This window comes from Rhyacophila brunnea, unplaced genomic scaffold, assembly GCF_057557595.1.
Source record: "Rhyacophila brunnea isolate RB1 unplaced genomic scaffold, BYU_Rbru_1.0 scaffold_40, whole genome shotgun sequence".
NCBI classification, from domain to species: domain Eukaryota; kingdom Metazoa; phylum Arthropoda; class Insecta; order Trichoptera; family Rhyacophilidae; genus Rhyacophila; species Rhyacophila brunnea.
This window is the reverse complement of record NW_028233069.1, coordinates 1,435,015-1,507,103: the sequence shown is the minus strand read 5'-3', so window position 1 is coordinate 1,507,103 and position 72,089 is coordinate 1,435,015.

Below are 72,089 nucleotides of genomic sequence, written 5' to 3'. Positions count from 1 at the left end.
ATCAAATATAGGAATGTATATTGGATCGAAAGTAATCTAAAAACAATTAAAATATAGAGTTTTATATTTAGAAATTAGGATTGACTTTATTTTTTAACCATTCATTCAAAAAATATAACTGAATTAAATCCACATGAACAGAAAAAATGATATCCTTATTGTCTATTTACACATTAAAAATTTATTTAAATCAGATTTAAAATTATTAGCTAAAAAACCACCTATTTGATAGGATATTATCAGGATTTTATGGCGCAATTCTTTAAAATCCGATATTGTTCTTATTGTAACAAATTTTCCGTAAGAAATTATATTGTATAACAGAAAATGAAAACGAATTTTTTTATATGATTGCGGAATAAAAGTGTCAGTGGTAATAAATTTATAACAAACAGATAATATAAATACAATTTATCTTTTATATTGATCATTTCTATAAGAAAATCCAAATGTATCTGAGTTTAAATAATTTATATTAAAAAAAAAATCGATGGTGTAAATTTTTGGTTGTTAAAACTCAAATAACTTGTAGTTAATTTCTCTCAAATCTCAAATGCTTCTCGTTTTAAATAATTTAAATTGAAATAAAAAACAAAATAGCATGTTTTTGTTCTATTGTTGATGCTTAAATAAATAGTAGTTAATATGTTGAAAAAATTGAAAGTAATCCGGGTAAAAATATTGTAAAATATAATAAAGAACAAAGTGTTGTTTTTTTTTACTTCTTGAAAGTCAAATAAATTGAAATAATTAACAAAGTGGTGTGTAATTTTAGTTGTTAAAATTCAAATGAATTATAGCTGATTTCCCTAAAAATTAAAATGCATCCAGGTAAAAATAATTTAAATTGAAATCAAAAGCAAAATAACATATGTTTTCGGTTGTTGGCACTTAAATTAATGGTATTTAATATGTTAAGAAAATCGAGGGGTAGCACTATAATGCCGGCCGAAATAAATTTTAGCGATTGATGGTTTCCCCCTTTTTTATAATTTGAAAGTGCTACGATGTTGTGTAAAGCAAATAAATATGCTGATAAGAAAACACATTTATTTTTTTGGAAAATTTTAGTTTCTATAAAATGTAATTTTAGCAGCTATTTTGAGCGTTGAGGCCCTTTCTCAAAATATTGGCATATTTAAATATGTATATTTAAGGGTTATCACCGTATGTAAGTACTTAAAATGATTGTTCACAAAATCACATGAATAATATGTTAAGTATCTGTTAATATCTGGTGTAATGGTTACGTTATGCATCACTCACAAGACACTTTACTTTATATCAAATAAAACAGAAGAACTGTTGATGTGAATAGATCGAAAGAAATGTCAAAATATGTATTGTTAAGTTTTAAAATTTACAGATGGACAGGCATGTCTTAGTTATTTAGATTGATGAATTGAAGAAACTTAACATATAAATAAAAATTAAAGCTAATCTAATAACTTGAAAAGAATATGATGATCAGATATAAAACCATATCTAATTATGAAATAAGAAAAGAATATATAGAAAGAAAAACCCAGCACACATACGACATATTTTTAATTATAAAAAAAAGTTTGTTAATATTTTCTTGATCAACAATATATAGGGGATATAAATAGAGGTTTTGAAAATTTTGTAAATAGATATTATTTACGCTTCATGATTTTTTCGATCAAGAAAAGCCTCCGTGATCAAAGATTGATTTTATATGTATAGATACAAAAGAATTGAACATTTGATTTGATAAAACGTATTTTTTTTATAGATATCCAATGATTCATGAATAAATTTCATTACGAAAAAAAAATTAAATAAATAAATGTCCTATTTTATATACTTTAAACGCGATTTTAATTGCTAAAAATTACATTACTTATAAGTATCATTGTTGAAAGTTGATTCCATTTTTTTATCATTTGATTCTAATAAATTTATTATATATAACAATAATATTCAAAAAAGCTCGCCTATACGATTGTAAGGGTCAAATATTATGGCGTATTTTAATTTAGCAATGCTACAGTTCAATTTTTTTTTCGGAAATGTGTTTCTAAAACTAAAAACCACCTAATTTAGATCTTATATTTTAAACAGATTCAAAATATGGAAATTGATATTAGCATTTAAAAACATTCATTTGAAAAATATAATTTGTCTCTATGAATTTTAATTCTCATGTGAAGAATGATAAAATTTTTACCAACAAATTGCTTAAAAAAATATACTCTAATGCCTTTAAATAAATTTTAGCTTAAGAAATTAATATATAGTCTAAAGAACTCTCATAATTAATGCTTCTATTCACACCTTTAAATTTAATACCTATGAAGCAAGAATGTTGCCTAATTTCCAATAAACGGTAGAATTTTGTATAATTATACAAAATAATTTTTATAAACTTATATATCCAGATTTCTTGTTTTTCTTACTTTAATCACATTTTATATAAAAGTAATATATAGAATTCAAAAACTTATTTTATAAGTAAAATATGAAATCACAATTTTTAACATAAAAATAAAAATTACTTTATATTCTACAATGCTTTGAAAATTTTCTGCACATAGATCCCCTTTTACGGTATTTAGTCCAATCAGAATAATATAAAATAGATTACTCTCCCATTTAAAATCCAACAAATTAAATCAGTATAGATAAAACACGAAACAATAATTAAACAAAACACAATCACGATTCTGCTGTAAATCCATAAAAAAAATGATAGATATATTAAATAAAGACAAAGACGACCAGGATTTTTCCGATCCCGAAGTAATTACGGATGACTTTATTTTATTAGCGTATGGTGATAGTGAAAATAAATTGAAGCAAGATTTTATCGGTACATCGAAAAACAGAAAAGTTTTAAGAATTTTAAGTTATTCCAATGATGAAAAAGAAACGAAAACAAATGACATACATGTATTTGAAAAGGAAATTATGCACATAATACCGTGTGATTTCAATGAGAATGGAGTCTTAGGATATATAATTACGTTTAGAAATTTACAAGATAGTGAGAAATACGATGTAATTTTTTTCGACCCCAAAAAGAAAGAAGAAATCGTTATTGGCGAATCTGATAGAATTCCATTTTTATATAGTCACGATAATTGGAAACAGACACTTTTATTGCAAAATGGAGAAACTTCCACTATATTTTTTTATGATAATAAAGAAATTGTTACAAAGGGTGTTGATTTTCCCCGTCTTTCAAAAAACCATTCAAGTGGATTTATTGATGTTGATGGCGATCTTAGGGCAGATCTTGTTTTTGATTCAACAGATAACAATGGAAATAGATTTATAACAATTCAGAGATCAAATGAAGATGGAAATTTTTCAGAATTACAAAAAATAGAAATTTCTAAAAAGTCGGGTCCAATAGTTTTTGGCGATTTTAACAGGTCTGGCAGCACTGATATTGCTTTTGTATCAATAGAAGAAGATCAATACTATTTGAATGTATTGTTAAATACAAGGGACACCAAGAAAAATAAAAAAAACAAAATTGTCGATGAAAATCATTCTCCGAGTTCTGAATTACCCTACAAAATAGATGATATTGATTTTTTCAAGAAAGTACACTTGAATAATCATTTTCCTGGGCTAATACCAAGAATATCAACCAAAAAAGAATTGAGTGGTGATGAAGTAGCTACAGGGATTTTTGTTTGTGACATTGATTTGAATTCGTTTCCCGATATTATTCTTATTTTCGATTCTGTGGGTGAGGATAGTAAAACTATAATTAAAATGTTAGAAAATAAATTTTATGAAAACAAAACGTTTGAACCGTTTAAAAATCAGATTAAAGATCTAAGTGGTGTACTTTCCGTCTCTGTTTGTGACTATTTGAAAACTGGAAGAGAAGCGGTTATTGTCAATAGAATTGATAACGCGGAATATAAACTCTTTTATTTAGAAAATAATATGTCTAAAGATTCATATAGACTGACGGCACTAACAATATCACCTTACAAAGATAAACGTAAATATGGTACTTACGTGCCTGGGGTGTCGTATAAATATTTCGTTGAAGAGAAAAATATGGTATGTATCGGCAATCAATTGCCGCAAAGCTCTTTTCTTCATCTTCAAAGAGCAAATGTGATTTTTGGGCTCGGCAGTCTTAATGTTATGGTCGATAGATTGTATGTGAGCGGTCCACGATCTAAAACTTTTGGGCTCGTATATATGGTTAAAACCCCAATACTTCCGAATTCAGATCTTGTTTTAAGGCCTAATGCTAGTGGACTCGGAGTTGAACTGTTTTTGAGGCTGGGAAGGCACGTAAAAAATATAATATTTGTTTTTATACTTGTGCTTTTCTTCAATATTATGATTGTTTTATATTCATACAGAAAAGAAAAGAAAAAACTATCGAAAGAAAGAAAACGTGAGAGCTATCTATTCAATTTCGCAGCATTATAGTGAGAATCGAATAAATATTGCACCTTTAAAATTAAAAAAACCTCTATAAGTTCTATTCATAATCGTGTCTAGAAAATAATAATTTATGTGACCATATACAACAAGAATTATAAATTTTAAATTATATTTTTTATTTGATGCACTAAAAAAAAGAGCACCCTAATGTCACAAGGGTTAAGCTAAATTATACCTCAATAAATCTATTCATGTAATAACTTAATTTTTAGCTATTTAATTTGTTCTGGTCAAAAATTTGATTGCTCTAAGAGCCGATGGATTAATATATCCCAACCTTATCTTCTTTACAATTTAAATCAATGGATTCCCACTTTCAAGAGTTGAAAATTCAAGTGAATTTCTAAATCCAATTGTATATGCGTATGCTTCTATTTTAGTTGAGGTTTTTTACTCCTTAATATAAGGCCTATGGTGTTTTGTTGCACAAAATTGAATATGGAGACGTATAGTACTATTCCTGTTCTGCCTTTATAAATTAGAGAGTTTTCATTTGCAGATAAATCATATTTTTTAGAATCAAATTTTAGACTTTGAAATTCTAGTAATGTCTGTTATTTTTATTTAAATATGTGTGATCAAGCTTTCTTTTTGATAATAAATAAAAATATTTGGTCTTTCATGAGATAATTAATAATGTTTTTATTCTATAGATCGAATATAAAAATTTTTTTTTTGGATTTAACGCTTGTGTATTTTTTAATGTTTTTTAATAAATAACTTTGAAATTTTTATGTTTTAGAGCATAGAGGACCAATTATGGTTTGCTTTTTTCTCGTAGACTATGTGATTTCTATCCATACACTTTGTTCAATCCTTAGAATTATCAACAGTGACTACCCATTGCATCATTAATATATGTAAAGATTATAGCAATATATAGATCATAAATTAATGTTAAAATCCAAATACATCTTTTTTTTTCATCGCGAAAAAAATGAAATTAATACAGATAGAATAATTAGTAAAACAACAGATGAATATAAAGAAAACGATGGTTTAAAACCCATATTAAAGGTTTTTTACTTGATTCACGTATTAAAATTTTGTCCGAGTTTATACTCTGTATCGTTTATGAATAATAAAAATCACTTATGTCAATTATTTGATTTTATAGATCCAGACACAACAAATGAATATAAATTTTAAGAGTAAGATAAATATAATACGGGGTTTTTCAAATCACGCACAATTATTTATCATAAAATATTAAGTAAAATTTGATATTTGGCTAATTCCCATCTATCATTTTTATTGTAAATTTATATACCGAAAATATATGAGTTTTTTAATCAAAAAAGAGAGCTCGTGGAAACAGTTAAATAGCAAAATAGCTAAAAACTCATTGTTTTATGATCTTATTCTTGTATTTGTATTTTTTTGCAGGGCATCCATGTATAGATTTGGAAATATATTCATGTGTTATTTATTGTATTTTATTTTAAAATAATTGCTATTTCTTATTTAAGTAAACTTCTTATTCGACTAATTTTATTTTCAAAAAATATGTTTCATCTATAATTTATTGATGTAAATTTTTCTTAGATTTAAATAATACTCGGTTTTACGTTGTCTTGATAAAATATTTATATGTTAATCATATAAAGACTTAGCTTATAACATTATGAAAATAGTTATATTTTTCATTTAAAATTTGATATAGTCTTTTACGAACCAAAAATTATCTTGCAAATTCTATGAAGTTCAAATTATTGATTTTATCGAAATTTCATAGAAACCTTCGTGGATTTTTCAAATTTTCACTTTAATTTTTCTAATATGCTAAATGTAAGATTTTAAAGAAAATTTTATATTTTTTATATGCTTCTTGAGCCATTGTTTTGTTCAAATAGCAAATAATTGTTTGATGAACTTGATTTTCCAGATATTCATTACAATGAAATTTATTATTTAGCAATATTTTGTTCAAATCAATAATAATTAAAACGTTTTTTTGTGTATTCTTATGCTTTCTATAGCTATATATACTGCAATGTAATATGGTTCATAATTAAATCCACAAAAAAAGGTGTTTTCCTCAAGATTTTATGAAAAATACAATCATAGAATAGGCTATATGGTGCTTAATCGATACAATGATATTTGTGATACTTAGCTTAATAGATTTAGTTTTAGGATGCTTAACTATATAGAATAATCTTTATAATATTTTAATTATGAAAAAGCCCTTAGGTGCTTAAATTTATATAATATATCTTATGATACCTAATTTATAAAAAAGGCTGCATCATATTTAACTTTGTAGAACACTTGATATGATATTTATAATCGTAAAAAGAGTTTAGCAATCTCCAACTGCTATAGTAGTTTTAGAAATACTAAACTTTATTTTACTAAGACATATATATTCGAATAAAATCATCACAATATGCCCAAAAGGATTTAAAAAATCAAAAAGTGTCAATAGAGAATGAATTGTATGATTAATATTTAATTATATGTATTTTACTTTCATCTGCTTGCCTCCAAAGTTGAGTACTTAACTCTTCATTTTAAGAAATTATGGCAATTTCGCGATAATAGACCACTCATGTAAATGATCATTTATAAATTTGACATGCTAAAAATGTTATAACAAAAATATAAAAATCCAAAAAATACAAAATCTATTTTAAACGAAAAAGCTATATTTAACAGGTCTTATATGTATTAAAATGTTTCGTTTGGTTTTGATCAAGAAAGTGATAAAAATGCAGCAACAAATGTTTTAGAAAGAAGTATTATAAAATTTCAGTAAAAGCAAAATCTATATAATAACAAAATTTAAGAGCTTTAAATTTCATTTCAATGTGTCAAGGAGACGTTAGAATGATTTAAATGAACATATTACTATAAGCGACGAAGATACAAATATGGTCGTAAAAAACTTCAAAATAAATTAAGATACATATAAAAGTCAATTCAATCAGAATTTTCATGAATTATAATACAGTAGAACCAGAAATAACTTTTTTTTTCTTGGCTGGAAAACAATTTCATAGATCAATATTCAAGTTTAATAAAATCACACTCCTTTCTTGTTGGCTACTTTTCTGTTTAAATGGTATGATTTGTAGCATTGAGGATGATAATGTTATTCTTGACAACATTAAGGACCTCCTGCTTAGCAAAAAAAATGATTTAATAAAAGAAAACCGACAGAAACACCTAAAAATACATGCATGTGTAGAAATTTGTGATGAAGTAAATCATTCAAAATTTGTAAATTTAATAGCGAAAATGCACAGATTATACTTCGAGCAGTCTAGACCGCGAACTGTTTTGCAAATTTTTGAGAAAATTCCGATAGAAAATAAAAATTATGGTTTTTATTTTTTAAAGGCTGACCTTGAAAATATTCTAAAAGAAAAAGCAGAAACTACATTGAATACCGATTTTTATGATATAAAAATTAAAAGAGATCATTTATTTGAAAATAATAGAATGGCTGAAGAACTATTTGATTTACTGATAAAAAATGAAAAACAGTTATTGGAGTCAGAGAAATTTTACTTAAATAGTTTTATTATTATTTTAAACGATAATGATAGTGAATACGCGCATGAAATATTTTTAAATTCTTTTGTAAAGGATACCTTAAGTTTTGATTTCAAAAGTCCCTGCTTACATTTTTTTAGTGTTGATTTTGATATAACTGATCATCTTAATAAGACCTATTGTTACGATAAAGTGCGAAAATTCTACTGGAAAAATCGCTTTTACATTGATTTTGATTATGGGTTTAACAAAGTAAATGCAAAAACCGTTGCAGAAAAATCCAATCATAGATTGCCGCCTTGTATGGATTTAAAATATGAGAAGCATCGAACACATATAAACATTTCTAATGTTTTACCGAAAAATTATTCATCAAAGCTTGATTCTGAAATATTTTACATAATCGATAACATATATTATTTCATTGATTATAAAAAATCACATGATCTAGCTGAGTTAAGTTTTAAAATAAAAATTGAATTTAAATATGTCTGTAGGTTTTTATGGAAAAAAAGAACAGAATATTATGATCAAAATGTAAATAAGTGTGTTGTAACATTCTCATCATTTTCAGAACAAGGAAAGATAATTAAATACCAATTATTATGGTTCATAGATAAAGATACGAATAATTTGTCAATTAAAAATTCGCGGGCAGAAGTTGAAGATTACGAAAAGAATCTAATGTATCTATCCTTTATAAAACTTTTAATAAAGAATAATGCTAACCGATGTTTAAAGCATTTTAACTTTGGAAAAATTGATATAGTGACAAATATGAAATTGCTTTTACAAAAAGAACTTGTATATTTCTATGAAATTACAGATAATTCACATTTATTGTGCATGAATGTTATCAATAAACTATGTACATATCTTGATTTTGATCGTAAATTAAAGAAAATGAAAATATTTTCATTTGAAATTAACCCTCTAAATCGAAAATTATATCCAGATAATCCAAATATAATATTTGCCTATGATAAAAGGCACATACTTAATAAAAAATCGTATTATTATAATAAGGATGTTTATTCAATTCAAAACAATGATATATCGAATTTATATGGAACTTCTGATATGAAAAACCATAGTTTTTATCAAAGAGAATTGTATAAATATGTAAATTTTGTAAAGCTGAACGAATTAAATCTTCCGGGCTTAGAATTGTGTGATAAAGGTTTATTATTGATTTTAGAAAATTCAAATACATCAAAAATTTATATATTCATGCGACAGTTTCGCAGAGAAAATAATTTTTTTGGAAAAAACCTTCTGAATTTTATAACAGATATATTGGATAGCGTTGATCTATTTTTTAGTTACTACTTTTATTACCCAAATACTTATTCTATATTCTATGAAGTTTTGTGTGAGTATTCTATGACAATAAGATTTTTACTAATGGATTTTTTTAGAAAAACTCTATACTTTAAAAATAATGGGGCTCAAGTCATCAACAAAAAAACCTTAAAAATCGGTGAAAAAAAGATAGAAGAGATAAAAAATAGATTTCTTGTGCAAAATGTTTCTAGTATGAGGAGAAAAATGCATTTTAACGATATATATATGAAATTATTTTATAGAGATCTAGAGCGTAAAATGTGCAAATTTTTATCAAAAGCTTACGCTTGGAAATCCGGAACAAGTGAAAAATTAGACTCTATCAATGTAGAAAATGTTAAAAAATATTTAGCTGTCAATATTGTTGTTGCTAGTAAGAAGGAATCAATTGGGGACTGTATAGAGGAAAAAATGGATAAAATTGATCAGCATGCTTTTCTTTAAAAAAAAAAATAAATCTAAATTGTATGTTTATTTGAAATTTAATTATTCTCCAAAAAAATCTGGAATTGTCAACTATCAATTTAATTATGTATAAAGCATGCGATTAAAATTCTTTTTATATGGTCTTGTTTAATTCTTTTTTTTTGCTTAAAAAAGGAAATGAACGTATTTTATATAAGTAGTTTCATTTTCGATTGATTTTACACTAAAAATAAATCATAAATATTATGATGAATATTTGAAACCAGAAATAAATGATTATTTCGAAAAATATGTTCTCGATGATTTTATATCTATTCAACAAAATGTAACACCTTTTTAGATTCAGATGAAATTAAAATATAATAAAATTCTATGTATTTGATAAATATTTCTATGGAGAATTATGAACTTATATTAACCATTTTTAAATTGAAAGAAACAATTTAAGAATAAAAAAATAATACAATTTCTGGGTACTAAGGTATTTCTATATTTAAATCAAAATATCAATGAAATGAAATTTTATTTCTTCGCTAGAATTTAAAAACTCCACATGCTACTTTTTAAAAATATTCTTAGCACAAAAGGATGGTTTAACCCAATAAAACGTAAAAAATAGCCTACATAGTTCATATACTTAGTGTATATGAACTAACAAGAAATTTTTTAAGAACTAAATTGCATATATTTTGGGCAATTTCGGCTACCAAAGGAGTTATTTTATTTCTACTTAAATATATTCTTCATAAATCGACTTTTGTAAAGCTCATATGTGGTTTTATGTAAAAAAACTCCATGTACAACAGATTAAAATTTTTGATCTCAATAGCATCCAATCAAATTTATCATATGCACTTATGAGGATCAAGGAACATTATGATTTATATACTTTTATATTTAATAACTTTTTAGCGGATAGCATATTCAATTCTGGTAGGAAAACCTTTTATATTTATGTAATAAATATTTAAAATAGAAAAGAGGAATATACAATAAATCATAGACTATAGCTTATTCTAATTATAAATTAGCGATATTACTATCTAAAGATATAAAAAACACACCTAATAGATTTTGTTCTTCTAAAATTCAAATATACAATAGATACTTCGTTTATTATTATCATAAAGATAATAAAAGACATAAAATATAACGTTTTAAAGATTGATACTAGCATTCTTGTCGCCAGGAAATAGTTTTCAACAACAGATGAATAAACTAGAGAAAAAAATATCACTTGTAGTCGGTGAATGATCATAAATCTTATATAAAAAAAACGATTCAAATGAAATTATTCAATTAAATTTCTCTTGTATCATAAAAATATATATTATTATAGCTTGTATCTGATTGCTGGTACAATTTTAATCGACCTTTCTTTCTTTTTTAACAGTAATTACGTATTTCAGGGATTTTAATATATGTTATTCGCTTTTATTTACCACCAAAATGTGATCTTTTATGTTTCAAGCTAAAAAAAACAGTTATATTACATAATAATTTACCTAGGTTATTTAGAAAAATTGGAATTCAATCTATAGTGAATTAAAAAAAACACATAAATAAACAATTTATATAAACTTTTTTTATATAATTTATATCATTTTTGCATTAGGAAACCTTTTCTTTATACATCCGGCGATCAATACATATTGCATGTCTAAAAACATATTATAATTTCTTTAAGCATGAAATAGAAAAAAAGAATTTTTATGATGGTATGTTTTATAGGATTAAGGGTGTTTTATTATTACTAAAAGTATCAGATAACCCGTTAAAAACCAGACATCATTCTAAAAGAGATTTTCAATCCTATTCGTCACATGTAGAAGTAAATCATGAAAAATTGTAATTCAATATGCTGAGCATATGCCTTTTACTAGCACCCAAAAGATTTAAATCCGAAAAAACAGATACTCAAGTGATTATATAAATAAATCATCTGCAGAATAAAAACATATATAGCTTATATATTCTATATGCTAAAAATCAATTTTAAATTATTTTTAACACAATTTTTTACTGTATTAACATTGTGTGCCCTTAAATTTGTATTTTTGAAACTTACATATTGAGTTTTAAGAAATGAAAGCATAAATACTCAAAATAGTGTTCTTAAAGAAATAGTTTGTAAAATTCTATGCAATCAAACGTAAAAATATATAAGGAATGTAAGTTATCTTTGCTGTAATTTTCATGTAAACATAGACTTTACAAATCAATGATGTAGAAACGATAATAAAAATCTTCCAAGATGGTTTGAAATTATTATGGAAGTTTATGTTTGTATATCAACGTTTTGGAATAAAAACAAAATTTATGTCAAATATCGTGTAATAGCTTATAAAATCAAATATTAGCCATTTAATAATTGCCTATATTTGTAGATTCATAGATATTATTACTTAAAAACATAAATAAATCGACTCTTTTTAGTTTAATATTTTCCAAAACAATTTATTTTCTAAAAAATATAAAACATCAAACACTTTTTTGTTTATATCAGAACACAAATTTTATTTATTTTTGTTACCATTATACAAAAAGTCTAAACCGCTAAATTTATCTTGTAAGCACACATGGCTCAAAGAATGAAAGTTCGTTTCCTAGTGATTTATACTAATTTTTATGCGATCTTAAACGAAATAAGTATAAGTACATATAATAATACCTATAGGCATATTTTTATATGGTAATTATGAAAAAAATATATCATATTAGGTCAGAATATCTTTAAGTTGTAATCACAATAATGATAAATATAATAGAAACTCTACCTTGAAAGTATTTTATGAAAAAACATAGACAATCTTTTTCTGTTATAAAATTTCTGTCACTAATTTTACAAAAACATTATAAACTATTGTTTTTTTTGTGTTTTGAATAGAATCTTTATTTTTTAGAGATATATATTGCACATGCATTAAAATACCAGTCCATAAACTATATAAATGATCAAAGAGAGTTGATTTTCAATATTAATATTGAATAACAGCATAGTAGCGGTATATTAATATATTCTCCATATTTCATCTCCCATTTTCTGCGCTTAAATTTTTTTTATGCTGATAAATTTCATAAATTCTCCACAAAAACATGACTGATGAAGAAATGTGTTTATTGTAAAAGATTTATTTTTTTCAAGTGCATTTAGATTATAGCTTTATCTAGGTATCAATAAACACACCCATAGAAGAATATAAACCCATTTAAAAACAATAACCTGAAATTCACATATTTTGGCATTTTATTAATGATCGTAGTCCTTTAAATATATGAGATAAAACACATACTTTATTATAAAAAATTCAAATATAATAAAAAATTACCTCGATATTCTATTTAAGCTTGAACTTCAATAAATATATATATGATTTTGAATTCAAATATAGACAGTGATTTTGAAAAATATTACTATCGAAAGCAAGAAGTCTTGTGTATCACATTATCGTCGTTTAAAGAGAAAAATATGTGAAAACTCAAATAAAAAAAAACTAAATATGAGTGATTTCATATAAATAATAACCAAATAATTTTTGCCTTTAAAATACTAAAAAAAGCATTATTAATAAAGAATAAATATAAATAAATATTGATAGACCCAAAAACGTAAATATACTATTAAAACATCGTAAAAAACTATTATTATTGACTGATAATAATTTATTTTTATTATAGAGATGCAGCTTTAAAAGGATTTTATTATACCTATTTTCAATCAAGATATTAGATAACGATAAGCTTTTACATATATTAAAATACCCAATAACTTTTTTTACTGCTGCTGCAATATTTTTAAATAAAACATTTCTTTTATACAAAAAATTATTAATTCGCAATTCAAAATATCATAAGAAAAGCCATTAGATTCCCTGTGAAGAAAGAATGGATAATATTTACTGCACATCAATGCACCTATAATATAAATTTTTAGTCAGCAGCAACAACAAAAATATCACTCTAAAAAAAGATTTAAATATTTGAAAGAATCTGAATTTATTTCTGACCACGCGCGTATTGTCTATAATTTTATAAGTTAAAGATTATATCACGTATAAATTGAATTATTAATGATTTAAATTCTTAGAGCTATTTAAACATTAAAATGATATTTTAGTGAATTGTATAAATTATGAAGTTTTATATGTTTATCAAACGAAATAAAAAGTAACAAGATTTTCTTTTAAACAAGTTGAAGAGGAAATAAATTAAAGTCCAAATATAATAACAAAAGTCTTTTGGATGTGTTTTTTACATATTTGGCATTAAAATCGAATGTCGCAATAAATACTAATTATAAATTTCTGCAATAGCAGTTCAATGATATGAAAATATCGGCAAAAAAATCAAACCCAGAAAAAAAATTTATCTGATATATATTTACAAAACCTAAGAAAATATTCACTTGAGAAGGGAAAAAACATAAATTACGTTTTTTATTTATGGGTTAATTTTCTTTTTATCAATTTTATTAATTTAGACGTGGTCAGCCTATTTGAAACATTGCACAACACCATCCCCTGAACTATCTTCATCAACTGCTTTTCTTCTCTCAAATAAGATAAGTTCATATAACCTGATTTTGTGTTTTATATATTTATCCACATAAAAAACCAATTTCTAGCATCTTATATTAATTTAAAAAAAAAGTGCAGATATAAAATGCATACTCTAACCATTATATTTTTAAAAAAATCAAGAATGTATATTGCTAAATATCTGGTTAAATCCGGTAAATATAGATAAAATATAGCGCATGAAAATTAACTCCGATTTCTATCTATAGAAAATATCTATATAAGTTTTTTTGGTTTTATACATATTTTTTTTATTTGATATCACTAATATTGTGCAAACAAAGATTTGAAATAAGGTGGATATTTTCCAGCCAATAATGTAGTATAATTCTTTATTGAAAATAGAACTAATTAAAAATACACATCAGTAATATCATAAAATACAATAAATCGGTCATTGTATTATAAAGACCATAATTTATAATGTATAAGTACCGAGATTCAAAAGAATAAGATATATGGGGCAAATTTTCAAGATTTGATTAAATATACCTAGAAAGCACGTGCTGAACACACAATCCAAAATCTTAAACACATTGTCTTGTTGATTAAAAACTAATATATCTTAAACAATTATTTTGATTATTATAAAAGCGTATGTGTATGTGCATTTAGTTTAATTTATTATTTAAATAAACTTCAAATTATTTTCCTTTACATCGTGCAAAACTAGTTGATTCTTCAATTTTAGCATCATTTGTCACATGATAAATTGAATTTAAAGCTATCATGTACACATTCATACAAATACTTAGCTTGTAATTATAGAATACCTTTATATCGATTTTTCCATCTTACATTACATTTTATTATTTTAATTGCATTTTTGTTTTTGTTTTCGTATTTGAATTTTCAAAAAAAAATCAACGACATGCTACATTTTAAAATCAGAAATTTGGAGCAAAATATATGTTCATCTATAAAAATTGCATTGATAAATCTCTGAATATTTTGAACGTAAATAGTAGATTTTAAATGTAATATGTTTATATCAAAAAATAGAAATTAGGAAGATTTATCTATCCATTTTTATATATAATATATACTTCTTGATTTTTATATATATGTAATAAAGTGTTGATGTATGAGTGGTGTAAATTTTGACCTAGAATCTATAATTTACAAGATTGAATATCGAATAATCTCTACTAAAATCTATTGATAAACTACCAAACTGGTAATTAGTTCTGCTGGCTGCAAGGGATGCATCAAAACTGTTAAGCTGACTCAAAGATAAAGAAGGCCGACGGGGTTTAAACATACATTTGACTCGACTATCGAATGCAAGTGGGAGTAATCAAATTCATATCAGTATGATAGAGGTGTTTCCCTGTAGCGGTTATCAGATCGGTGCAGTCAGTACCGTTAATTCTTTACATTAATATTTTGCAGCCTAAAATATAATTTTATACAGTAAAATATTCAAGTATTTCATATAATGTGAAAAAAGCCCATGAAAAAATTAAAAACTTAGTTAATGTCAAGACAAAAATTAACAGTTTTTGTGTTCCTCATCTTACAATGTTTGTAATCCTCACGAATATATGCTTAACAATTAAAGCATTGCACTGTATTATAATTTCCATTCCTCTGATATATTTTAATTGCATGTATCTTAATTAACCTTCTTAATATAATACGGATGTTGCTGTTTTGTTGTTTCTAATTTTTGATCCATTTATAAGGAATAAAGTGCCATAAATATAATTTTATTTAAAGACTATATATACTTATTTTTGACACAGTACAAACAATAAAACATATTTGTCTTTAAGTAATAATCCAAACTTTTCTATTTTATCAAGGCACCAATTTATTGAGTTTAATTCTTTTAAAAATTTATAGGCTAGATATAATTTGATACTATATATAATTGATTGAATTTGTTTTCCAAATTTTAATTATGCCAGTCTTAAACAAATTACCTCTAACCTTTCAAATTTTACGTTTAATTGTTTTTGTGATTTAGAAACCAATTAAAATTTCTGTATAAAAACAAAAATTATATAAAGAAGCTAGATTTTAAGGTCCGAATCTTAATAAATTTTCTTGTGCATCTAATATTCAAAAAACTATGAATTTATAATTTAAATATTTATTGGATTACGACTATGTTAAGCATTTAAATGGATACCGTTTTTGATATATTATAAATAAAAAAATTAGCCAATATATAGAAATTTTTTAATATCTAAAATTTAAACCGACTTTTCGTGACTTAATTAAATAATATAAATAAAAGCAAACATATTTTATATTTAAATAAATATGTAAAATAGATGCTTCTTTTGTGTTAGAAAACAATCCTTGCGGACTTTTTTAATTTATGTAAATACAGTCGATCTAGATGGAAACAATGATAATAGTTTATTAAATATCATGATTTTATTTTATTAATATTTCTTGGTATTCACTCCAATCATATGCTTGGATTAAACAATAATTTCAAAATTTTATTCGTATAATTATTCATACATCAACTAATAAATTCATAAAATTTGAAAATAATGTTACACATAGAATATAATTTTATAAATTAACAAATTTATGAATATTTACTTTTTTTTAAGAAATTATTTAAATTGATAAATCTTCATTTTTATTTTTTAGATCTTACTTTTAAGATATATTTCAAAAGATCCGGATTTAATTCCGAATACCCATCAGCCAGTTCGAAAAATTCAATAAAATTTGTTCCGCTCTTTTCACTATCACTATTTTTACTTCTAGATGATAGTGATTTCTTGTGCTTAATAACATCTTGTAATAATTCTTTTTGGTACGAATATACTGAAAACAAATTATTAACTTCTGGATAACCTTTTTTAAATAAAGCGCTATATTTGTTCGAAGTATTGGCTGTATACATCATGCTACTTTTTTCAAATGCGTTATGGTAATGATCAGTGCAGAGTCTTTCGACGTAAATATATTTAGCCGGGCTTTTTATATTCACACATCTAATTTCGCTAAAAGAATCGAAATATGGTCCTCCGCAAAAGAAACATTCTTGGACACATTTTAATTTATTTTTTAATAGGTGTGATAATTTCCTTGGAATTTTACAATTATTTATTATTGTTTGTCGCGAACATATTTCTTCCAAAGATAGAAATTTCTTCTTAACATCCAAAAAACTATTCTCTGTATATATTAATTTTAATTTGGCGGGGTCAAGCTCAAATGTTTTTATATAAGGAAGTTCCAGAAAAGCACTGGATATTTTCTTAATATCGTTATCGCCAAACCTGAGTTCTATAAGATTTTTGCATCCTAAAATTTGTTCTGGTAAAAACCTAAGTAGGTTCGATCGTATAGATAAAACCTTCAATTTTTTTAAAGATGATATGGTTTTGGGAAGATCTTCTAATAGATTTCCATCTAAATGCAGTTCTATTAGGTTCTGAAGTTTTCCAATGCTATCTGGCAATTTTTTCAATATAGTCCATCCCAAATTCAAAACCGTGAGATTTCTGAGGTCACCTATTTCTTCTGGAAGATAACCTAAGGGATTACCTTGAATATTCAGTTTAAGAAGTTTAATTAGTCCACCTATACTTGGCGTAATATGTCGTAGATATGCTTCCCCGATTTTAATTTTAGGAATACAGATACACTTTAGATTTTCTTTATCGCACATGAATTTCAGTTTGGTATTATATTCACAGGAGAAAAAAATCCCTATAAATGGGCATTCATATGGCAGAAGATCATATTTAGTAATATCTGCATTTGGTGAGGCCAGTTTATGTTGCAAAATAAGATTATCAATTTTATCATTATAACACATTAAAAGTAGTTGCGATTTTATGGCCCTTGCGTCTCCATAATTTGTAGGTTTAAGGAGTTTATCGATTTGGGGTATTCTTTCAGTAAATTTTCTCCAAAAAATCACATTACTGATTCCAATGGGTATAATATTTTTGCACATGTGTAATTTATCTATATATCTTAATTTTTAATTCAATTTATAATTGATCTTGAAGTTTTAAAACATGGTCGGATGTTGAAGTTTCTTAATAAAATATTTAATAGATAAACTATCTTATCGGAAACTTCAATTAAGCCAATAGAATTATATTATACATCAAATTATAATAATCATCTTAAGCATGATGATGTTTTACTGCTGATTTTATAACTTTAAACTGGATTTTATTGGATCTTTTTCATAATTTAATAACTTCAATTCTATAATGATACTAATAAAAAAATCATGCCGTATTTTAGTCTTTATGCCAAAAAACATTTTAATTTCCATCTGGTTTTAATAGGACACCCAAAAATCGTATATAAGCTTCAATCTACATTTAAGACTCTGAAACATGTCTTTCATTAAAACAAGTAAATTTTCTTAAATATTTATAGGAATTAATTGTGTAATTTGATAGCATAATATATAAAACAATAGTTTTTAAAGCGAATATTTAAAATAATAAATGTTGCAAGACTTAGAATTAGTATAAGAATCACCTTAGAAAAATAGGCATCATTAAATCTATTAATATTGTATTAAACAAAAAAAAATTTGATATTTATTTCCGGAAATGGAACTCTTATACCACTATTATTTTTATTTTTTTATTTTTTAAATCCTAGAAATATAAGAAACATCTTGAGCATATAATGTGAGTTTTTTAATTTTATAAAAAGAAAATTAGGTTGTTATCGACATACATATACATAATATAGTTAATATTCGATAAGAATGAAGCTGTTTCTTGATTTAATTTGTATATTTCGAAAAATTTGTTTGTAATGATAAAAATCTTTTTTAACCCCTATTAAACCTATTATTATTATAGATATAAATGTTTATATCGGCTATAAAACTCATTATTATAATAGATATAAATGTTTATATCGGCTACTGAGATTTTCAACTTGAAGAAATCCGCAAGTTATCACCTTAGGGATAATAATATTTGTTTCAACAATATAATTACCTTTAATTGATTTTATAATTGAATATATTCTATATTGGATATTTCGACACTTGAACTCATATAATTTGACAGAAGAAGTGCAGTTTACGAAGGTAGATCTGGTCAAGGTGTCAAAAGATGCATTAAGGATTTTTGAAATATTCCCAATGGACGGCCTATATCTTATTAGATAATAAGAATACCCATAAAAAGAAGAAACTTAACTCATAAATAAAAAACTATATACTAGGTATTTACATTATGGAAGATTTTAAAGAGAAGGTGAAAAGAAGTATCTTCTAAACCTGTTTAAAAGATAATTCTGAATTTTTGCTTTAATTAGATTAAGTGGCTAAAAATCAAATTAACCCATAAAAAATAAAAGCTATATTGTATTATATCAGCGCATAGATAAGACTTTTTTTTTGAAAAAATGAATTTTGAACACCAATTGAGGAATATATTCAAACATATGACAAAAGAAAACTCTTAAATTTATCAGTCTTGAAAAGCGGAGAGATATGGAAGAAGGTACAAGATAAGGGGAAATATGCAAAAGTATCTATAGAATATTTTGACTGGAATGGTATATAACCGAGCTTGAAGAACGAAAAAAGTACAAACATTATGCAGATAAATTAACTCACAATAAAATTTAACATTCTATATTTTTTTTAACTAAATTTGGGATGATTTTAATATAATAAAAGCTTTGAGTCTCATGCTAAATTCGAAGATTTCTATTTAAATTTGTTAAGTAAATAAAATTTATATAATTTTGCTGAAGCAGAGGTATATGTCTTAACTATTGGATTGAGTAAAACACTTGAGTTAATAAGCCTTAAAAGAAGAAGAAGTATTGAAAAAAAAATTTAAAGATGATGAGGCTGAAAGAAGCACTAAAAAAGTCTTTTTTTGCTTAATGTAAAAAATTGTTAAAATTTATTTATGTGTGATAAATTATTTAATGTTATTCTATCCAAAAAATTTTATGAATATAAAATACTCTAAATCTTCATACAGAATCAACAATTTATTAAAATTTTTCGGAATATTGTCTTAGTTTGGCTTAAACATTAGTATTTATTTGTCATATTTCCACATTATTTTAATAATCAATAATATAGTTTTCAGACTGAATGCACCTACCTACCATAAATATTATGCTTAAGGTAATAATTAAATCGAGCTAAATACCTACTATGAGTAAAATAGACAGAAATAAAAATCCCTTCTGTAATTTTAACCACATAAAACAACTTTTATTTCTATATTTTCGCTTATAGCTGATTTAATACACATAAGGAACATTGAAAGGCAACCTATATATCCGTCAATTTTATTCTCAAAAAAGCCCATCTAATCTTCACATTTTTGCTTTATGAAAGTTCTAAGATACATAAGCAACGTCTAAAGATAAACTAACAATCACAAATTTTATTTGATTGGATGAATATTTCAAATACCTAGAAGAATATAACTAAAACATTGAAAGTTTTTTTATAAATTATAGCCAAACTTTACCATCTGTCACTGTAACTATCATTTATAAGTAAACTTTAATATTGAATCTTTTACATAGCCAATAAAATATTCAAATTATGATTAATAAAATAAATAGTTTACATTGGATTTTAAATATACCTAAAACCAAAAAAAAATGCGGTTTAGAAAATTCACTTAGAAAGATTCATATATTTAGAACAATAATGTCTATTTGTCCACGTTTTTATCTTGTTTTTAATCTATAAAAAAATTATATATAAATCACGAGCATAAAGATTTTCAATATACAAACATTATTTTATTCTAATTGTACTCAAAATTCTTTATAATTGAGGGGATAAAAATATCATCTATTATATTAGATCTAGGATAAGTTATAAAGCACATTGAAATTAAGTTTTCTGGGTATATAAATCATAAAAAAATCATGTGGATGCTAAGAAGATCATAAATAACTTAAAAAAATTCTTCCCTTGCGTTCATTCGTAATATAAAGAATAATAGAGCTGGTGTTTACTAGATAAAAAAAATAATTCTTTTCAATACGCGTATTTATTTGATTTTGATGGACTAAACCTATTATTTAATTATTTTATTTTAATTCTGGATAGACAGTCAGAAAATAAAAATTCATTTGATAAACGAGTTATAAATATATAGTCACAAACACTTTACGGTATTAAAAATATTAAAAAAGAAGTATATTTTCTAAACTAAATTTCAAAATAAGAAAAACATGCTATAGTTCATTCTAATCGAATTTAACTATAGATATTTAATATTTTTTTAGATAAATTGCCCTTAACATATAGTCTTAAAAATTAGATTACATAAGATAAAAGAGTTTTGGGTATAACAAAGGGGTTTTTTTATGAAAAAATAAAAATAATTTTGGCTTTTAAAACCTTTTAATCAATGTTAAATGTCAGAAACATAAAAACATATATTCTTTTTTTAAAGTATATTTATAATGAATAAAATAACTAAAAATTTATTTCTAGCTCAAAAAAACCGCATTATTTATTAACTTTATTTTAATTGGATAAAATAACATAAATTTTTTTAAACTTATAAAACCATAAATTCTTTTTTTCAAGTATATTTAAAAATAATAAGATCACAGAATTATCTTTGGTATACATAAAAATATTATTTTTAAACACAGTGCTTACTATCGTAAAATTTTTTCATATTTATCATCAATTTAAATAGGTCTATTTTAGCGAACATTAAATTGACGGAATTAAATAAAAAAGAATTCTAAAGATAAATCACAAAAATAAAAATTGACCACTAGAATAATACATTTTCAATGCACAGACTTTTCAAATAACTTAAATTTTGAATCAAAAACTAGATCTTCTTATGCAATATATGAACACAGATGTGATATTTGTATAATTTACTTCCTCCCTTAATGAGAAACTCGTCACCATTATCAAAAGGAAAAATAGCATTTCACAAAGGAAGATATGATAAAATATATCTGCGCGAAAAGGAGACCACCAAAATACACAATTTTTTAGAATCAGAAGAAAATATCATTCATATATGTGGAAACCCAGGAACTGGAAAAACATGCACAGTTCTTAATATTTTAAAGAACAGAAGATACGTTTATTACAATTGTCTCGAGAATATTGATTTAATTAGCATAGGAAATTTCAAAAGGCATAAAATGATTGTGATAGATGAATTTGATCATCTTTATAACACAAAAAGAAATCAAGCACTGGAAATGTTTGATTACATAAAGAATAGCAAAAAGAAATTGATTACCATTTGCAATAGTTTGGACTTGTATGATAATATCATTCCGTTCAAGGCATATTCCTTTGATGAAATTTTTTATATAATTAAAATGAAAATTCAAGACGAGATAGGTACAGATATTGCAGAAGATTATGTATTATCTGTAATTGCCAAAAGGTTTTCCGGATCTGGCGATATTAGAAGAGTTTTTGAATATATAAAAAATTTAATTGACAGGAAAAATAATGAGGAGAATGATAAAATAGTTATAAATGATATATTTGAAGATAAAGAAAATATAGAAAATAATGATAATTTGCATCATCGTTATATTAAAGGATTGGCTGATAAAGTAGAACATAAAAAGAAACTCGACACATATGAATTATATTTGAAACAATGTGCTGAAAATGGCGTGCCACATCTTGGAAGAAACGATTTTATTGTAATCTATGAGATTTATAAACCTTTCTAAAGACTATTTTATTAATGGAAAAATCCAGGTCTTTCAAACTTTTTTCTGGTACAATAATGCGCGGCTAGAAAAGTATAAAATAAAATATGATATTTATAGAACTTAAAACAACATTTATCATTTTTATGTTGCTATAATAAAGTTTTTTGTTTAAAGTATTTATTTTAGGCCTAAATTTACGGCTATGATTTTGGTTTTTGCTCTCAAGCATAACTTTGCTCTATCTCTCATGCGCACAGTGTATTAATTATTTCGGCTATTTTCTCCTCTCTGAAGTCTTCTTCAAAACCTCTCCTCCGTTCAAGACTTATTAATATTCAAGGGTTTTTCTCAATCTAGAGGTTTTTATATATGCCCAAATCTAGTAACTTCGTCTTCTTTTAGAAGCCTTTTATGATATGGTGTTACCACATCATACCAAGTTATAACATATGGAATAATTTTTGTCTTGCGCTTGTATATTAATAACAGCTCGGATTCTAGTATATTATAATCATATATTCACATTTCTTTTGTTCTCAATACTGTTAATGTTGTTAAATACCAGCCACACCGATTTCTATGAGAGTGATACAGTTCTTCTTTTTACCATATATAAAAGTACCAGTTCTGTCGTTTGATACTTGATGTCCCTTTTATTCATAAATTTTGTTGTGTATAATTATATATTTATTTAAAGGTCCATTTTTCTTTTAAATTTTCATGTCTGCTTGCGTAAAACTTGAGATGGGTCAAAACTACAGACTTTATGTGTACTCTTTTCAAGCAAATCATCCTTACTGTCTTTCTAAATACATCTTTTATGTTCAAGACTTAGAGACTAAGTATTTTTCTCAATGTTTTATTTTTGCATATGATTCCGCATTCTACGGTTATCTCAATTTGAAGATCTTTTATTATATTTATAATGTTAAAGCTTCATAAAAAAATAAGATATGATATCTATTTTACCATTGAAATTTTTCAAAGATTAAATATAAGTTTTCGTTTTCATGTACAAAGTATATTTGTAATAAATAACAACAAAGCTTCAAATTTTTTTATTTTTACTTTTTAATTCAATTTATATGGAATCAAAAGGCATTTAAGTTTTTTTTGTATATATAATCCTGCTCAGAACTTATCGAAATTTATATTCTTTAATTCATTACATAAGGTAAATCGTTATAAAGTAAAAAATACAGAACATATATGCAACAACTTTGTGGTTATGTTTAAATAATTTGAGCAAAAAATCTTTCCTTTAAAATAATAAATAAAAAATATTTTGTTTTGCTTCGTTTGCGATACCAGAAGTTTTATAAAATGCATATATTTTCTTCATATAGAAGATTTATATGCAAATAAATATTTCAAAAAATCAGCTTTCAATAATTATCATCATATTTTATCATTAGTGACACAGAACATTGATTTTATCATGATTATTAGATTGTTATCTGGAAATTCGTGTTGAAATAAAACCTTTTTTTTGTTCTATTAGAAAAAATGAGAAATTTTTATAGTTATATAAAGAAGTAAAAACATGGTCTTTTTTTAGTTATCTAAACAATTATAACACCCTTTTTCTTTTTATATAAATAAAAAGCAAATAAATTTCGAGATTTGAATATCCCTTTAAATAAATAATTCAATTTAGTCATATTTACAATTTACAGAAACCTAGTTTATGATAGGAAGTTTTTTTTATAATATACAGGCCCTTTATAAACTAGTAATTCTAAATTTATTGAACATGAATTATTCAATTGAAATTAGTATAAATAAATTTAAAACCAATCTTTTTCTATCATATGTATTTTTACTTCTTGTTCTTCATATTACCCTTCTTTCTAAATTTGTTTTGAATTAATCGATTCTCTTAATTTTTAAAATAATAGCCCTTCTCTAATTTTTTAGAAAAATAAATTAAATCACTAAATAATGTTATTACTTGAAAAAATAAAGTATTAATCAAATTAAAAATATATATAAAAGAGAAATATATTTACATTAAAACTGGTAAACTATCTATATTGTCTAAAAGTAAATAAGATGGATATACAGACATTTTTTCAAACCAAAAACAACCTATTTCTTCGATCGAACATGATTAACAATTTTGAAGCTTCCAAATTATCAATCTTAATTTAAAAATGCATGCTTTGATAAAATTAAATATTTTATTTATAATCAAGACCATAAACATGTTCAAAATTATATAAATTATAATCTCGTTTACGTTTAAAACTTTTAAAATTATCTTAGCAAAAACTTCACATTTTATAATTTTTTTTAATGGGCTAAAAACAGTAACAAGCAAAAAATTCATATAGGCTAATGATTTCGCAACAAAACTTTCTATCTCTAGCGCACAAATAGATATTATAAAAACATTATATCAAGAACTTATAACTAAATTGCACTGTAATTACTAAACAGTCTTTTTATTCGATTAAATCCAACAAATATCTAAAACTTTATGAAATATAAAAAAGAAATTAATGAGAATGGATATTTGTAATGAGCTGAATTTGTGATAAGATATATTTTATTTTTGTGTTATATTAATATTTTAAAAATAAAGGGCTTAACTAAAAAGCATATTTTTTGCGATAGATTAATTATATAGTTTTATAAAACCTAAAATCAGTAGTTGGATAAATTCAGATTCAAGCGCTTTTAATTTATCATAGAAAAATTATTCGAAATGCGCCATAATTTATTTCAGGTGATTTAATAATGTGTAACAATATGTTTCCTTGTCAAGTAAGAAACGATTTACTACTGTATTAATAATTTGATTCAAATTTTCTTTCACTTTAAAATGATAAATATATTTTAGAGTCACTTCACCAAAAATTAATTTGCAGATTTAATCGATTACATATTTTTATCCATGATTTTATATAAAATTGTATAAAATAACTGCACCAGATCATAATTGTTTATAGTATTTTATTCAAATAAGATATAAAATTCAAAAAATAAATAATAATCTTTTTAGCCGTACTTTCAAGCTTTTAAATCAGATTCAATCCAATACTAAATAGATTTCTGAATCGTTTCTACCGAATGTGCCGACAAAATATGCCCAGCTAGTTTATAAGGAACTTGAGACTAAAAAAAACAGACATAATTCAATATTTAAATAAATTAAAAGTTTTTATACAAGATGTTCGTATAATCATATAGTAAAACATGGAAAGAGGCCATCTATTCAAAATATACTTTTAGTGCAAATTTAAGACTTAATTTAGCGTGAAAAAACAGATAATCCGGTATTTACTGTAAATAACAGATATTTATATTATTATTTTTACTCGTAAATATATTTAAAGTCATAATTGTATGATAGAACTACTCATATTTTTAATTCAAAATGAAATTAGAGACTATAATAAATCTTCGAAGAATAATAAATCCACTTTTATGAACAATTACTTATATTTGTTTTTGTAATGTATTAATTTGAGTAAAAAAAAATTAGCCATGAGGGGAAATTAGAAGTAATTTTTTACGGTTTATAAATATTTTTATGGCATAAAATATACAAATACTGATTTACGATGTATAACAATTTGAATGGAATATTAATGGCATGAATACAGCATTTAAATATTCGAGATAAATAAATTAAACTTACGGATTTGATTCGATACAATTTCCAGTCCTTAAAATGAATAAACTAAAACTAGTCTTTTTTTTTGCTCGAAAGGATCTTATTAATATATTCAAAAAAATAATATAAATACAATGTTGGTAAATTATAATGGAAAACTTGAAACAGAAATAGGAATAATTGTATTTTATAATAATGTTGGGGATTCTTATTTTCTAACTCGAATTTACTATAATCTCTCATCACCACATCGTTTATTGCCTATTTATATTTATCTTTCTATCATTTGAAGATAATCATAAATTTATTTACCCATTAAGAAAAAATAATAGAAGTTCTTGCAAAATTCAATGAATAATAGACTAAATAAGTGATCTAACGCACTCAAAAACCGATCACAGAAAAGAAAAAAAAATTAATATTGGCTCACCTATATTATTTGAAATAAGAAAAAAGGCGTAAAAAATGGTAATTACCCATAAAATAATTAAAAATCTGACTATGAAAATTGGTTTTTCATAAATAAATTCAGATAATAAGCGAAAAATTGTTTCCTGATATAAAAAAAAAGAATATTTACACAGTTTAAATATAAATTCTATTGTTCCAAGCTTATTTTTTTATTATCTGATTTTATTAACCATAAATTTTGCGCACAACGTCAGTTTTCTTCACCTTGTCTGTATAATTTCTAATTATATGGGTTAAAGGTATAGAACTTTCTAAGAGCTTCTATATCGACGTGCCAATCTATACATAAATTGGTTTTTTTAGGGAATTACTTCATTTTATCTTTTCAAACAATTAAATTAGCTTATGGATATATTGATTATAAATTTTTTCCAAAAAATACTTTCAATGAATTATATATCTAACCAATTCATAGTAAAATTACGAATTACAGCTATGAAAAAATAAAATACAAAGTTAAGACCTCTAGTACCAATAATCTGGATTATTAATTTAATTTTCTTATCTTGAAATCTATAAAAAGTTAAATAGAAAAATTATTTGTATATAAAAAATCAACTATTAACTCTGATTTTTGTATAAACAAATTGATTGTTCATAAATTTTAAAATTACAGAATTTATACATTCGCGCAAAAAAATTTTTATTCGCTCTATATTTAGTAAGAAAAAACTTATCATTATCAGTTGGAATCCTTTTTTGTGTAAATTTCGAAAAGTAAATTTTTTCGTAGAAATAAGCCTTTTTTTATGTTTGAAAGAATAAAAGATTAACAAATGTGAATATTTTTGAAGAATAATATAAACCAGCTTCACACAATAGAAAATTATTTTCAATCCCAATTTATAAGTTCAATCTGAAAATTCATTCTTTTTTGTTTTTTTTAGCTAACATATTGAATTTTATTTCATTAAGTTTTTTTAAGCTAAAATACATTTTAAAAAGTCACTTGGGTTCTCGATACTTCTAATTGAGTCGATATATTTGAAATGACTACGTTAGTCTCATAAAATAACTTATATTCGCACGTATAATCGTTTTATTTCCGCAATATTCAAAATAAAGTGTTCTTGAAATCAATATATATTGATAGTCATTTCCATTCATGTTTATTTTTTTAACCAAGTCCCACATTTCTATTTTTCCGCGAAGGCACCGAAATATTCCGTTTCTTACAAATATTAAATCAAAGCTTCAGTTAGACATCTTAGAATCAAATCTTGTAATTTTACAGCGTTAAAATTGTTTTCTTTTAGAAAGGGTTAATAATTTTTGTTTCTGAAAAAGTTGCATCATTATGCTATATTCTACTGTAAGAACGTGTAATGAGGAAAAATACATTTTTTTATTTATACTTTATTAAATATTTTAATAAATTTGAATTGACCTTTTCCCGCATAAAGACTACAAATTATAACAGAAACCGCAATTTTTTAATAAATTTGTATATCTTAACATAAAATTCCCTCAGAAATGTTTTCCAATAAATTTTAATTTTATTAGTATGAGTTTAATAATTGATTGATAAATGTATTAAGAAATCTATCAGAATTTAAATTAAGTGGCAATTTTGAAAAAAAAATTCAAAGCGAAGATTCTTAGTTCTTAATAAACCAATATATGCTATATTATCATAAAAAAAGATAGAAAGTTTATTTTAATATTCTTATTTGAAATATTTTTAGTTGTTTAATATTAAAAGGTCGAATAAAAAATCCGAGATTTTGAATATTGTATAAATTTTTTCAAGGAACATGATTAAAAAATGTATATTAATTATCAATACTATGTGACTAAATATCATAAAAAATTCAAAGACAACTACTTTGAAGATATACACAATTTTACTACATTGAATCGGCTATGGAAAATTGTATGGTTAGAGGGTAAATTAATGGTTGTGAGAAATTATAAGAATATTTTAAATAAAATTGCAACAGAAATTATAAAATAATTACAAAAAGGGTAAACTAAGTCATTATAATGCTAAAAAAATATATAAAGATAATTTTTTTTAAAGTTAAAAAAAGACACTTAGGTTATAAATTTAAAATTAGCTTTTAACATAAATTATATGTTTAAAATGACAATATAACAAATTTTCTTGCAGTATGTACAGATCTTCTGAAATTAATTAAAACTGTGAATGTTTGGCATTATTAGAATTTACATAATTTTTGGAGGGATTAAAAAAAGATTTTTTTAGACCAAAATTTTGACATTTATGAAAATAATATATTGAATTTTTTACATTTAGTGCTCAATGCAGGCAGTATTATGTGTTCTTTTAGATCATATCTTATTGCTACAGTATTGATATTATTGATTATAAAGTTATTGGTGGACTTTTAGATGCTTACAAAAAGCTTTCATATTTTAATCACTATTTTATTATAGAAACAACTATTTCATTAATTGTAAACCACATTATCAGACCCTCCAAGCTTAGTCATGGGATCTTAAAAAGATTTTATTACCTCTTTACGTGGTTTATTATTCGGATGGATTATTTAAAGACATAATTTCTGGATTTTCATGGGATTCGCGAGTATCACTAATTCACAATAGTAATAATCATTTATATGCTTCGTAAACAGCAATACTTGTGCCTTATTGAATATAAATTTTTACTTTATCTTTTTTTATCACAATTCAAGAAGATTTGAGTTACATATTTATTCACATGCAAGACCCTCATTTTTGTAAATTTTTCGCTTTTGAAAGCTATAATACTTTTGAATAACTCTACGAAAACAATATTATTAAAACTTATAAATAACTTGAAGCTTTCAAAATATCTTTTATTTTTTAATTGATATCATAAGAATTAATAAAAGAATAATGTTTCCACATTCAGACGATAACAGACAATCCTGCCATATAATGCTTTACCAAAAATATAAATTTGTATCTAAAATTTTATAATTCATTTTTAAGATGGAATACATTCTATATAATTATTTATCTGCACTACTGGGACAATTAGATGCAAATAATAAATAATGAAAACCATGTATTTTTTTGAATTTATATATATTTTCCCTTAAGGACTGATTTTTATTCATTCTGATGTGTTCTAAAGAATCTTGTACTAAATTTATATTCTAACCTATAGATGAAAATATTATAGAATGATCATTCGGAATATATTCTTATTGAATATCCCAATCTTTTTCTTATATTTAAAATATTTTTTTTCCGTTTTTGTTGGATAAATAGACTTTAAAACATTTTTTTTCTTATATTTTATTAATCTTTAAAATATGCTTCGAAAAATCATGTGGTCTATTATATTTTTTTAATCTTTGAAAACAATAAAATAAACCGATTTAATGGTATTTTATGCATTAAAATAGCCGTAAATTCTCATAGGTAAGCTCCGAATATATATTTTCACTTATGAATCATCTAATTTAAATTTATTCTTCAATCCCTCCACCTTTTAATGTTAATAATATAATATCTTGTAACTTATTGCGTTTATCTTGATTATATAGGCTTTATACATAAAAAAATTGATAGAAATAATTATCAGCCTCTTAAAATATTTTTTAAACTTCAAAATTATCTTTTAACTTAAATTTTTTCTTTGAAAAAACATATCATACTTCTCTAGCAGGAACATAGGCTATTCTAGCACATTGTGATTTTTAAAACCCCATAAGATCAATTATGTAAACTGCAACAATTTTTATCTTCGTTTATTATTTAAATGACCCTCCTCGATATTTCAATTACTATTTCTTTAGCATGTAAATTTTCTCTGCTTGTGTTGATAAATTATGGATCAATAATTTTATTTATGAATTTATTTTTTATTTAACTTTTATATTTTCTCAAACAGATTGTGTGATACAATCCTTGGACCAAACTAATCAATACTTTTCGCTATCTCTTCCTCTGCAATATCCTCATCGATACCGCTTTTCACACAATAATTATCATTTTAAGTGTCTTTTTTAATTCTAAGGTTATATAAATGGAAAAATTACTTATGCAGGTTTTTGCTATGATGCCCATATAATTAAAATTGTTTAAACCGATTTAATAGTAATGAACATTCACACGCATAAAATGAAGAACAAGAATAATACTACATATCATAACATTTAATGAAATTTTGGAGTTACAAAACGTCAAAATTCCCATAATAAGGAAGTTACGGTGACTAATAATTGAAGCAAAGTCAAACGCAAAAACAATAAGATTCAGGAAAACACTTGAATCAATAAATCTTTAAGAAGGAAATGGATAAAAGAAGATTGAAAAGATAGCGAGTTCGAAAGAATTAGCTTTAAACTTTTCTATAGTGCAATTTAAAAATATACTTTAACAAAATAAAATTGTAAAAAAACAATTAAGCGATCGATTATTTAAATACCTATTGAATTCATCTATATACAGCGTAAAATAATATTATACCATAGTAGTATCGTGGAATGATGTTGTAGCATATCATAAAATTTATCCGAAAGAACCCAAAGTTTTTAATCATATGAATTTACAAATTAAGACCATAAAACAATGTATAAATCTTTAACGAATGAATCACGAGAAGACGGGTTATTTAAAGAGATGGATGAAGAAAAGATAAGCCGTAAATATTGATATTTATCAACCGGGATCACCAACTTTATGCTCGAAGATAAAATTTTAAACTACAGCAAAAAAATGTTAAATTATATCAACAAAACCAAAACTATACCCTAAAAATAGACTTATAAATAAAAAATTGATGCATTAACTCAATAAGAATACAATTTGCATGATACTTTATGATTAAATCCATAACCACAATGAAATTATATTTTCGAACCATATATACGCAAAATATGGTGGTGTTACACTATGCATAGGCTAAATTCCAATTTATTTATATAAAGACTAAGGTTCTTTTTATCTATTTTGACGTAATCAGCCCATTGGAAATATTGTATAGATACTTGATGCATTTTCTGACATCTTCCCCTGATCTATCTTCATCAACTGCTCTTCTTCTCTCAAATGAGATGATTTCAAGTGCCTTGCGAAGTGTGAGAGCTTGCATGTATGCTTCTACTTAGTCCGGGATCTTTAACTTCTTGAAGCAAAATTCTATAAACATACTTTTAAATATTTATTTTTACGCATTCTAAATTCATTATGTTTGATATATGTAAAAGTGGATTTAAAATTATATTTGCTTAAGAATATGATTTCACATTATATTTCTCTAAATTCATCCTTTTAAAAGATTATATGCGCAGAAAGTAACGAAAAGCTAAAAAAATAAGTATTTCGAACGAATAATTAGAGGAAATATATATTATATTATATTTCATTATTGTAATTTGAATATTTTCTGGATAATAAAAACTTGGTTCGGTATTTTTTTAAGTAAAATTAAAATGTCCCTTTATCTAGACTGTTTGGAGCATAATTATATGTACTTATATTTTTCGTAGGATATACATTCAACAAAAACATTTTTTTTCTGTGTTTAGGTAGATTTAGATAAAAGTTGGCTACCAATCTTTTAAATACAACTTTATTTTGTAGAAAACATAGATTATAGAATTTTACATGCTGTAAACTGATTAAAATATAGCTATTAAAGATTAATTTACAACCACATTATCTGTTTTATATAATAAAAAATACCTATTCCATCGTTTAATGTAAAAAAGAATGGGGAATTGGACGAAAAGGCGTAAATATATTGAAATAATGCAAATTTGTATAAAACAGTCATTCATATTGTAAATAGCGATTTAACATATAAGCTAAAAATTATAGGTGATAAAAATAAAAACCCCGAATTTAATCATCATTTTTGTATCTTTTACGTCTTTCAATCATAATTTCTTTAAGATCGCTTTTTTCCCGATACCTTTTATCGGTAACATCAATATTGAAATCATCATCGTCGAGAACCTTTGTGAATCGGCTATCTTTTAGGTCGATTTTATAATCCGTTTCTTTATTTGACTCATTTAACTCCAAAAGGTTTTCTTTTATAGTTTTTTCTTTTTTCTTCTTCTGTCTTTTTTCCTTTTTAAGCTTTTTATCTTTGCCTTCAACTACATTCTTTTTGCTTTCATTTTTACAATGTTCTTTTTCCTTTGATCCCCCTTCTTTATATTCCTTTACCTTGGTTTTTTTCATCTTTTTCTCATCAGTTTTATATATAATTTCTCTATTTTTTTTCTTAACTTCTTTAGTTCTCTTATTGACTACTTTATCATCACTTTCACTCAAATCTATCAAATCATTAACTAAATCACTATCAAAGTCTTCTCTTTCAAAAAGTTCATCAATAAAAGCTTCTCTCTTTTCCCCATCTTCCCAATCACATTCCAAATCAGAGTCAAGTAAGTTTCCGTTTCTCGTAGGTTTTATTTTAACATCAACATCATCACTTAGTGAATTAGTTTGGCAATTAATAGAATGCATATTTTTTTCAATATATTCTGGTGTCACAAATCTCAAATCTAAGTAATTTTCAGTGCCTTCGATTTCTAAGCCATCCATATTCACATAAATATTTTCTGCTTCTTCAACATTTTTAAATTCTACTATTGCAATGTAATATTTTCTCTTAGAAATTAGATATTCTCTAATGGCATCATTACTATTTCTATTTTGTATTTTCATTTTCGGTCCATTTTTTTCTTCATTCTCAATTTCTTCTTTTCCTTTCTTTGTGACATAAATTTTAACACTTTCTAAATCGGTTCGAATATTTAGCATTGGTTGAATGCATTTATATATGTGTTTCGATGTTATCAATGCCCAGTCTAAATCTATTATAGCTAAAAAGCGTGTAGAATCACCGTAATCAATATTCTTGGTAGCATATAATGAATTCTGTGGGGGTTTTTCTGATTCCATTTTTGGGTTGCTTAAAAAGTAAAACTTATAAATTTCTTCATTTATTCTATCAAATTTTATATATTGAATTATTTCGTATAGCTGTTTAATTAAATGACACAAGAAGAACAAATGGCACAATCAAATGAAGAAGAAATTAAAAGATGCAAAAAGGTGGAAATATCATCAACAAAGGATATCATAGAGATACCATTGATGAGAATAAAGAAAATATTGAAAGTGAATGAAAAATTAGCAAGTATTACGGATGATTCAACGAAAGCAGTACAGGAAGGAATGACGAGAATGCTAAATTCTTTAATCAAAAAAAGTCTCGATATATGTAAAGAAAATAAACGTAAAACGCTTTTTATTAGTGATATCAAAGAGGCGATAGTCAGAAACTATCAATTTTCCTTTTTGATGGATTTATTTCAAGATGTAAATGAATGTGAAGAAATAAACATAGAAGATATTTAGATATTTCTGTTAAAAATTGTTTGATTGGGAATAAATGCGTAATAGTGAAAATTCATCATTAAATTGCTTAACTGTTAATTTTCTGCACACTTACAGCAATTTTAAATTATTTTCAAGGAATTAATTTCAGTTTAAATTCGGCTCACTGATCTCAAGCATAAATAAAGCTGAATATTTGGAGTTATATACAAATAGTTCGTATTCGATTTTTTACAGGTTATTTAACATGATTGAATCATAATATTCTGTCATTTGAATTTAAATATTCATTATCTCACCATTTAAGTTTCATTTATAAATGATTTCAAATTTATCTATAGTTTATTTTTTACTTTATAATTTTTGTTCTTTTCAATCAAGCTGAAATTTACTTAGCTCATAGAGAAGGTTGTTTATGTACTTCTTTCAATTCAATGATCCATACATCTTTTTCTTTGAAACTTATCGATTTAATTATTGGCTATAACATTATCGTTGTCAATATAAATCTACTTCTGTTTGAATTACTAAATCCAGAATTCATGATTTATGTTAATTTGTGACCAGAAAATATCATGTATTTATATATGGTATGATTCTTGTTATACTCTTGCAAATTAGCGAGAGTTTTTGTGCAAGTAAATCATATTTTCTCTATTTCTTGTTTTCAACGATCATAAATTAGCGATACTCGTAATTTAATTTCAATCTATGGTATGATTATTGTCATACTCTTGCAAATTGGCGAGAGTTTTTGTGCAAGTAAATCATATTTTCTCTATTTCTTGTTTTCAACGATCGTAAATTAGCGAACTCGTAATTCCAATTTCAATGCACGTATCCAGATTTTTATTTTTATCATGTATAAAAATACCTGCTCATCATGCGAAGATTGATAACTATTTTTATTCGGGTATACACCATAATTAAAAATCCAGCTATGAAAGCTTAGCTAACAATAGTATCAATACAATCAAACAAAATAATTAAAAGTTAATTATAATATAATACTTGAATACCAAAATATAATATTGTTAAAGTATCGCAATTAAATTACGATTCCCTGCAATCTATAAAAAAATGAATGTGAATTAAAGAACCTTACAATAGCACATTAAACTTATTATTCTATAAAAATTTGGTTTATTGAAATCAAAACGCCCACAAAATAACTTCAAGACATAATTATACACAATATTTTAGACGCTGTTATATTTTATGATTCCCCAAATTCTTTTTTATTTTATTTACTGTTTATCCCTTTGAAAAAAAAAACCATCGATTGTCTGCATTTTAGGTCAGATGACCCCTTCCAAATGTTTTATTTGTGATTTCGAGTGATTATATATGCAGAAAAAAACTTCAAAGATTTCAATTAGATCGTTACAAATTAATCTTTCTGCATACTTTTTAATGTCAGTGGATAAATTTTTAGAGTATAGTGAATTGCTTAATGGTTTTATTTTCGGCATGGTAGTTGGATGGCCACAACCCACCTTTAGATGATAGAAATCATTCTTTATTGCGATTTAAAAATGTAACCTGATTTCGAAATACCATTTCAAGATCGTTTTATACATAAGTCAATATTTTTATTATCTTGTATCTTACAAGCATAAATGAATGTTTTAATGATAAATTAATATAGTTATTACTTTATCTATATTATTATTAAAAAATCAGGCATATGGAGGATTTAAGATCAGGTTTACATAAAACTTATAATAAGAAGGCATTTACGCCACCTTTACAGCACAGCTTTGATATATCATGGAAGGCGCGTTGTAATAAAAAAATATCACAGAATAAAAAATTACATTCTTGTTTATATCTAGAAAATTTGATTTTTATATTTAATTTTTTCAATAATTGAATACAGGCGCGATTTTAGGGGGTCTTAATTATTATATAAACTAGAACCTTATAAATAATTGTAGATTTTTATTCTGTTTTTTATAATTTGTTAAGATAATACCATAAGTTAAGATAAATATAATAGAAATGCTCGCTAAAAAATATAAGCTCTAAAATTATATATTTATGAAAATTGTGCTATATATTTTATTTATGGATTAATTCCATTATTAATTTTAAATTTTCTTTCAAGAATAACGTGATTTTTTCCGGACATATCATATATAAACTTTGCTATATTCTCACATCTTAATGAAAATTGTATAACCTTTAATCAAAATTATTTTTCAATTTTCAGATTTAAAAAAGTAGTTTAACTCCTGAAAAACGATTTAGAGTAAAAATAGAAACAAATAATGTTTTTTTTTGTTCCTGTGATATTATTTTAAAATACGAAAGAATTTATTTCACCTGTTTATGAGTTTTTAGAGCTAAATATCGTAAATATTATTATAAATAAGGCATAAATAACAGAAATTATTTGTTTTTCGTTTTACTGCATTTTCTTGTATAAAAATCAATTATTTTATTTGCTATAATTTACTAATTTGATGTAATTATATATGATGTTTCAAATATTTTTAATCCAAATTATATTTTAAATTATTTTAGAATATGTTTGAATTGTCAAAAAAAAAAGATTCTTTTTAATATAAATAACATGAGACTACTATATATGTTACTATATGAAGTAGTTTATAAAAAAAATCTTACATATGCAATTTAAATTAAGAAAATATGTTTTATAAACCAGATTTTTCCTAAAATTAGTAGGGTTTTATTTTAAAGCCTAAATACAACTTTTTATTTTTTGGAATAGGTATTTTATGTATCGAAATAAAAGATTTTAATGTGTATAATTAACTTATTCAAGATTCAAATAAAAAATATTGAATCAATCTACTTATAAACAAAGACCAACTATTATATTTTTTTACACTATTATAATAAAATCATTTTAAAAGTTCGTGATTAATTTTCCACTGCTTAAATCGTAATTATTTGAACATATTTGAAATTTTATGCCAATTATCAGACTCTTAATCAAAAAGAAAATTTTTAAACAAATTAATCCATTAAATTAAATGCAGATTTAATGTTTAGATATGTGTAAAAATCTTTAAATATATTAATTATTTGCCCTAAAAATATATGTGATTGAACGGTTTATTTGACTGTCATAGTATTAAATTACAACTTGAATTCACCAGGGAAGTGGATTTACTAAATTATAGGCCTTAAGATCAATTCAATCTGATTTAATATTGAAGACTATACATTATGCCTTGAAATAATAATCTTTAAAATTGAGAAATCAAGTTATACGGAAGAATAATAAAATTCGTTGTAAAAATATGATTGAATGATCTTTAAATAAATATACTACCACCAGATAACTTGTCTATTTTCAATATAAAACATAATTTTTCTAAAGAATAAATAAAATTATATATGCATAAATTTTGGGCTATTATATAATAACAAAACTCGAATCAGCAGGTTTATATTTTGATTAATTTTAAAAAATAAAGAGCTATAGTTTGTTTTACACAAGCTCAAGTTGAAATTTTTTTTAAATAATTTTATTTTTTCTAAGTGCATGGAAAACCACATTAATATTTACATGTGTATTACCTTCATAAAAGGCAAAACGAATACCCTATAGACCATTGTTTATTTTTTAAATATTTTAAAAATGAAAATTTAAATTCTTATAACATATTGATATCTTGTAAAAAAACAGATTTGTATTCATATTTTATGTTCATTTTTTATAACAGATGCCACGTTAACTTTATTTTATGGGAAAAAAAAGATAAAATATTGGAATATATATTTTTGAAGCGAAAAATTTTGAAATGAATATTATTTTTGAATATTAAGCAAACCACCATCATAGTAAGAAAAACTCGAAACCTCATTTTATAAGTAATATATTAGAAGAGTTTATATTTCTGTAAAATATCCTCTCTATAATAGTGGTTTTGAAATAAATTATTTCTCTGATAAAGCAATAAAATCTACATTCTATTTATAGTTGGGGCTGGATTACTTGTAATTATATGTTGAATACTACATCCTTTATAAATAGCCAACTAATACCTTGGTTTATTTAACTAAGATAATTGGAACAGTGTTATTCTAAACGTAATATTTTGGGTGCTTTTATATCTAATTTAGAGCAATTTGGGTTAAATTTTCTCGATAAAATTTCTTCAAATAATTAATCGGTCCCTAAATTACTTTGATTCAGACATATGTTATTATTTATATGATAAAAATACCACGAAACCTAAATTTCTGTTAAAATGTTGGTCAAAAAATATTAAATTACAATATAATAGTCATAAGAGGCATATTTTGAATAATATTGCGCAATTTAAAATAAAATCTATGAATGAGGCAAAATTGAATAAATTTTTGTTTACATCAAACACAATAATCTTTTTCATTTATATTTTAGACTAGAATAATAGATTTTTATGCATTAAATCATATTAGAATACATGATTACAGTAGATTTCTATATTAGAAAAAGAGAAGTGCTGCGAAATCTTCATATAATTTTATAATGATCGAATAATTTAACAACAAAGCTCTGAGGAATAAATAAATAAAATTTAAGAATTTATTATCACAAATAAATTAATACAAATTCCAGAATCGAATATTAAAAGTATGTTTTAAAATTTAATTTAAAAAAATAATTGATTGTAGATGTAGATAAGCGCGTGGTTTATAGTTAAAAAAGGATCTTAACCGTAATTACATAAAAATAAGGTACATGGGTATATATTGACCTGAACTGAATTGATTTTATCAAATTATAGTTGTAATAATTCTTATTTGTATAAAAATTTTAAAGTATTTGACCTCTCTTGTATTTTAGGGATTCATATCTTTACCTGATTTTTTTTCACACAGATTTTAATTTTACAAAATTTATGTTTTGTTATTTTTTTTTGAACCCTACATATAAATTTTATCACGAAAATTTATTGTTAATCGGTTTTTATCATCCTGATTTATAACCATTTCTAATATTTGCATATTAAAAACTACAATTACTTTATGTAACAATTTGATTTTATTCTTCTAAATTTTTCATGAAATCTTTAGATTGCTCTATAGAACAAATCGTTTTGATACATTTTTCAGCTTAAGAATCTTTAAAATCTTCTTCACTGCATTTTCTTTCATACCAAATGGCGATTTCAATATATTCCTCAATACTATTTACTCTTCATAGTTTAAGCTCTAGCTGGCATTGGTAACCCCTTAGTATACGATATATACTATTTCGTGACAATAAAATCGCATGCTATGGACAAATAATTATCTTAACCTAAATAAAAAAAAATCGCAATTTCATATGATCATTTATACCTGCCTGGGCCTTTAAAATTAGTTTGGCATTTAAGACTAGCAATTTCTTTTTCCATCAACGAGACCGAGTTTTTATTTCGATGATAAACAAAGATATATGGTCAAAATGCAATATATTATCTACAGATTTTCTGTAAACCTCGATCTTTAAGCCTTTTTCCATTGTTTTTCAAACCAAAGTCTTCTGTTTTTCTTGGGTACTTAAAAAAATCGTTTTTTCGGGAGAAAATGTGTATATGTCTTACTACTTCGTTTTTTTATAAATGTTTAAGCATGGACCCCCACTTTTATAATCCAATTTCCAAGAAATCTAAATCTTTGTATGCCCTTCACATTATAAGAGTTTTATTTTTCTCTGAAAAACATATCTTACATGAACCTGATTATTGCTTCTATTCTTGACTTATTATTAATAAGTATATACTATTGCATAATACCAGTCATATCAATGATAAATTTGCTGTGAATGTTAAAAATTTCATGATGTAACTGTGTTATATTGCAAATTAACTTTCACATCGTTTCATCCTACACTACTCGTTGCAATTATTCCATGAAAATGATACAAGGTAGAAATACGAGGTAAATAGATGTTTTGTTCTTCATTTCCATTTAACACATTGCTGCTCTTCTTTTTATATTCTTTGATGAAATGGTAAATAATATATTTATCAGAAATTTTTTTAATATAAATTTATTATTATATGGCATTCCACATTATTCCGTCTTTTGAAATATAAAAATTCTTCTTTTTGGTTTTAAATAGATAGATTTCATCACAGAGATTTTACTTATGAATCATATTTTTTTTTAGAAAATTCAATCGGTTTTCGTTATATAACACTTATATATATCTTAAAAGGCGCGATCGAATCCTCTTAAAATGCTTTAAACTGATTTATAGCGCACATACTTGTTTTGGCATTATTAAAAATTCTTAAAATAATTCATCAAAAAATTTGTCAATGTTTCAGAATTTATTACAGATCTATCTTCTAGAATAAAGGATATTATATCCTCCTTTAAATATATAGGAATCAAATATTCGCCAAATAGGATATTATTTTTTTTCATCTATTTATTCAGTATGAGACTAATTAATTTTATCTAGTTATATTCACGATATTAATGTCTCTAGAGTCTAATTTACGACTTCAATCTATATAAAGTTATTTTTCACTAAGAATATTGTCCTAGAGGCACATTTACTGTGGATAATTTTTCGTTTAATATTCTGTCAAATATATCTATACACAAAACAAAAATTAGTGGTGATAAACTAACGGGTTGCCTTACCTTATTCTTATATAAAAACTTGATTTTTTGGGGCATTATACCGTGCCTAAATATTATATATGCTAGTTTACGTTTATAAATTAAAAACCTAACTTAAATATGATTATTCTGGCAATTCCATCAGACTATCATTTTATATTGAGTCATACACTTACCTCAAATCAAATAGTGGTGTACTTGATTTTTCTTTATGTCAAATTTATTACCACTTTTGATAAGCCTTGTTAATTGATACCTTTTACTGTCTAATATTATCAAACAGATTTTAATTTAAAAGATTAAAATTTTCTGCTTTTAATTTGGATATTGTAGCATTAACTTAAGAAATAAATATATAAATAACTTTAAACCGTGTTATAAACGACACTTAGTTACATTTATAAATCATATTTTGAAATACAACATGTAGTCTCTCTCGTAAAACCAATTGATTTCCAATTTTATAATAAGCATACTTAGGAGAAAGACTCGACAATAAAATGACGCAAAAAAGAGATTTTCTTATGTGATTTTATATATTCAATCTAACGACAGCTTTTCAGTTAGAGTGATAAATTTAGATTAATTTTAAAACTCTTGGAATGACAAAAAATCCATAAAATCATTTAGTTAATTTTTGGTAAAATGGCTTTCATTTGGGTTATCCTAGATTTTTGACTACTTTATTACAATTTGATTTGCATAAGTTTTCATTTCGAATTTTCATATATTAGATAATACGAAGGAACATTTTTATATGTAATTATAATTTTTATATTAAATGCCGAAAGCACAAATACGCTGTGTGTACAGAGAACCAAGCAAGCTGTGTCTGAGAATAAAAACTAAATTTACGACTAAAAATATAGCCCATAAATAAAAAATAATATTTTCTCTTATATTACATTATATCTTATTTTCTATAAAATCATAGTTTTTATTTTACATTATACTTATTTTGTATGATAATATTATATTTGCTTTTTTCATATGCATTCTTTATTTTAAAAAAACTAACTTTTGTATATCAAATTATTTTATTGCTTTTTATTGTCCAGATTCATGTTTCCGGCTATTTAGTTTTTTATTCTTGACACTTGCTTCTTAATTTGCAATAGAGATCGTAACCGTGTTGATTTCTAGCATCTTTATTCTTAAAATTAAATAAGATTAATCACGATTCTCTTTTGTGTGGAGTTATCTATTATTCTAATTGAATATTACATAAGATTTGGTTATACCAGTCATATTTAAAGCATTTAGTTTTGTTTTTTACTTTTACAACGTTGTTCAAAAAATCAAGTGCTTTCCTTTTACTTTGTAATTTGATACTTTTTTGACCTTCAAATTCGTTTATCTTCTGAATACCAAGCTTTAATCATATTTTTTTGTAATGAATTTATTTAAATTTATAGTATATTTTTGATGAGATTCGAATTTCACCGCTTCTTATTTTTTCGAAGCATTATAAAAAAAAATTTAAAGTCCTTTTACTACTTTTTATACTTATAATTTATTTCATCTATATTTTATTTTCAAAAATACGAGATTTTACTGAACCAGTCGCTGTAATAAGTCATAATTTTATCATAATCATTTTACACATATAAGTTATGAATTATACGTTTTATAAAGTATGAAATCTAGTAATTAAGTGAATATTTTAGATTCTTTTTGCTTATTAGTTAGTTGACAGTGGCAACTTCTTTCTAATCGAGATATTTTCTGTTTTATCGCCTAGTTCTGTATTACAGGTGTAACCAGTATTTTCTATTATTGTTTTTTGTAATTCTTTAGTGTTAGATCCTTCTTTTCGTTCATTTTCTGAAAAAAATAAACGTCCAATATTGCAAGATAAAAAATAGTTTTTATTCTAGCATTTTATTTTTAGACAGATATTGTATTAGTGATTTAAATTGCCTAAATAAATTTTTATGCGCCAGTTTCATATTAAATTTACTTTTTTTTTACGCCAAGAAGGTTTCGATCATATTATTGTGATTTAATGTATAGATAGTATTTTTTAATTTAATATTTTCTTGAAATACATAAAATCATATATTATTCAAACAAATTCATGTTCCTAATTCTCCTTCATAAAATACAATGTTTCATAGGAACGCTATAATCTATAATACGTTTTATAGATTGTTTTATCGCTAATTTCTGTAATATTTATTAAATTATCAATCATTTCAGTTGCTTTTAATTTTTCACATTATTCTTAAAAAATATATATTTTGGAATAAAATTATAAACTATCAAAACTTGTGCTACTATCGAACGAATTTTTTTAATTCAATATAAAAATCTATTTGCAGATTTATAAGTTTAAACTTGTTAGAACAATATAATTAGCCGGTGCTTTAGAGCAGAAATATGCGAAATTATTATACATAAATCTATAATTTTTTAATTATCATTTCAAAACACAAAATTTAGGTATTGCACAAATGATAAATATTTTCATGCTTTTTTGTTTGTTTTTCTATGTAATTTTTTTCGCAAAGGTGTGTATGGCATATTTAGATATAACATCCATGAAATGACGCCTTAATTTTATTTTTTATTTTAAGATATATCTACAATAAAAAAAACATTTCGTTTTCAATCACAATGTAAAATAGTAATTCTAAGCAAATTCCCTCAAAGATGCTAACGTTATGTTGAACCGTAAAAAATTATAGATTTGATAAAAAGAAGTTTCTGCAAAAATAGCCTTTTTTTATTACTTTGATATTTTTAGAAAAATTAAAAGAGAATATCTGCTGGATAGATTAAAAAAATATCACCATATCTTGTTATTTTTATTAGACAAAATGATGGTGTCCTAAAATATTTAACATATTATTCTTTAAAGTAAAAAAATAAGCAAAAAATATTAATTTAATGATCCGGTAAAATCTAGACAAAATTTTTACAACAAGGTTTTTTTATTTTATGTTTTTTTTGTCACGGATTACAGAAAAATTTGGCACTTTTTCATCCATAAAAACACGAATGCAACTGCCGATAAATATTTTACACTGAAAATTCTTTAAAATATCAATATCATCTTTCAATAATTTTTGCATAACTAAATCACTGTTCAAATATTCCTTCAATTCACCAGATAGATTGTCTCCAATTATAGAATATTCTTGAATTATATTCCTATCCATCATATATACCCAATTTGAGATGGTAGTCCCATATTTTATAATACTATTTCTTCCTATTCTGCAATTTTCTGAAATGCAACATTCATCCATAACGATTGTTTCATCCTCAATTGTAACATCATTTTTGATTCGACAATTCCTAAAAATTATTACGTTATTACCCCACGTAAAATTAGTTTCTATTAGAGCGGTTTTATGTATTGCCACCCTTTTTAAGGTTTGTTTATCTCTGTAAATATAGAAATTATGATTTTCCAAAACAGGAACATTTATTTCAATATTTTTTGATTTTAATTGATGATTTTCTTTGATTTTTGATTTTGAATTCTGAATAATCCATGAATTTAAATCCATCCAAGTATTTATTGAATTATACAGACCACAAATTAATGATGTAAAAGGTGCCAGTTGAATGATATCTTTTTGCATTGATATATTAATGCTTCTGTTTTTTATTAGATCCTTCATAGAAATTTTTCCCTTTATATATTGACCACCATAAGGAAAATATGACTTTCGAAATATTGGAAGCAGAAATTGAAGGCATTTTTCTCTTTGTAAAATATCCATCGTGTTTTTTCTCGTGTTTATTAGATCAAGAAGATTTTCTTCATATTTTTCTTGACTTATGATCAGATAATATGATTCACCAACTATATTTATTTCATCAAAAAAGTAAAAACCATCCAACTTCATTAAAAATGGCTTGTTGTCACTACATTTAAAGTATTTTTCATCACGAGTTATTTCATCTAATATAAGATATGGGCCACTGAGATATGGTTTAACATTAGGTAAAAATTGTAAATTGGCTTCTCTCGAGTTTATAAATGAAGAATTATTAGATGAATCGTAGAAAGTTCTTTCATGTGTTTGATTGGATTGAATGGAAGAACATAAACATGGAATTTGACCACTGAATTGATAAGATGTTCCAGGGATGCAGAAAATGCCTGTAAAGTGTGGTAATAAGAAATTGGAATGGGGTTGTTGCGTGGGTTTATTTTCAATAGTCGATGGATCTTCACTCGTATTTATATCATGTAAATTATGATTATAATTCACTCTTTGCATTACATTTGGATTGAAGAGCCCTTGATCAATACCAAAATTTTGAAATATACTACTTGCATGATTTCCATTAAACATTGATGCCGAAATAATGGGTTGTTGTGTTTCGGGGGCGAAATAGGGCACGTAATGGGCTGGAAATTTATGGATTGGCTCTGAATAATATACAGCTGGGTAAAAGGAGCTTTCATTTGAATTTTGTAATGGATGACTATCATTTAGTGCGCTTTGATTCTGGTCATTATATTTTACGAATATATTTGCATTCGTGTTAGTTGATTTAACCATTAAAACAAAAATAGAAATCATAACTTCTAAGGGATGAAAAATATTTAGATTGCCGGGCTATGCACAAAAAAGAAATATATTATTAATTTGGCACGCTTTGTATTATTGTTATAGCCGTATAATTTCAAAAAATAGACACATATTTTTTTGATTGAGTATTATCAAATATTTAGGTATAGTCACAATTTTCATATTTTAGTAAAGCATAAAATATTTTTTGATATGTTTTTCAAAAATACATATTGATCTACAATGCTATTGAAAATATAATATTGATAAGAAATAGATGTTAATCTTTACATACAAAACGGATGAAATTACCAGGCTGATATTAGAGTATTCAATATACATGGTGTAAGTTTTGATACAAAGTATATATCAAAAATTCTACATATTTTGGGCTATCTAATATATAAACAAAATGACGTGTTTAGAAATTGATGATATAAATTCTAAACTATTCATAGATTTTGATTTTTATGCAATTTATAATTATAAAGAATCTGGATGGGTGAAACATAAAAATCACGATCAGAGCAATATAAAGACTAATCATGCGAAACCGCGGCTATAACCAAGCAAAAAGATGTGGTTACATGGAACATATGCAAATCCTTCTGAAAAAATCACTTGGCGAAATAAAATGGTTTAATTTAGAAATGTAAAACAAGAATAATATCATATACAATGACTTGGCATGGAGTGTTTACAAAATTCCATAAAAAATATGCCAAGAGCATAAAATCCCGGACTAAGTAGAAGCATACATGCAAGCTCTCACACTCCACAAGACACTTGAACCAATCTCATTTGAGAGAAGAAGAGCTGTTGATATAGATATATCAGGAGAAGGTGTCAAAAGATGCATCAAGGAGTTGTGAAATATTTCCAATGAACTGACTCCATCTAAATAGATAAAATTGATAAAAATAAAATGAACCCATAGATAAATAAAGATGATTATAATTCAAACATTATTACTTTTTTGTATAAAATTATATATAAATCGTTTTCATATTGTTTTATTGTATATCATGTTAATATATGGGTTAAATTTATCGATATACAATATTTTTATTTACGTAACAAATAAACTATTAAAATACTGGCGGTTTTATTGTCTCTTAATTTATATAATTACAGCTATAATAAATAAAACCAAATTTTTTAAAATAATCAAAAATCAACAAAAAATTATTTAGAAAAAAATCGAGCATTTTGGTAAGCTTTCGTTTTCATTAGTACATAAAAATTAATGATAAGAGTCAAAACAGCGGCCTATAATAACATATTGCTTTTATAAATAAATTTTCCAAATGCATATTTCCGAAAAAATTCTAATAAACTGTGTAACTACTACAGTTCTAGAAAAACATTGATCGGTTTGTGTATTTAAAGCATGCTCTCTAAAAATATGGTAATATGAAATCATTTTTTGGATTCATTTAAACATAAAAAAACCATCAATAGCATATATATCTGTGGAATTCGATTTAAAATGATTGTCTTTAAAATAAAAACCTTTTTCAAGTATTTATTTCTTAATATGTGCAAAAAAAGTGTGAGAAAACAATTAAATAGATTTATGTACAATAAAAAAACCACATATTCTTAAATGTTGATCTTATTTATAATAAAAAACATTGGCTTTCTCATTCTTCACTAAACTTCTTTTTTTCCGATTACAGAAAAATAAGCCAGTGGAAAACATAAAATTGCTTTATGGTAAAAAAATAGAGGATAAGTAGTCAAAATTAAACATTTTAGAAAAAAAAAATCAAGTTTTTATTATTTTAGTGCGATTTTGGAGCTTTTTTTAAGTTCATCACATTTTTTCTATAAAAAGATATATATTAAATATAATAAATCAATCTAAAAAATAAAAATAAGCGCAAAATCTGTTCAAGATGAAGCAAGTTTTAATACTATTTTTTGCAACGGCCGTTTAATATTTCCGCGATCTGATAAATTGGAACTATAAAAGAATATTATCGCTATATATAAATTGAATCTATTGAAAGAATCCCTACAGTATTATATCGAATCCTCAACAATAATAATTATATATTGCACTGTTCATGTACAACAATGATATTTATATAAAGCCATATGTATATAAATTCCGAAATTCAAGAAAAATTTTTTTACAGAAATTCACATAAAAGCCACTTGCCAAAAATAAATTATGATTACTAATTTCATAAAATAATGTAAACAAAAAAAATTATATTTTCTTAAACTTTATATTCGATACAGGTGGAGAAAACTTTTAAATTATGCTTAGTTATATTGAATATTTATCAAGATTTTTATGAACATAAAATACTAAGGTATTCATTTTTATGAACATAAAATTTAAAATTAAATATATAATGTGGAATAAGTTTGTTAGAAAGAATTTTTATAGGACTAAGCTGTATTTATATCGTAATGGGTGGATTTATATTTTTGTTACCATCAGATTAGAAATCCAGGGAGATAACATAAACTTATTTTGATTATTAAAAAAATGATATATTTATTATGTGCCGCGATTAAGTATAATTAATCGCGGCTGTGTGTAAATATCCACTAGGAATGTTTTTTTATATTTATTGAACTTTTATATCCTTCACTTTTAAATTATAGATTACTAAATTATATAAAAATAAGATTTTCTAGTTCCCGGGCATCTTTTGTTTTCACTGGATGAGAATATAAAAGGGTAATATTATGCCGTCTTTAAATACTATGCCTCGAGAAATAGTTCAATCTTATAAAAACATCGATAGGTCATTATTTTATATAATATTAATATAATATTTTTTTATAAATTTTATTTGAATCATTTTTTAATTAAAAAGAACAATATTGTGATTTTTTATATTTTGTATCTAATTACTCAAGACAAATTTTTTTATAAAATTAATTTTTCTGATAGAAACGATTGACTTTGAATATTTAAGTGAAAGAAAATTATTTATGCCCACCTGATTATTATATTTTATTTTTGAAAATCAGAAATTAGAACTATAAATTGTGAAAAGATAACTATATATAAAAGAAGGCAAGATTGAATTACCCTTTTTTTTTATTAAATAGTGCATATAAAAAGATTATTAAAAGAATTTTATAGCATATATGAAGGCGAATATAAATTTACGATGTAAAAAAGGTTTTATAGCCTAGGATATTATAATGAACTATTTTTTAATTAGTATTTAGCAGTTTTTACAAGAAATAAATTTTTTTATTACAAAAATGATAGTATTTATAACTGAAAAACATAAGAATGGAATAAAAATTATAAGCTCATAATTTCAACGGATATGGGTAATATAAATTATGTAAGGGTGATTGCGAGATCTGAAAGTATTTTTAAGATGTGCGCTGAAGAAATAAGCAATTTTAGCCGGAAAAAGACGTAATATCTAAGCTGTAACACAAAAATCTACACATTATTATCCTCTTTTTGATACACAAACCGGTGTAAATACATGCCAAGATCTTTATTTATGTCTTTGAACGAAAAAAATACACAATATAAGTAAAGGTTGTAAAAAAATTAAATTATATAGTTTTATTTTAAATTAAGTTAATCATATCTAAGTTCGCTGATTTATATTTAATCACATGAAATCGAGCTTGTTTAGAAAGTCAATACAGGATCATAAACTTAATGTGCTTAAATTTATATGTATTTTCTGATAATTTTTTTTTTGTGTGTTTCTTGCCTTCCAATTATCCAATACACAACATATTTTATATAAAAGCCAAAGAAAGAACAAACTTCCTTATAAACTTCCAATAAATATAAATTTTATTGATTGTTATTAATTTTATAAATTTATAAATTTATTTGATCTTTCAAGAATACCATTTACATAATACTCTAAAATAATGTTCAACTTATAATTAAAAAAAGTAAATTATAATTTATCAAGGTTTTTAAATAATACATAGAATTTAAAAAGGATTTCATATATATTTTAATCATATAATATATGAATAGTTATAAAACAATCGATCGAATTTTGAGAATATTACAAAGCAACACCGATAACGCAAAATATTTTTTAATTTATATATAAAATAATTAAATAAAAGCCTCTATTTATTCCTCCTAAATCCTTGGAAACCACAGCATATCTTGGTGATGATTAATAAAAAAAATATGTGGTTATATAAACGAAAGAAATAAACACCCATTTTATGGATAAGAAATATAAAAAAGTTTGCAAGTTTATTGAATAAAAAATAAATTATTATGTTTATTTTCCCAATTCCAAAACACGCATTAATATAGAAATATGGATGCCTTCAAAACAAAAATATCATAATAATCCCCAAAAGACATTATTTTGGTGCTGATACTATATAAAACGCGATTTAAATTGTTAAGTATTAAACATTTACAAGCCATCATTTTGAATTCACAGGTACAGATTCATTTAAATTAAAAAATAAAGACAAAGTCGAAAAAGAATTTATGAAAATCGATAATATACTTGGCATATGCTATATATTAAGTTTATAGATATATATTAATAAAAATCTGAAAAATTTAAAAACATACTCCCAACATTTTTATGATGAAAGTGCTCTAGATAAACCATCGAATATAAATTCGATGATATATTAACAATATATCATAACACCTTCGAAAAGTTCAAATTTGCCCCCCCCTTTGTTAATTAATCAAACCCTTAATATATGATAACATTCTTTTACAGCCATTTTATTTTGTTTTTATTAATTGCTGTTTATATAATGAAACCAAAAATTCCCATATGAATCTATCTCAATAGACTTCAATGGTAAGTAATATTGTTTCTAAACTGGTAATCGCGGTGCTTTTTTACAAATTGTTGTACAACAAAGGTTTCAAAATCAGAAAAGGGCAAAAAATGTCTGCGTAGATACTCGTCTTCACAAACAGAATCGCTGTTCAGAAGAAAAAAAGTTCCTTTTTATGCTTAATATATCGAACTGGAGATAGATCACTGGTAGAAATTATACCAAAGATGCAAGAAAAAAATATGTTATAATAGACATAAAAAAACACAAAGATACGATCAAATTCATGTTCATAGTAATTTTAAATTGCCATATTAAGAAATATGTTTTTGTATATAAAATCTAGCATAAAAATGGATTGAAAAAATACGGTTTTTTTAGCACAGAATTAGCAAATTATTGCCCTAAATTTTATCTTATTAAGAATTTAAACGACTTAGAAATGCTGTTTGTGTTTTTATAGGCATATAATCCAACTTCCATCTAATTAATACCATATTTGCATGAAATAGATACTCGTTTGATAAAAAAATATGCAATTAGCGGCTTTAAATTTTCCATATCCGTTAATTATATTTAACAAAAAAATATGATTTTTTTCAAAACATATTGCCTTCTTAATAGAATCAATATCCCTTCTTAGAATATAAAATCCCTGATCTACCAATAAATAAAAGAACTTTTTAAATTAAGTAGATTTTAGCGATTGAATTTCTTAATATGTTAGGTTAATATTATCTAAAAATTTATTATGTTTTCATGGTATTTAAGTATGCATATTTCATAAAAATTAGCAAAAGAGAAGTCAAGTGAAAAGCTTCACAGAGCATATTTTTATAAAATTTTATTATAAAAAAACCATAAAAACGTAATAACGCTTTAGATAATATTAACCTAATACATTATATTATTTTTTGAATACTTTTTTGATTATAGATATACCGATACTTATCAAGTTAAAAAGTCATAACCCCACTATCGATAGTAAATAGAATAGCAATAAAAACGATATAAGAACCTGAAAATTTAATAAAAAAAAATGAAAGAAAGTATGAATCGTCTGGTTACAATAAAAACCCAATTTTTTTTTTAGAAAAATATGAATGCTATTATCTCTGAAAAGGGTAAATCGTAAGCTTGAATGTAGTATTAAAAAGGCGTTTATATTTTAATCACTTTTTTATGTTTTTATAATATATACTAAATCAGGGTTTATAAGAAACGAAATTACTAGGAAAATGTGTATATTGATTTTTCAAAAAATTAAACTCTTTTTTGACGATTTAATCAACAAAAATTTAAGTGACATTAAACAGTAATAAAAAGATCAAAAAACACAACTAATAGAAAATGTATTTATGAATACAAGAAATTTATCCCAAAGTCATGAAGTTGATAAAATAAACTTAGAATTGAATCACGAATAAAAAGAGAATTAAAAGCACTTTAATCTTATTAAAAATATTGTTAATATTTTTTGAATAGACTGATACATGATTTAATTAATTTATATTGGTATTTTCTGCTTTTAGTGGATTTTAGTTTATCGGAAGAGTGAAACATCTATTTTCACTTATTTATAAATGATTCATTGATTCGGCTTATAAAAGATTTTTAGTTAATTTAAATGTTTATCTTTAAGATACACTTATTTAAAAGGAATTATGTTCTTTAGAAAATTGTTTTCAGATGATTTTTTATTTATTTATGGATTAATTTTCTTTTTTTCAATTTTATCTATTTAGACGTGGTCAGCGTTTTGGAAATATTGGACAGCTGCTTGATGCATCTTTTGACATCTTCCCCTAATCTATCTTCATCAACCGTTTTCTTCTCACAAATAACATGGGTTCAACTGTCTTGCGGAGTATGAGAGCTTGTATGTATGCTTCTACTTTGGATGGGATTTTTAACACCTTAAAATATTTTTTATGATATTTTGTAACCATCACATCTTAAGTCATCACAAGAAAATTGTGCCCAGAAAATATTTCTTTTATAAAATATAAAAGTAGCCTGGATTGACATTATTAATGTTGCGATTTGGTTAAAAAAATTGTCAAAGACAAATTTAAGATATTTGTGTAATTTTTTTTTGTGTTTTATCTCATCTTTATTTTGTGAAACGAAAGGGGAATTCTTACATAAAATAACATTTTAAACCTAATCATATGCCTCAATAAGACTTAATTTTTTAACAAAAGGAGAAATATGATAAGAATAGATGGAGCGCATGTAAAAACAGATTTATTTACTCATATATTTTCAAACCCACATGAAAATCTTGGCAAACTAAATTATTTTATTCGCCTAGAAAGCTGACAAGACATTAGAATACAGATTTCGTATAAAACGCAACATTTATTTTCACTATTATATATTATTTTAATGTTTTTTTGCTATTTTATATTGCATAAAATCAAAACGACGTGTTTTTCTCTCGGAATTAAGAACCAAATGTTTTTTTTTCGACCCCCCTTAACATTTAGGTGACAAAAAAAATCAGGATGTTTTGGGTCTTTATAAAATTTCGATTAGGCTAGAATAAAACCATTTTTTTTATATTTAATTTATCTATATTTTTACTGAATTAAAACATTGAACAGAACCATTATTTCAGCATAAATTCTAGCTAAAGGTTTATATTTATGCTTTAATCACATTTAATGTACCAATATTAAAATTTTTGTGATCATGTATAATTTTTCTTTTGTAAATAAAGCTTTTGAATCAATTTTAAATTGATTGATTTTAATTTTATCAAGAAAAATTAAAGCTTATTTTTCTTAATAATATTTGATTTGCAGTGAAACAGGAGGCTATGGCTCTTTTCCAATAATAAATGTAGATTTCGTATTTTTTAGGAGAAATACATGGAAAAGCATCAATAGCAAATTTAAAAAGCATAGAAAAAAAATTACACATAATAAACTTTCCAGCTCCTAGACAAGAAAAATTCTTGAATTTTTATGATAGTTATTATTTTCTCAGTAATGAATAGTGTACATATATTATATTCCCTGTTTAAAATTCGTTTAGCTTAGAGCAGTAAATAATTTCAGTGAATGTATATCATTTTTATTTTTTTACTTTCCAATTATTCTTTGCCAGTTTTCGAAATATTATAGTCAATTATTTGTTTTTTCTTTGTCTCTTGATTACAAATTATGATTAAAATATCTATTTAGAATTTAAAGATTTTTTTACGAAACGGTTCTTCATTTTAATTTCACTTTCTATCTACTCTCACTAAATATGCAAAAAAACTATATAATCCAACTTTATGAATTGTAGTACGAAGACAAAGATCGATTTATACATTTATTTACAGATTTAAGAATCCGATCAATTAATTGTTGTTTTTAGCATGGGGAAGAAAACCTTATTGTATTAAATCATTATATTAACTATAGCGTATCCAATATTTTTTTTTGTAGATATGGTATATTTCAGAATAATAAAAAATTACAAATAAATTGTAGCTTCTAATATTAGAGAAATTGCCCCATCTCTTTATATTTATAATAAAAGTTTATTATTCAGTGTATCTTTTTTACTTTAAATAAAACAATTAAATTTCCTTAGTATAGCGGCCATTGGATAATTTTTGATTCTTTTTTTATAATATTTTTCAGAATAATTTGCCAGTATAGTGTAAATACATATTTTCATATTTTCTACGCATATTTTCACCACCTATTTTTAAGCTATGAATCTTATATATAACTAAAATATTCAAAATAAATAATGAAAAAAATAAGCGAATGGAAATTAGGAAAAATTCATGCATTTATATTGCACATTTTTTTATTTTCTAAATGAATTATATAATTATCTGGAATCTAAATACCCTCTATATAATTTTTTGTGTGCGGGCCGGTACGCTAAAAACCCTGCGATATATAAGACTTTATTAAGAAAAGACAAAAATATTATAAAAATATTTATATTGTCATAAAAGCGACTATATATATCAATACACATAAGATGACGCAATAAAAATTTTTAGGAAGCCAAAAATAAAATGTCCACTCCACTTATTTAATATTTTAAAAATAACATTATAATGCGATTTAGCTAGTAATTTAGATAGTTTCAAGTTTTAATGGCAAAAATATGGCACAAATATCACATTTTTGTTTCGAAATTATAATTATTCAAAGAGTCAAAAGCATTACATTGCATAATTTTCTGCTTTTTTACGTTTTTTAACTTTTTTCTTTACCATTTAGCTTAAAAAAATAAAATTATAGTATATATTTTCTGGGTTAAAGATCCATATCACTTGCATGTTGATAATTTATAAATAAATGTGTAGTTACTTATCAAGCAAATTATCACCAAAATCTTATAAACTTCTTACAATGATATATTTAAGATTGATACGTTAATTTTTTAAAGATTTACTGTTATCTATATAGTATATTTTTTAAGGCCATAATTTACTATCTTAAGGGAAATTTATTTCATTAAAAATTTTTTATATGTTTTTTTAGTTCTTCACCAACGAATCTAATTTATGATTTTAATTTATGTTTTTTTTGTCGAATTCGGGATTTCTTTTACGGATTATTTTGCAATATCCTCAAAAAATTGTATATAAAATATTGTAAAATCGAAAAAAAGTAAATGTATAATATATTATATCTATAAATTTATCTGGCGAGCTTATATTTCATTAAAAAAGAGATATCGAAAGTATATTTTTGAGGAAAGTCTACAATAAATTTAAAAAGTTCTATTTATGGTTCTATTTTTATGTTAAAATTTTTTATTCTTTTTAAGCATAGCGTGATTTATTTCCTTTTCAGGCATTTAATCCATACTTTAAGCTATATAAACTTCAAATGCTATCCTAGGTATCTCTACTATGTTAAGAATTTAATAGTATAATGGTTTTCAACAACAATATAGTGTGATAATTGGCTTGATTTAGTCTATAACTTAGTTTTCAGATGTCTTAAGTGATATTTTATCCATATTTTCATCTTATTTCAACACATATAGTTTATCTTTGCCTTATATTTTATATTGATTGTAAATATTCTGGTTCTATTATATAATTTACTTATTTTCTAGTTTTAGATCATGTTAATTTATAGGTTCTATAATTTTAATTTTTGTCTTTTTAATTGTAGAAGTAATACACACAATAGTTTAGTGCTCTTTTTATGTCAAATATCTACTTCATCTCTGCATAATCATTTTACAGAATCTGTTGAAGCTAGTGCCTACTAATTTTCTTTGATTTTTAAAATCGTACTTTTTGCTATAATGTAATAGTTCTGTTTTTATATCTCAAGACTTTCTTTTATATTAAAGGGAAGCTTCTTTGCAACACTTTTCATATATCAACCGTTTTATAGGACATCTAATTTTCCGCCAAAAGAAAGTTTATGCCAGAAATATTGCAGAATAATCATTTTTTCCTGATATTTGTGCTCATGTTATTACTTCTTTTAAAGAAAAACAAAATTCAACGCAGATTTTAGCTAGCGTTAATTATTTTGATGTTATTTTCCCAAGTAATAATCTTTTTGTTTTAGTTCCGGCCCTGAATTATCGCATATTTGATGATTATATTTGGTTATCACATTATTTTAAATTAAAATATAATAAATATATGTGTTTACATCCTCAAATAATCCAATAAATCGAGATATTCGGTATTTTACACCTTTATTATCATATGGATAGTTTAAATAACAAATAAGTAAATACAATGCTATAATACAATAAAAATTAAATTTAATGTATTATTATTACCTTGGTAGGTTATAACAGATCTTAAACTTGGGGTAAATACAGTTTCATGAATGAATTTAGATATCAAGATACATTCAAGTGATATAGAATGATTTTTTTGTGTCATTTAATGTATATTATTTTATGTAGTATTTTTTAGGAGAAAAATTCGATCCTTACATCGCTAAATATTAATTAATAACTATATTCCTCATGGCCAACTATTCCAGACGTTTTTAAGATAGTGGTATCTACCGAGAATAACATTATTAATTCTAATCAGCTTATTGGGGATAAGTATTCTTAGTAGTCAGAAAATGAATAATTTAATGGACATGCCTGATTAGATGTTTCATATTAAAGTCTTTTTGAGATTAATATTTCCTTTTAACTCAATAAAAAAAATGTCATCTTTTCTAACTTTATTTTCAAGCATATTTTCTCTTAATACTGCAAGCGAAATAAATTTCAAAAGATGAAAAATAATCAAGTTTTTTTAGATTAAATTTTATTATAGCTTTATCTTTCAGAAAATCTTAATGTATTAATGCACAATATATTATAATAAAGACACACCAAATATTTAAGATTAAACTAATTTAATAAAAAATTGGTACCTCATTCCACAATCTTAAAATAGTTTTTATAGTTGATCCCAAAAGAAGCAAACAGGGTTTTTTCATTCTCTTCTAATATTCGATATTTGAAACCGAAAAATTTAAATAGAATATCAAGAATCTCAATATCGCATTTCTGGAGTTTTCCGAATTCTAATTTACTTATATCAGGCAAATTAAGGCATAAATACGAAAACACAAGAGGGTTACATTTATGATCAAAAGCGCCACCTATGTTTATCGATTCTAAAAGTTGAAGAACACTTTCATCGACTATTTCATCTAAAGTTATATCCGATACATCGTTAATCGTTATACAAGAACTATCTTTCTCTGTTGTATCATTTTTTACCGGGTGTAAGAGTGTTTTTCTCTTTGAATATTTAAAATCCTTTTTTTCTTCTGAAATATTCTTTAAGTCATGAATTTCCTTGCTTGATTTACAGGACTCCCCAAAATAAAAATTTTTTCCTTCTGCAAATAATACACTTTGGTAACCTGGCGAAGGACCACTGTCATTTCTATTTGATATATCACAAAAAATCTTAATGTTATTGGTTATCGATGACATCTTTTTCTCATCAATAGAATCATCTTGATTTAATTCGTCGCTCGAGTCATCTATGGATCCATCATTTTCTGAATCTTCGATGTTTCCCTTCAATGAATCTTTTATTTTGTTAATCATATCATGAGCTATTGAAGAATTAACTCTTGAAGTTATTGCCATGCCTCTAATTTTATAAATTTTATCACAAAAATATTCAATTGAATTCAGAGATTCTATATTAGATGAAAAAAATTTTACTTCTCCTTGGCCAAGTGGTCCGAATCCTCGCTTCATAATTTTCATTTCGACGGACGGAATTCCGAATTTCTCCATAACTTTAGTAAAAATGAGCCTTATTGAGTCTATACTTATAGACCCACGAGCATTTGTAACACCATTCAAAGTTAAATCAAATGGTTTCCGTGAAAACGGACACAATATCATCAGAGGAATGAGAAATCTTGAAATCGGGACTTCCTTACAATCGAACTTCAGTTTACCACCAATAACACTACCTGGATTAAAAATTAAGTATTTTGTGCGTATGTAATCATTTCCAGCCTTGTTTGTTGTTTCTGTAATTTTATTATCACGCTCATCCGATATGAATGTTTTAGTGCTATTGTATGTCAAACATGATATTATTTCTAGAAATAGTTTTGTATATTTATTGTCTAAGCATTTGGTTTTGACTTCCATCTGGCTTAAGAGACTATATACAATTTTATATTCGAAGTAGTCTTCCGTTTCAAATGTTAGCATTTAGACGGGCTATAATCAAAAAAAATTTGGATTATTTCTAAAATTCAATGTATGAAATTAAATGGATTATAAATATTAAAATCTGAATTAGATGTTAATAATCCCATAAAATTTTTGAAAATATGAAATGTAATCTCTCATATTTTCTTAGGTCTTATGAAAGCAATTGTATATCATGACTTGATAACATAATCACTATTAATCGGCATGGGAATTAAGCAAAAACGGGTTTTTTTTTGCATAATTCTTAGATTATATATGTTTTTAAGAAATTAAAGATTTGGTTGAATCACATAAATTTATCGGTTGGATATTGAGCTAATTTATATTCCCTCTTATATATCAAATGAATTTAAAATAGTACGTTATATTTATGTTTAAGGTGATCTCATAAAATGAAATATTTTTCAAAAAAAGAAGATTAATTTTTTTTAATTAACGTATTATAGTATTTTTAAGTAAAAATTATTGCACCAGTTTATTAAATCAAAAGAAAATATCTTTAAATTAGCCATTTTAATTGAGATAAAGTATTAAAAACCTTGATTTCATATGAACCTTATCAAAATTTGAAAATTTTTTAGAATCGTTTAATTAGATGCGATAAAATTTAAAATTATACAGAAGAAATGAAATCTACGTGTAAATTAGTAATGTTTTGCACATATTTCCACTTTTGACTAAATATTTATTTACAGGAAAAAATTAAATTCTAGGAATCATAAATGATAATTTGACAAGATATTATTTTCGTCAAAGTAAAAATTTATTTATCGCATATTTACAGTAATTCGTTTCTACATATAAAGTAGAGCAAAGAAAAATCATAATAAAACCCAATAATTTTTATATCTAGGCTTTTTGGAATAGTCTTTCGGGCAACTAAACCATAATTTTGATATTTTTAATATTAATTGATTGATAAACTTTGAGTGCATTTTATTGTAAATTTAAATTCAAAAATTTATAGCGGATTTATATAGGAAATTTAATGTAACGAAAAATCCATCAAATTTTTTGATTTATAGTTTAATAAGATTTTCCCTATTTATATTTTTTCAAATAAAATATTTAATTGCTGTATGGAGAGATTAGGCGATGCGTATTGCTGTTCCACCATCTTTACAATATTTCTATATGTATTCTCACCTTTCAATTATGCATCTATTCTAATTTATTTCATTCCTATTATTTGTACACATGCTTCCACTTCGGCACAATTAGAATGATATAACTATTTTTAATTATTTATGTGATACTTTGAATTTTAGTTATTTAATCTAGTTCAAACAAGATCTCCGAATGCTATTTGGAATGATTTGACTGATACTTCTTTCCACCTCATAACTTTAAAATCTTCTTAATGCCCCTTCTTTTTTCCAGACCTGAATTTCAAGCGTCTTCCCTATTCTATTGTTTGTGCATATGGCTCTGCTTAAATCGACATTCCCAACTCCTTGGTATACTACTTATTATATTTTGAGATCACACCTGGAGGATATATAAATATATTTACATAAAAAAAGATCAGTGATTTTAAACTTAAAACATCAATGGGGTCACCGCTACAGGGTAAACCCTCCATTATACTACCTATGTTTGATTGCTTTCACTTACATGCGGGAATCAATTCAAGTTATTTCAGCAGCACAATCAAGTGTTTCTAAAATAGGTTGATTTCTTCTATATGGGTCTTCTTAGTAGTGTTTACTGTATCCCTTGTAGCTAGGCGGCATTAATATTGCTTTTGTTAAAACAACAATGCCTTTAAGTGAATATATTTCATCCTTTATGCTTTTATATTACCTCTCTTTATCTATATTTATACCGATCAAGTATTGGTACTAAATTTTTTTGTATTAATTTATAAAACAACTAATTTAGAATAGATAACAAATCAGGTATCTATATATAGTTTATATAGGTATACATTCAAAAAATTGATACTATATTATAAAATTTATAGCATAAAATCAGAATCAATGCAATTTACTTTAGATGGATGCTAATAGAAGCAATCGCGCACTAAATTGAACTATATTGATTGAAAACTCAAGTGATATGTTATAATAATAAGTTCCCCTGACAAATAAATTTTATTGTAAAATAAGCTTATATAATATAAAGCGTGATGGATTGTGATCATGTGGGTTTTGTGGGAGCCTTTTTTTCAAAATAAAACTATAACGACAAAAAAAGGGCAAAATTTTTCAATGAATGTAAAAGTCTGGCTTAAATATTTTTAAAATATATATATCAATAGAAAAATCACCGAAATTGTATAATTCTATAAATGATGATCAATTTATTTAGTTTTATCAATTAAATTTATTTAAAGTTAATATAAAAAAATATATAATTTTTGTCAAAATTATTGTAATGTAGTATGATATAAATATAATATTTATATCAATGAATAAGATTTTATCATTGAATTTAAATTATTTCAAGTAGAGCTTCATTTACCTTACCTTTATGAAGATAAAAACGCATAAAAACCGCCAATCATTTGTCTTTAAGTTACCTTGTTACACCTTTCTTTATTTTAATACTGTAGTTCTGCTTTTTATTGTACGAATTCAGATTTTGAGCATGAACTCTAGTTTCAGGGTTATCAAAATTATACTTATGTGTGATACTATGGTGTTCATGGTCATTTAATAAATATTGGCCTTTAAATTCATTCTTAATCCTCTCTGACCACTTTCTTAATGACATTCATTAGATTTTGTTTAGTTATATTCGGTAAAACTCTAGGAAATCCCTCGAAAGGCGATTCGCGTGTGCCTTCAATAGTCAAAGCCCTAACTTGATCTATTGGTCCCCACTCTCTATGAGACTTGTAATTATAATAAAACATTGTTTATTTAGCTCAGAAATGCATCCAGATCCCCTATTCTTACCATCTTGTTGCTATATTGTTTATTTAGTTTCTTAATTTCACTTATATCTGCTAGCGGATCTTTGTCTTATGACAAAAATTTTGCATATAGTTCTTTGTAGGTGGCTGGCTTTTAGAATAATAGAACAAACATGTTTACAATTTCTAAATTTAAATTTTTATTTTACCTAAGCATGTATCTTTTCTAATATATATGGTAGTTTGATATTTATCACTGGTGTGTTTCATAAAAATATATTTATAAGTATCACAACTATCTTTTGTAGCTTTTAAAGACATTTGTTCACTTTTTTGTGCACAAAAACAACATAAATTATTTTCATGATCGATTTTTTATTTCTAAAATAATCAATTGGACTGATTTTTGTTTCTAAGTTACATAAAAAATGGGGATTTTGTAGAGGTTTTTCAATTAATTTTAAACTCAATATGTTTATATTAAAATTAATACTCTTTTAATGGATTATTCTAAAGGGGTTTATAGTTCTTATGGTAACATACATGAAAATCATGGTGTTATTTTACAATTAACATATCAAAAAATTTAGCAGCGAAAATAGACGTGGTTTCTTTTGAATTTTGATATTTATGCTTCCATTTTTATTTTTTATAGTTTTGTTTATTTCAAGTTTTATATTTTAAACAGTATATTATTATAACGATGGATATAGTAAAATTTTTAAAAAATTTTTACTTTTTCTAATATAGTTTTTCTAAAATCTGATTTTTACATGATAATTTATCACTAAACACTTTTTATGCTCTGAGGTATTTTTTTACATAAAATATTTTGCTGAAAAAATGTTTGCTTCAAGGATAATCCATTTTTTATTATATATTATGATTTGAAATTAATGTTTCCTATAACAATGAATATAATTTGTGTATTTTTGTCCTGAAAGAATTAGGATTAAATTTATTTTAAAATCAATAACACAAAAAATAAAGAAAAATATATTTCATTTTATCAAGCTGTAAATTTCATAAAATCTTTATTCAGTCCTTTGGATCTGTGATTAATTTATGACGAAATATAATTATTTTACAGACTAGAAGCTGTATATTGCTAATAAATAACATCAAAAACCAAAAATAACGAATAATTTGCGACATAAAAAGAAAAGAAAAAAAAATTTTTTTTGGATTTTTTTTTGTTATCTTCGTCTTCTTGAAATTATGATGTATTTTGTTAATGAAGCATCATCCAAAATTAAGCCTATTAAATTTGAACCTTATAATTCCTGTAAAACACATCAAAGAAGCCAAAAGGATATATTTTTAATGCATATAGATCTACTTACTAACCATTTTTTTAATTACTAAGGCATATTAGCATTAGAATTTTTCATCAGAATCATATACAAATCTTATTATAAAACTTAAAAAAATTCAAATCATAAGTATATCAACTTTTTAGAGGCAATTTACAGCTTATAATATTAAAAAGCCATTAGTTATTTTTAAATATTTGATTTCAGTACATAAAATATTCATGACAATCCACTTTCTATTATTTTTTTTAAATTTATGGTGCAATCTGAATTAAAAACAATCTAAACGCCTTTGTTTACACTGCTAAGCAGTTATTTTACCCAAAATTTGTTTAATAATCTGCATTTTTTAGCCAAAAATGGCTGTAATAATCTGCGTCTGATGCAAAACATAATAATAAAAGGGCCCTAAATTAGTGTTTTAGACATTTATATTTTATAAAATAATTATAACTGTATTTGAACATAAAAATCTTTTTTGTGTTCATACCAGCAATATTTTTCAGTATTAAGAACGTTTAAACTTATATCTTCAAATTCAAACGCGCATAATACATGCCTATTTTCTTGATCAGTATTAAAATACCATAAAACTGAATATTTTGAAGTGCCACTCGCGATGTCAAAAAATTGACAAAATAATTTTATGAAAATAAAGTTTTTGCTTTGATATTATAAAAAATTTATTTATCTTTTCATAAAATTTTGCTTTTTCTTTTAATTGATTTTCTGGTAAGTTGATCATAGTTATAGCGTTAAATTGCATAATAAATTTATGGGTTATTAATTATATTTTACGTCAATATGGAGAGAATGAACTCCGAAGATAGAAAATTTATCAATAAAAAAATTACATTTTCTGACAATAATGATTGCACTTTGATGTTTTTTTTAGAAACGTGTAGGTAAATAAAATTAATAATAAAGATAGAATGTATAACATTTCTAAGCTAGTAAATAGATTATAAAAGATTTATTTTAATCATATTATTTTTTTATATTCTTAGAACAATATAATGTTGTATTTTATGGTTTTATTATCTTTTTCTTCTGGTAATTATTTTTATGTGGTCGGTAATTTAGAAATACTGAGGGCTTTGACATAAATGTTATGAAGAATTATATAAATTAAGACAAATACGTTTTTTCATATATTTTTTTGTGGCGCAAACCTAACCGAAGCTCCTATGACTTTCCGTTTTTGATGCCTTTAACATTTACATAATCAGTCAAATTAGTTATTCACGGCCATATTATCATTTTTTTGCAAAGACTACAGTAATTGCTGAAGATTAAAATTTAACTTTTGATTGTTTATTTTATTCGGTCAACGTTAAATTCATCCACAAATAAATAACCACAAAGGATATGTTGTACAAAATAGGAACATGATGTTTATAGCACAATTTTACTATTGAAACATATTTATATATTGATAAAGACAAACTTAAAAAATAAGAATAAAAGCTTATATTTTATTTGTGTGTGATGGGATTATATATCATGAAGATGACGTAAATGAAAATCATAGAGATAAAATTATAAGCTCAAATAAGAAAAAAAATGAGAATTATGGCTGCTTAATTGCACGGTCAAGCTCATTTAGTTATGAAAATACTTGAAACACTCTAGATTAATTCTTTTTTTTCATATTTATTTGTAAATAATAATAGAAACAGCAAATTATTGTGTTGAGTACACACAAGACACACCACTAAAACTATCAGATAAAATGATTTATATAATAGCAACGCAAGACACTTGAACTCATCTCATTTGAGAGAAGAAGGGCAGTTGATGAAGATAGATCGGGGAAAGGTGACAGAAGATGCATAAAGAGCTGTGTAATATTACCTATGGGCTGACTACGCCTTAATTAGATGAAATAGATAAAAAGAAACTTTAACCATGAATAAAAAATATTCAAATAGCGAAATCTCAAAATGAAAGATTTCAAATCTATTTGGTTGATCCAAACATGTAAAAGAATTAAAATCTAGAATATCGTTATCGTGGATGTTTATTCAAAAAATTATGATTTAAAACTTAAATCTAATTTTGCAAAGAAATTTCTGTAATGCTCTTTTTTTACGGGTCTCCTAGAATTTTTCAATCGAATAATGGTCAAGAATTCGTCAATCAAAAAATGTATCGTTTATGCATTGAATTTAATATTGTATTAAAAGATCAAGGTATTCTTAAGGTCAATGAGAAAAAATATATCGTACTATTTGCAGATTCCTTCTGGGAAATCCTTTTGTTTAGATCTCAATTTAAAATGAAATTGGACAGCAATTTTTGATAAATTGTCTATGAACAAAATGCCTTGATTCACCAGCTACAAAAAAAATCTTTTGAATATATTTTAAAAAACTGGTTATAACACGTATTTTCCTGTCGAGGAAGGTGGAAAAGAAAATATTTAATTGATAATTTTTTTATATAAAAATGTTCTTGAAGAAATCATATTTGCCAGTTTCTAAAATTCATTCATTTATTTATTATCATAAATAGGGTTTGAAAGGAATGGAAAGACACTCTTCAGTAAATTTTTATATAAATACTTATAGAAGACAAAGTAATATTTGGATTGGATTTTAAAACAAAAAAACACAAATTTTATGATTAAAACCTGGTATAAAATGGAGTATAAAAGGTAACAAATGAGTAAGCGCAAATATTAATGGTACCTTCACATAATTTTTTTTTAATATCATCAAAATCAATGCAGATTTTATTTGTCTGCTATAAAGTCAAACAGTAATAAAAATTGAAAATATATTATTTTACTGATAACTTTAAATATCTTTTATTTTATAATCGTATGCATAGTAGTGAAGCTCAATGAAGACAATTTTTTATATAAAATCGCACAATTTATATATATAAGGCAATTAAAAAATGAATTCATTTTATATAAACTAAATTCTGAGATTTTCTTGTTTATTTTTAGTGTGAACTTTAATAGTTCATTTAAAAAAGGTTTTCCTTTGCCTATAAATGTTAATATATATCAAATATCACGTTAAAAAAATAGGCTGGATTTCGTATTTTGTTTCTTTTATAACACTTATTCGGTTTTTTATATTTTTATAGGTTTATTATATTCGAATTATTCCATCAGTTTCTGTTCTGTAAGATTTTCAAGGATATTTTAACTTAAAAAAGAAATAAAATGGTAATTGTAGTAATTTAAGTCACAAGTATTTTAAAAATATTTGATTGAATTATAAATTTCATTTTTAACTTTTGGTTATACCAGCATGTCAGTATTTTTAGCTCAAAAGGTTATTTGATGCGCTATTTCATGATATAAATATTATGTTGCTGATTAGTAAGTTCTCCTAGAATGATATTACTTTTTAACAGAAAGAGAATTATAAATTTAAAATATTATGAAAAAAAGGATTATAGCTCTCATCAGATCGAAGAATATTTTCAATTAAGACTTTGATTCTATATACTCAGAGAATCAATATAAAAAAGACAACTTCAACCTTTAAATATAAGCTCTAGTAGATAGAGTTTACACAAAGAAAAAGAAACAAGAAATTTTGGAATCCATGTAACAGTTTTATGGGGTTTTTTAGGACGTAATACAGCCGAAAAAAATTAAAATTCTAGCACGAGTCAAGGCTGATAAAATATTTTTTTTCAAACACAAATTTAAGCATATCTAGCATAAAACATCTTTCAAACAAAAATACTAGCTCTTGTTTTGATTTTTATGAACTATATTCTAATTTTTTATCAATTTTTTTTAAATAACAAAGAATAAAAATAAATGGCGTATATTTTCGCTGTAATTATGTGTTTAAATTCCATTTGATTGTCTTTCCGACTAAAATATGTTATTTAGACATTAATTCAAAATTTTTATATATCCTTAATCTCTGGGTAATAAATATGAATTTTCTTTTATAAGTAAATTTATATTTGACCGCAGACTTTTTAGGGCAAAGAAAATACATCAATATTATTTTATAATCAAGATTATATTGATTGAAAGGATGATTCACATCACAAAATGCATCTTAAAAACTCGAAATTTTAAATCGAATCAATACATGGATTCAAACCAAATGACAGTGAAAGACCCTGAATGATAAGTCTCTAAGAAGCGAAAGGTTTTTATACAAGAGGATATGGCCAAATGGATAAAGAAAATATACACAGAGAAAAGCAATTAAATATGCTGATGTTATAAAATCTTTAAATTTAACGATAAATGGAAAAGCCTACATTTACATAAAAAAACCATGAGAGCAAATTAAGAATTTTTAGCCTTCAATTAATTTAGTATTTAAATCATCTTAAAGAAATAGAATCATTATTTTTTTCTAATATAATGGTTTTTGATAAAATCACCATGTCAAAGCATTATTTCTTAGTGTATGTGTACACTTTCAATAGGTATATATAAGCTTTAGATAATTAAAAACTTATAACACTATATTTGCGCATAATTATAACCTTTTTTTGGCACCAACCAGTTTTCAAACGACTTAATATTTCAAATAGCCGGCGGTTTTTTTAAAGCACTCCGGCTTGTTTAAATATCAATATGCACATTTAAGACCTATAAGTGTAGTATTATACATAAAAATTCTGATTTTTCATTAAGTGGATACATAAACATTTTAGTTTTCTTCATTTAATTGTATTAAGCGCGATAAAATAAATAAAGTACCAAAATTTTTTAGAAAAATATATCGCTTAAAATTTTAGAAAAAAATATATTTAGCATCTTTTATTTGTCTATTTCATGTATCTGAAGTATATTATGATTAAAACTCATGTATATAGTCAATTTACAATAACGAAAATATTTTTTTGTGAAATTTCAAAGCTTATAGAATAAAAAAAACAATTTCATTTTTTGATTGCTTTTTTGGAGTACTTTAAAAGAGAGATAAATTTTTAAAAGCTTAGGTTAAAGGTTTTATTTTCCCCACTAATTAATTTCTAAATTTCTCCTGGGTAAAGCAACGATTTTTATAAGTTGTAAAAGATGGGAGCTTTATGTTTGTTTTTATAGCAGCTAAAGGCTTTTTTATGTTTTTATGTTTTCCCTTTCGTTATCAGCCTAAAATATTATAAATTAAAAGGGGACCGGCTATTCATCAAAAAAGGTAGAAAATATCAAAAAATGAAATTATGAAAGAGAATATCACAATATAAAGAGTATTATAATAAGATTTTAGATATATTTATCTGTAAGCCCCTAAATTATTTTACATCTATGGCTCAAAAATAATAATTATACCTGCATGAATCGAATACTCATCTTTTTATGATTATTTTAAATGAATTTCATATCACTCGGCAATTAAAAGTATGATAAACATAAAAAAATTAGGGGCGGTTTTGTGTCATTTTTTTGAATGCATAGCATCTGAATATGGTCATTAGTATCTAAAAATAAATTTTGCACATAAGGTCTTAAAACAAAATAAAGAATACAAAAAAAAGTACAAAAATCATTATATGTTAGAATACAATAAATGCAGAAAAGACATAAAGCAATTGGAAGAGCAAATATAAATTAAGGATGACTACGAGGAGATTATAATTCCATAACAAATGATGGCATATGTTTAAACAGTAAAATTGAATTTTATGCACAATAAATATCATCATAACTTATTTAACTATATCAAGTTTATATTATGTTTTTCCTGCTCTATATGTTATAGTATTGATTTATTAGCGTATTTTTTGGCATATTAAAATAACAATCGATCAATATTGTTTTATGTCTTAATATTCAATACAAATGCTAACAGAGTATAAATTAATGAGCTACATCAAAATTTCTACTGTATTGTATTATACTAGAAATAAATGTATTTCTTTGCTTCAAATAAAAAATATGTTAAGGAGTTAAAAATACCGGAGGAAGTAGAAGCATACATGCAAGCTCTCACACTCCGCAAGACACTTGAACTCATCTCATTTGAGAGAAGAAGAGCAGTTGATGAAGATATATTAGAGGAAGGTGTCGAAAGATGCATCAAGGAGTTGTGCAATATTCCCAACACGCTGAACACGTCTAAATAGATAAAATCGATAAAAAGAAACTTAACCCATAAATAAATAATAACTATTTCTTTGCTTCAATAACATAAAATATTTAAAAAAAGAAGCTATACTTAAAACAAAATTTTTTAAAATTTTCAATCATTAATTAACAAATTTCTCAGGATCTAAAATTTAATATGCACATTGAATAAAAACGCTTTTGTAATATAAGTTCTTGCCCGAAATTATACTTGTTTTTCTTGAGCTGTCACATATCTCGATGATGAAATTATCAATAAAACTATTTGACCATGGTGATTTTCCTCTATTAAATAATAAAATTTGCATATCATAAATATAAATAAGATGAACATTGCTTTCTTATATTATGTTATCTTCAAAGATCAAAGAATCATGTTTAAAAAGAAATATGAAAAAATATGATTCATAGGAAAATGTATTTATTGCGAAATTAGGAAAAAAAGATAGACACTTGAATATGTTTGAAAAATGCAAATCATAAATAAACAAAATTACGGCAAAATCTCTTCATTAAATAAACAAATAAATAAAATATTTAGATTCAAAATGCACAAAATTCAAGAAATGATAAAGTCAGCTCTTACAACTTAACTAACTATACATCCTAAATAAATAAGATAAAGAGCAAGTTTAAAATGTTTTATAAATTCTTTAACTTAATTATAAACCCAGAAACCATATGTATAATTTACTAAATGGGCAGTTCATTATTTAATTTATATCTAGGCAGAAATTTTTAGATTCTTTAGCTAAAACATTTTTGTATAAATTAAATGATCTATCAAAAAAAAAATCAAAGCTATTTTTACACAATAAAAATATTTTTTGATATTCAAACAGATAGTTTTTCAATTTTGAATCGCACCAGATTTCTAACTATGGTTTTAGATTATACTTGAGACAAATTATTTTGAATAAAATAATTTCCTCCTAGTCATGTAAATAAAGTGATGTTACTTGAATATTATACACAATAAAGTAATAAGATAAAGTTTTGTCAATATTTTTATAATACAAAGTTATCGAATTTTTCTTGATAATTGAATTTGTAATTTATATATCACATTCGGCGTGAATATGGCACGAGAAGCAATGGTATAAAATTATTCTCAAATTTAAATATATTTAAAAAAAATCAATTTTCTTTGATTAGATATTTTCTAATCAATATTCTTATGTCACTGATCAAATAAAGTGTGATATAAAGAAAATTAGTAATGGTCGATTTAAAATTTAGAAAGTATATATAAAGTGATATTACACCATTTCATCAATATTTTTATAAGATTATTATATTACCGCGCAACAGAATTATTACACACCTTTATAACACAATGTTTATTATGAATTACGAAAACGTGTTTATATTTCTGATTATATCTGCAATTCTAACCACGGGAGAAAGATATAATGAATACAAAGCTAGCAAAAATGACATGGAGTGCCAGATAAAAGAAATTATTAATTGTTCTAATAAAAGTGAATCCGATCCGGAATACATTTTAGTTTCTAATATTAACGGATTTTCATTGAGCAAATTTATATTCGGAAGCGAAAAACTAAAAAAACTTTTCGATTTTTATCTCACATTTAAATTCAATTATTTAGAATCAAGAGCCAAAAATGAAAAAAAGAAGCCAATTATTGATGCCATAAAATTTCCAAACGCTCGGGATATTGACACATTCACTGAAGTACATCCCCCAAAAAAGAATGAACGCATAATATACGATGAAAAATACGAAACCCTTAGATTTAGCATGTCCTTTTCCATCGAAGCCTTTCCTATATTGATTGATCGGCAGATTTCTAATTGTATTAGCAAAAAATTAAGAGGGTATTTTCATAGTGCTTTTAAACCAAACAGCGAGTCATGTTCCATCGATCAATTATTGCCCGATAATAATTCAGATGCCTTAAATATTGCACATGATTGTGCTTTTAAAAAAAAATTAGAACTTAATTTGTCTGAATATGTAGTAAAATGTTCTTATTGTAATTATATTTTTATGGTTTTAGTTGAAACAATGACAAATTTTCTTTTGAATGCAGATTACGACTGTCTAAGAAGAAAAATATCAAGCAAAATAATTGAAGAATTCAAACTAGAAAAAGTAAAAATTAAAAATGAAACTATAAATACAACTATATTTGAACCTGAAAAATTTTGTTTTATTGAAAATTTGAACGATATTTGCAAAAAATCATCTAATGATGTTATTAATTTTTGTGTGCTTTTTTGCGAAGAAAGTTTTATCGACGAATTCAATTCCAAAATGAAGGAATTTCCAGAATCAAAATATGAAGGCAAAAAGGAAGACAAAAAAACATCAATTCGGGTCCGAAAAGCCTCTACTCATATTAATTATGTACTTAAAAATTTATTTGAATATCCAAAAGAAGCTTATTCGACCAAGCAAACAGAATATTTTTTGAAAAAAACAAAAAAAATAGCATTTATGTATAAGAAGATTGATTTAAAACAATGTAAATTCTATAGGTATATTTCATTAGATTACGTAGAAATGTTTCATAAAATTTATAGTTATTCAAATTTATCAATAAATTTTACAGATCCTTTTAAAAGGATTTTAAACAAAGTTGTAAAAGACGTGGAAGATTTGTTGGTTGGTAACAAAGTGATTCATCACGAAAATAATTTAAATATTAGAGAAACTGGCGATCAATGTTTAGATGAAATAAGCAAAGAAATTGGGGATGTTGGAAGATGTAAGAGTAAAAATAAGATAAAGCGCTCGAAAAAAAACAAAAGGTGTGCATTTAAACAAGAAATTCCAGGTTCTAATAATATAAAAAAAGATGCCTCAAAATCTAAAATTCCACTTTATATTGAAGAAGACTCTGCCTCTAGTTCTATCAAAGACGAAATAATAGAAAATTTGCAACACAGTATGGATGATAAAAATTTTTATTCTTTTTTAAGTTCTTATGAAAATACACACAGCAATCATCTCCAAAGCATAAAAGATGCCAGTATAAATGTAAAAAAAACCGCACGTGTGCCTTTCATTGATGAATTTGCGAATACTCTTATGCCAAAAACTGTAGTTTTAAATGATACTACTTTTAGAAATGCAATTTTTAATTCAGATAAAATTATACATAATCAAAACAGTAAAAAAAACAGCGAAAAAAAACCTAAAGAGATAGCAAATAAAATAAAAACCACATCTACGCTTGTAAAAATAGAAAAGCAGCCGGTTAAGGCATGTTGCTACAGTGAAGAGGCGAAAAAAGGTCAGCACTACAATAATCTTGATACATTAGATCAAGAAAAACATCAAATAAAGCATAATATCATGCTAAAAGATGAGAAAGAGGCTTCATCGAGATCAGAAAAAGGACATTTTAAACGCAAAAATCAGACTAGGCCAGATATAAATTTTTCGAAGTCTTTATCTAACCATAGTTCATCAGAAAAAAAAAATAGGAATCAATCATAACCGCCCCACAAATTCCCGTGGTCCTTATATGGGGGTTTCTACTGAAAGAAAAATGAAAAAGTCGCAAATAATCGACGATAAGCATCAAAGAGATTTAAAAAGTAGTCCATGTGTTTATGACACTTCAAACACCTCTTGTCAATATTTTACCCATGAAAAACCGAAAATTTTATCAGAGCACGCTTTAATGAGACACATGTATTCTGATGTATTACGTCAACCTGAAAGCCTCAAAAAGTGTGATTTTCCAATGGAATTACCAAAGAAGAAATCAATAGATGATGAAGTCCATGAATCATATGAGATAAATTTTCTTCAAGAATACGAACATGCACCAAAACAAAATACATCAAACAATGGTACGATTCCTGTTGCGCCAACTGAATATAATATAGAAAAGTGTATTCTCAGACCAAATCCGCTTTTATGGACTGATTTTGATTGGAATATACCCAAATTTAATCTTGAAACAGTAGATAATGAGCCTAAGGATTCACTTTGCCGTTCTATTTCAGCTATT